At 41.3% G+C, this 72,089-nt stretch overlaps 1 protein-coding gene across 3 annotated transcripts; it reads left to right on the top strand.

Moving 5' to 3' along the window:
- The first annotated feature begins 12,991 nt into the window (after positions 1-12,991).
- LOC140738244 (solute carrier family 2, facilitated glucose transporter member 11-like) lies at positions 12,992-61,189 on the top strand. 3 transcript variants are annotated; one of them, XM_073065392.1, is made up of 14 exons: positions 12,992-13,114; positions 13,604-13,785; positions 15,692-15,799; positions 19,585-19,683; positions 19,769-19,929; positions 23,339-23,463; positions 24,739-24,868; positions 27,170-27,318; positions 39,752-39,939; positions 44,816-44,926; positions 48,594-48,695; positions 55,886-55,961; positions 56,745-56,872; positions 59,493-61,189. In XM_073065392.1, exons 3-14 carry the CDS (start codon positions 15,791-15,793, stop codon positions 59,643-59,645), a joined length of 1,431 nt encoding a protein of 476 aa, XP_072921493.1. In that variant the 5' UTR covers positions 12,992-13,114; positions 13,604-13,785; positions 15,692-15,790; the 3' UTR covers positions 59,646-61,189. The 3 variants fall into 3 exon arrangements, with proteins under 3 accessions (XP_072921493.1, XP_072921494.1, XP_072921492.1); XM_073065393.1 differs by having other exon boundaries at positions 44,813-44,926; positions 56,748-56,872; XM_073065391.1 differs by having other exon boundaries at positions 44,813-44,926.
- Positions 61,190-72,089: the final 10,900 nt, after the last annotated feature.

Below are 72,089 nucleotides of genomic sequence, written 5' to 3'. Positions count from 1 at the left end.
TAAGAAATAGAAACAGTAGTTTATCAAGACTTGGAGCTTGCTCCACCACGACAGTAGCTGGTCAGTTATATCCAGTCACCATTTTCTCTCACTCTCCTCCATTTAACAGCTCTACTTTACAATTTATTTGGATGAGGAAATGGAATGTTGGTTTAGTAAGCTTGCTGATGTCATGAAAGTTGGTGAAATTATGGACAGTTTAGAAGATTGTCGTAGATTGACAGAGCCTTGTTCCTAGGAAGGAAATGGCTAATACCAGGGGGCATAATTTTAAGGTGATTGTTGAAAGGTATAGGGGGGCAGAACATCTTTTTTTTAAAATACAGAGAGTAGTGGGTGCGTTGAATGCCCTGCCAGGGGTGGTGATAGGGACAGATACATTAGAGACTTAAGAGACTCAGATAGTCAGATGGATGGTAGTAAAATGGAGTGCTACGCAGGACGAAAGGGTTGGATTGATTTTAGAGAAGATTATATGGCTGGCACAAAATAGTTCTGTTCAATGTTCTAATCTGTAGGAGCCATTTCAGAGCTGGGAGAATTTTGGAAGATGACAACCAATGTGTTTACTATCTCAAAGCTCTGAAACAGAAGTCATCAAAGCCCGTGGATTTATCAGCAGTCAAACTCTTTAATTTCTCTAGTAATTTTAACAGCTGCTCATTTGCTCCTGACCTGTTCTAGTCCACTATTTTCACAAAAATTTTGCTGATATTCCGCAGTATATGCCAGAACATGGAACAGTACTGCAGAGGAACAGGACCCTCAGAGCAAAATATTGTATCAAAGTAATTACATTAGTAATCAAATGCCCAACTAAACTAATCCCTTCTGCCTTAACAATGGTCGTATCCCTCCATTTATTCACGTCTGTGTACTTACCTAAAACCCTCTTGAAGGTTTCTGTTGTATTTGCCCCATCATCACCCAGGCAAGCACATTGCAGACACTTGCAACTGTGTAAAAGAACTTGCCCTGCACATCCCCTTTGAACTTGTCCTCTCTCACCTTAAATGCATCTCCTCTGCTATCATACCTTTCAACAATGGGAAATAAGATACTGGCTGTTTAATCTATCATGCCTCTCATAATCACATAAACTTCTGTCAGATCTACCTTTAGGCTCTGCCATTCCAGCAAAAACATTCCAAATTTCTCCAGCCGCAGCTTATAGCACATGTCCTGTAATGCAGGGAGCATCCTGCTAAACCTCTTCAGCACCCTCTCCAACATGCGACTAGTATCCTGAGCTGTATATATTTCAATGCCAGGAGTATTGTAGGAAGGGTGAATGAGCTGAGGGCATGGTTCAACACCTGGAATTATGATGTTGTAGCCATTAGTGAGACATAGTTGCAGGAAAGGCAGGACTGGCAGCTCTTTATTCTGGGCTCCCGTTGTTTTTGTAGATGATGGAGTGGGAGAGATTGAAGGAGGGGTGGTGTTACTGGTCAGGGAAAATGTCACAGCAGAGCTCGGTCAGGACAGATTGAACTTACCTAGTGAAGTGTTTTGGGTGGAACTGAGCAATAAGACAGGTATGACTACATTAATGGGCTATATTACAGATCACCCAATGGTCCCAGGGGTATACAGGATCAAATTTGTAGAGAGATCACAGATTGTTGCAAGAAATATAAAGTTGTTATAGTAGGTGATTTTAACTTTCCACCTATTGACTGGGAATCCCATCCTGTAAAAGGACTGGATATGCTAGAGTTTGTCAAATGTGTTCAGGAAAGTCTTCTTCATCAGTTGGTAGAAGTCCCAATGAGAGAGTGTGCGATACTGGATCTGCTATTAGGGAGTGAGACAGGGCAGGCGACAGAAGTTTGTGTAGGGGAACACTTTACATCTAGTGATCCAATTGCCACTAGTTTCAAAGTACATTTGTAAGAAGTTAAGTTTAGTCCATGCACTCCGCCTCCCGGCTACGGACAGGTAAGACACAGTCGCTTCTTGTCCGCCTTTAATCTCTCCCTTTTCCGATTTGAACTTTGAAATTTCAATTTTATTCAGTCGGATCAGTTATAATTTTGGCTACTCTCAGAAGCGCCAGAAGAAATCCGGACCCAGGCAATGGAAAGTTCAAGAAAACTGAAGAATTCTCGGAGGACCCCCCCCCCCCCCCAGGTAAAGAGACTAGAATCTCAAATCAGTAATATCAGCATTGAGATAACTCAACTAAAAGAGAAATTCGAAGGAAAAGTTGACTCTTTGAACCTTGATCTTAAAGAAGTTAGTTGAAATACTGCAGACCTTTCTTCTCATTTGGAAAAAGCCCAACAACCGATCGTTGACCACGAAGCTCGATCACCTCGGAACAATATTCGAATTGCCGGATTAAAAGAGAAATCAGAATCGGCTGACACACTGGATTATTTCGAAAAAATGTTTCAGTCTTTATTTCCGGAGGTTTGTTCACAGCCTTCAGATATCGAAATGGCTCACAGAATCGGCACTTTAAAATCTTTGGATCAAGGTAAAAACAGACATATTGTTGTGCGTTTTCTCTGTTTTAGAGACAAAGACCGTATTATTAAGCTTGCGAGAAAAAAAAAGGCTTTTTCACTATCAGAATTCAGACATTCGCTTTTTTGAAGATTTTCCACGCGGAATTGTTAAGAAGCGTGCTGAATTTGCAACTGCTATGAAATCAGCGTATGAAAAAAAGCTCTTCTCACTGCTCCAACATCCAGCAAGATTAAAGCTCTTTGTTAAAAAGTCTGGCTTTCATATTTTTGCTGATCCAGTTGAAGCATTGAGTTTTATTAATTCTTTACCTGACGCATCCGATGACGAATCTGAAGCTTGAATGATTTATAATGATTTGATCATATCGCGGTGTAAAGAGTGATGAGATTGGAAGATTTGACGGTTACAGAAGTCTTTACCTTAAAATACATTTTTATCTCTGAAAAAGACTGGTTTGGATGGCTTCAATTTCTGAAGACATAGAGGGAGAACTGTTGAAGACTGTAATAAGTTTGAACCATTTAGAATTTTTTTTGCATCGTTTAAATGAATTAATGGGTTTTTTTTGTATTGTATGCTTTTGTAAAGTTTTTTTAAAGTAATTATTTGGATTTCTTTGTATTTCAAAGATAGACCAGACAATTTAAAGATGGCGATTGTTTTTCTTTTGTGCACATATTTCAAGAATTGTTTTGGATGTGTTTTTTTTCCTTATCTAATATTATGAAGGTTACTTTTAATTGAAGGTCGTTTTGTTTTACAAGAAAAACACTTACCTTCCAAGTTAATTATATTGAGATGTATGTCGACTGTAATGAGTTTTATGTTCGGTAGAGGGAGACAGAGATTTTTTTTTCTTTTTTTTTGTTACTTAGGTAGGCGAGGTTTGCATTTGTATTTGCATCTCTGCCTTTCTTGGGGCTTGCGTCGATTGATATCAACTTGTTTCTGGGCTTTGTAGTTTGGGTGGGATTTTTTTTCTTTTTTTTCCCCATTATGGAATCCCGGAGCATTCGCCAATTATTTTTATTGTTGTTCATCTCCGCCATTTTCGACCACCTTATCCTGACATGCGTCTAACTACTCTTTTTAGATACAAAGTTCCATGATGATATCTAAACAGTTAAATGTTTTAACTTGGAATGTTCATGGTTGGAATCATCCTATTAAGCGTAAGAAAACATTTAAAGTTATTAACCGATTCCAGCCTGATAGAATCTTTGCTCAAAAGACGCATATCAGATTATGTGATAAAAATCAATTTTTTAAATTTTGGAAGGCTCCTCAGTTTCACGCAAATTCCCAGAGTAAAACTAGAGGTGTTTCTATTTTTATTGATTCCAATATTCCTATTGATTAGGAGGATATTATAGCTGATATTAATGGTAGATTTTTGATTGTTAAAGGAATAATTTGTAATAGGAAAATGGTTTTGGTTAATATTTATAGGCCAAATGTTGATGATCCCTCATTTTTTAAAGCTGTTTTTGCTCTATTACCCAATTTAAATGAATATATGTTATTAATGGGTGGTGATCTTAATATTTGTTTAAATCCTTTAATGGATAAATCATCATCCAAATATCAACTCCCTAATCATTCTACATCACTTATTAATTCCTCTTTAATTGATTATGGTTTAATTGAGGTCTGGAGGCATATGCACCCTAGTTTTAGAGAATACTCCTTTTTCTCACGTTAATAATAAATATTCGAGAATTGACTATTTTATAGTCGACCCTCGACTTTTATTCAATATTCAGAAATGTGAGTATGATGCAATTGCTATTTCTGATCATGTTCCTTTAAACTTAATATTTGAACTGAAAGATGTTGTTTCTACCAGACCATTTTGGCGTTTTCCAGAACATTTATTACAAAGTTCAGAATTTGTTGAGTTTATCAAAGCTCAGATAAAAGAGTTTTTTCTCTTTAATAATATAGGGAATGTCTCTAAGTAAGTAATTTGGGATACATTAAAAGCTTATCTATGTGGTCAAATTATTTCATATATAGCTAAACTGAAGAAACAAACAAGATTGAAATTAGATAAAATCTCTAAACAAATTAAAGAATTAGATAACATCAATGCAATCTCTCCAAATGTTGTTTCATTTAAAAGAAGAGTAGAATTACAATCACAGTATAATTTATTACTAACATATCCTATTGAAGGATATTTGCTTAAATTGAAAAGTCAATTTTATATCTTTGGGGATAAAAATAATAAGCTCTTAGCTTCTTAATTAAGAGCAGCTAGAGCTAAAAGACAAATCTTAAAGATTCATAAAAATAACGGAGATATAGTAAGTAATCATGAGGACATTAATAATACTTTTCAAGATTTTTACTCTGATCTTTATTGATCTCAATTTCCTGCAGATTCCTCTAAAATGAAGGCTTTTCTACATAAGATTAAATTTCCACAAATTTCTCTTGAAGATCAACAGATGCTTGATGCTCCAATTACCGAACATGAAATTCAGAAAGCTATTGTATCAATGCAAACAGGTAAAGTTCCTGGACTTGATGGTTATTCAGTGGGATTTTACAAAAAATTTGAAAGGTTACTTTCTCTGTATCTTTTGGAAATATTTCATGAATCCTTTGAGAAGGGTAATTTACCTTTTTATGAAGCATCTATTTCCTTAATTCTTAAAAAAGATAAAGATCCTTTTGAATGCTCATCATATAGACCTATTTCGCTGTTAAATGTGGACACAAAAATTCTCTTTAAAATAATGGCTAATCGCTTGGAAAATATTTTTAAAATTATTTCTATGGATCAAACAGGCTTTATTAAAGGCCGTTATTCTTTCTCTAATGTTCAGAGATTGATGAACATTATATATTCACCATTATCTAAACAACCTCAATGTGATATCTCTCTCGATGCAGAAAAGACATTTGATAGAGTTGAGTGGCCATATTTGTTTAAAGTATTAGAAAAATTTGGTTTTGGTAATAATTTCAATAGATGGATTCAAATGATTTATAAGAATCCTATTGCCACGGTAATTACTAATAATTGCAGCTCTTCTTTTTTCTCACTTTCTCGTGGCACTAGACAAGGATGTCCATTAAGTCCTTTATTAGTTCATCTTGTATTGGAGACTTTAGCTATAACATTACATGAAGCTAAAAATATTCATGGTATCTCTAGCAATGGAACTATACATAAGATTTCCTTTATGCAGATGATCTTTTGATTTTTATTTCAAATCTTGAGGAATCAATTCCTAATCTTTTGGAAACACTTAAAGATTTTGGTAAATTTTCAGGATATAAACTTAACTTGAATAAAAGTGAATTGTTTCCATTAAATATCCATGTTAGTATATATGTAATGACATTCCTTTTAGAATTGTTAATACATTTAGATATTTAGGTATTATAATTACTAAAAAATATAAAGATCTCTATAAAGTGAATATAGTTCCTTTAATGGACTCCATGAAACAACTATTTTCTAGATGGAATCCACTTACTCTTTCTTTAATAGGTCGTATTCATGCTGTGAAAATGATGATTTTACCTAGATTTTTATATATTTTCCAAAATATACCTATCTTTTTAACTAAAAAATTCTTCAATCAAATTGACTCTCTTATTTCTTCTTTTATTTGGAACAATAAGAGACCAAGAATTAATAAGTATCATTTACAAAAGTCTAAAAAAGATGGTGGACTTGCACTTCCTAATTTAAGACTGTATTATTGGGCTGTGAACATTAGACAATTATGTTTTTGGTTATATTGGCTTGATAAAAACCAAAAACCATTATGGGTTGATTTGGAATTAAAAGCTGTTAAACAATTCCATTTAACTTCAATTTTATGAGCTCCATTACCTTTACAGCTCTCTAAAATTCCAAATTTAAATCTCTATCCGGTTATTAAACAATCCCTACGGATTTGTTTTCAGTTTTGTAATTTTTAAAATTTTAAACAATTTAAGTTATCTAGTTTTTTATATCAAAACTTTTAATTTAAACCTTCAACAACTGACCCCATTTTCCTTTTATGGAAAAATAAAGGAATTCATTCTTTTACAGATTTATTTTGTGATGGTTGATTGATGACTTTTGAGGAGTTAATTAACAAATATTCTCTCGCTCATACACATTTTTAGCAATATTTTCAGTATAGACATTTTTTACAACAATATTTACCTAAGTTTCCATACTTAAAAGAATCTGATTTGTTGGATATCATTTTGAAATTGAATCCCTTTGTGAAAGGTTCCATTAGTAGAATTTGTAATTTATTTTTGTTACAAAAAGAAAACCTATCACTAAAGATTAAACAAGATTGGGAGAGAGAACTTAATATGACCTTTGTTAATGAAGATTGGCTTCGAGTTTTGAAAAACGTAAATTCTTCTTCTGTATGTGCCAACCATTGTTTAATTCAATTTAAAATTGTACGCCGTTATTACTTAACAAAGGAGAGACAATCTAAAATATTTCCTAGTATAGATAACTATTGCAATAGATGTAAAACTGAAGTAGCTACTTTGTCACATATGTTCTGGTCATGTTCTTCATTAAAATCATTCTGGAAATCTTTATTTTCTGCAATCTCTAAAGCTTTGAAAATTAATTTACAACCTAATAGATTGACTGTTCTATTTGGAATAGTTCCGCATCATATTCAGGGTATCTCATCTTCAGATCGACATGTAATTGCATTTGTTACACTACTGGCAAGAAGGGCTATCTTATTAAAATGGAAAAATATTTCTTCCCCTACATTAATTGAATGGTTTTCTCAAGTGATATTATGTCTTAGTTTGGAAAAAATTAGAAGTAGAACTTTTGATCCTCGATTTGATTTTGAGAGAAGATGGGGTTCTTTTGCCAAATATTATCATTTAATTTGAATTAAGTTATAAGGCATCCTTCCAATTTAATTTTTTTATATAAATATGAAATGGCGGTTGATGACTTCTTTTATGTATATTTTGATGATGTTCAAATGTATTGCTTCAGGGAGTTGATTCCTAATGGGTTTTTTTTGTAGTTAGTGTTTTTTTTTCCTAGTTAGATGGGGTTCTCTTTTCTTCCTTCTTTTCCTATATATAAACATTTTTTTTCCCATTTTTATATTTTAAGATAAGTTTTTTTCTTCAGCTTTATTAATTGTATACATATTAATCTGTTGAAGTTTTGTATCATTTTATAGCTGTTGAAGATTATATATCAATAAAAAGATTCTAAAAATGAAAAGTTTAGTACGTGGATTGAGATTCTAAATTGGAGAAAGGCCAATTTTGATGGTATCGGTAAGGATCTGGCAAGTATGAATTGGGACAGGTTGTTTTCTGGCAAAGGTGTACTTGGTAAGTGGGAGGCCTTCAGAAGCAAATTTGCAAGTACAAAGCTTGCATGTGTGTGTGTGTCAGAATAAAAAGTAAAGACAACAAGTGTTGGGAACCTTGATTTTCGAGACATATTGAGGCCCTGGTTAAGAGAAAAAAGGATGTGCTTAGCAAGTTTAGTCAATTAGGAACAAATGAGATGCTTATGGAGTATAAGAAATGCAAGAGAACACTTGAGAAAGAAATCAGGAGGGCAAAAAGAAGGCAGAAGTTGCTCCAGAGACAAGGTGAAGGAGAGTCCTCAGGGAAAAGAGCAAACGGATGGTGAGGGACAAAATTGGTCCTCTGGAAGATCAGAATGGTCATCCATGTGTGGAGCCAAAACAGATGGGAGATCTTAAATGCATTCTTGGCATCTGTATTTCAGATTCAGATTCAGTTTATTGTCATTTAGAAACCACAAATGCAATGCAGTTAAAAAACGAGACAACGTTCCTCCAGAATTATATCACAAAAGCACATGACAAAACAGACTACACCAGAAAATCCACATAACGTTTGGCAATCCCCAATCCAGAGTCCGGAGAGGCTGCTGCGTATTAATATAGCGCTACCGTCTTAGCGCGTTCCCCAGAAAGGAGCTCCAAACCCACCAGACCAAAAACTAAAGCTACAAGACCTGCACAAAACCACATAGTTACAACAGTGCAAACATTAGCATAATTGATAAAAAAAACAGATCATGGGAACAGTAAAACTAGTCCAAAGATGTTAAAGGACTATAAGTTCAAACGAAACCACCACACAGTTTCCACAAGTCCTCAGGACTCGGGAGGTGGACACGGAGTCTGTAGAAGTGAGGAAAAACTACATCAACTTCATGGACCCTGTACAGATTACAGAGAAGGAGGTGATTGCTATCCTGAGGCAAATCAGGGTGGATTAATCTGCAGGGTCTGACAAGGTGTTCCCTTGAACCTGTGGAAGGCAAGTGCAGAAATTGCAGTGGCCCGAGCAGAGATATTTAAATCATTCTTTAAATCACAGGTACCAGAGGATGGGAGGATAGCCAATGTTGCTCCACTGTTTAAAGAAAGGCTCTAAGCAGAAACCAGGAAATTATAGGCCAGTGAGTCTGACGTCAGTTGTGGGAAAGTTATCGAAAAGTATTCTAAGGGACCAAATATATGAGCATTTAGACAGACATGGACTGATTAAGGATAGTCAGCATGGCTTCACTGTCTGGTAGCTCATGTGTGACCAATCTTATGGAAGACGTTACCAGGAACGTGGATGAAGGCAAGGCAGTGAATGTTTAAGTGGACGAGAGCAAGGCATTTGACAAGATCCCGCATGGGAGGTTGGTCAAGAAGGCTCGGTCGCTCGGCATTCAAGATGAGGTAGTAAATTGGATTAGACAGTGGCTTTGCGGGAGAAGCCAGAGAGTGGTAGTAGATGGTTGTCTCTGACTGGAGGCCTGTGACTAGTGGAGTGCAGCAGGGATCAGTGCTGGGTCCTTTATTGTTTGTCATCTATATCAATGATCTGGGTGATAATGTGGTTAACTAGATCAGCAAATTTGCTTATGATACTAAGAGTGGGGTTATACTGGACAGCAAGGAAGGCTATCATAACTTGCATAGGGATCTGCATCAGCTGGAAAAATGGGCTGAAAAGTGGCAGATAGAGTTTAATGCAGACAAGTGTGAAGTTTTTCACTTTTGTAGGACCTGTCTGGAATGGTCTTACACAGGACATTGAGGGGTGTGGTAGAACAAAGGGATCTGGGAATACAGGTACATAATTCATTGAAAGTGGTATTACAGATAGATAGGGTCATTAGAGAAAGCTTTTGGCAAATTGGCCTTCATAAATCAATGTATTAAGTACAGAAGATGGGATATTATGTTGAAGTCATATAAGACATTGGTGAGGTTTGATTTGGAGTGTTGGGTGCAGTTTTGATCACCCACCTACAGGAAAGATGTAAACAAGTATGAGAGAGTTCAGAGAAGATTTACAAGGACGTTGCCAGGTCTGGAGGACCTGAGTTGTAAGGAAAGATTGAATAGGTTAGGACTGTATTCCCTATAATGTAGAAGATTGAGAGAAGATTTGATGAGATATACAAAATTCTTAGGGATATAGGTAGGGGAAATGTGAGCAGGTTTTTTCCACTGAGGTGGGGTGGGACCACAACCAGAGGTCATGGGTTAAAGGTGAAAAGTTGAAGGGGAACACAAGGGGAAACTTCTTCAGTCAGAGGTTCTTGAGAATGTGGATGAGCTGCCTGCACAAGTGGTGCATGTGAGCTCGATTTCAACGTTTAAGAGACGTTTGGATAGGTACAGGGAGAGCCAAGGTCCCAGTGCAGATCGATGGGAGTAGATGGCTTAAATGGTTTTGGCATGGACTAGATGGGCCAAAGGGCCTGTTTCTGTGATGTACTTCTTTATGACTCTGCGGTTTTATGTAGTATATTTCTTATTATCTATAGCATATTTTATGCACTGTACTGTACTGCTGCCTCAAAACCCACAAATTTCACAACATACTGTATGTTAGTGATAAAAAACCTGTCTCTGATTCAGGTGTGTGCCAGGGGTGGTGGTAGGTGCTGGTAACAGTCCCATAAAACCCTCAAAGCCAAATTTTAATCCTAAATCTTCAAAACATCTTGAGAGTTACATGCTTGGCACGTGCAGCCAAGGATTGTTGGGAAGATTTGGGGAGGAGAGTTGCTGGGGGTGGGGGGGGGGGGGAGAATTGCCACGAGTTCTGTAAAGTACAGGTAAACCTTATGGTTTGCAGGGTCTTAATGGCATAATTCACTCCTGAATAACCTGCTCACAAATACCCGGGTTGCCCTGATGGAGAGGGGATTCTCTCTTCCAGCAGGCAGAAGGTACAAAAGACTGAAAGCATGTACTGTCTGGACTCAAGGGGAGCTTCGACTCTGCAGTTAGAGGACTATTAAATAATTCCTGATATAAATTGGATTGTTGACCGCAAAATCTACTTCATGTTTTTGCACCTTATTGTTGACCTGTACTGCACTTCCTCTGTAGCTGTTACACTTAATTCTGGATCACTTTTGTTTTACCCTGTTCCACCTCAATGCACTGTGTAATGATCTGCAGACATCCCACCTCTTCCGGAAGGTCCGGGAGTCTCCCACATATTGATCGCGGCTCCCTGACACCTGCAGATCATATACAATGTCCCGGAAATCGATTTTTTTGAGAGGGAGAAGGAGTGAGTGCGAGAGCGAGAGGAAGCATCCTGATTGGTCTCTTTTTGTGCTAAGTAGACCTATCAGTTTTCTCTGTGGGTGGGCTTTACAGTCCACCTCTCTCATTATCCATCAGTTCAGTTTAGTGTCCTGCAGCACCATGGCAGAGTGTTCCAAAGAAAGAAAATATTTAAAAAAACGTACTTCACCCTAGACTACACTAAAGTGTACCCCTGCCTAATAGGGGTCAAAAATAATGACAGTGTTGCTCACCGCACTGTTTGCAACAGTGACTTCTCTATTGCTCATGGTGGGTTAAAATGTAAAAGACATGTTGAGGTGAGTTTAACAGGTGTCATTTGTTCATTAGCATAGCTAACGTTATTTAAACTAGCTGGCTAGCTGCGAAGGAGCTACTCTATTGATATCCTATGTGATGGGTCACACTCCCTGTAGACTTGCTTAAAGTTGTAATTGAATAAAAAGACTCCATGATAATATAAGTACATATTTTAATATCACATTTTCTGCATATACCCAACTTGCTTTACAGATTAGACAAAATCACTAAACAAAGTTTTACATACACCCTTGGAGGTTGACCGGGGGGGGGGGGGGGTGCTACCTTCTTGAATGAGTTTTTGCAGGGTGGGATGTCTGGATCTGAGCTGTATGAACGAATTGCAGGAAAGCTTTTCACGTGTGTCAATAGTAAACTGATTGCAGTTCTAGATGCAGTTTCTCCAGGGCCACTCAGTATCAGAAATCATCATTAACTCAATCGAAACGTGGACCAGGGAACTGGTATCTAGAGCAGTGATGGGTGCGACTGCCCTTGATGTCCAGGCAGCCAAGGGCGTTACAACTAACCCTGTTACAACTGAGGGGTGCCCTGAAGCTTGGCACAGCCACCGCGAGGGCTCGGTGGGCAAAGAACAGTGTAGGGTTCTTCTGCTACTGAAGAGGGATGGGCCAGATTGGAAGAGGAAGTCCCTCAATTATCATAGTCGTATGCAACCCCAGGCAGCCACGTGTGGCAACAGTGCTATGGACGTGTAGGAATGTAACACAGCAGTAATGAACGCATTGCCTTTGAAAGTAAAGAATTAAAAGGCACTGCACGGTTTATTCACTTAAATATTTTGTTTATAATAAAGATTGTTTTGAATTTTAAAAAACCTATGTCAGCGGGCTTCAAGGAGACCCAACAACGGTTACAATCAAACTTCTCACAGGGAAGACGGCTGCAGATCAGGTCGGGCAGCATCTATAGAAAAGAGTGAACAGTTGACGTTTCGGGCCAGACTCTCCATCAGGGCCTCACCGAGAGACGATCACACCCCGTTTCCACGGTAACTGCATGGTCCGACAAATTCAGGTGAACCACGAAGCAGTTGTGGAGATGAAACGTCCTGCTGTCCTAACTTCCTATCAACTCCAGCGCCGTCCGGAGGATGACAGCGGCGCCGCGACACTGCCCCCTGCCGTCCGGGGATGACAGCGGTGCCGCGACACTGCCCCCTGCCGTCCGGAGGATGACAGCGGTGCCGCGACACTGACCCCTGCCGTCCGGAGGATGACAGCGGCGCCACGACACTGCCCCCTGCCGTCCGGGGATGACGGCGGCGCTGCGACACTGCCCCCTGCCGTCCGGAGGATGACGGCGGTGCCGTGACACTGCCCCCTGCCGTCCGGGGGATGACAGCGGTGCCGCGACACTGCCCCCTGCCGTCCGGAGGATGACGGCGGTGCCGTGACACTGCCCCCTGCCGTCCGGGGGATGACGGCGGCGCCGCGACACTGACCCCTGCCGTCCGGAGGATGACAGCGGCGCCACGACACTGCCCCCTGCCGTCCGGAGGTTGACGGCGGCGCTGCGACACTGCCCCCTGCCGTCCGGGGATGACGGCGGTGCCGCGACACTGCCCCCTGCCGTCCGGAGGTTGACGGCGGCGCTGCGACTCTGCACACCTGTCCCGCGGACTCGACGGCAAGCGGGTGACTGGATAAGGCAGCCCTTGACACGGCAACAAATCAGTGGGAGAAATAACTCAAGGAGGAGCAAAGTGAACAGGGTCAGGAATGCCGGTGAGTTTGCTGACTTGCAGCGATGGTTGAGCGTGGATTGAGGGAGAGGGGCCGACACCGGGATACCGGTACACCGGCCGGCGACCTCGGGTGAAGCGAGCCCGCCGTATCCGTGATGGAGAAGGGCCGTAGAAATAGATTCAGGTACCCCCCCCTACCCCCCACAATGGCATTCCTTGTTCGTGTGCACTTCACACTGTAAACAGCATGGAAGTAATAAATATAGCGACCACCGCAAAAATACCGGAATAGTGCAAATCGAGGTAGTGCGCATAGGAATGCTAAAGTGACAATGATGGAAGAGGTCCAGCGACAGAGGCTGTAACCCAGTCAACAGAAGCGTGCTGACTCAATTCCCCCAAGTACCCCGTGTCCTGATGGTCCTCTGCATCCATAGTCGCTATTCTGCGCATTGCCCGTTGCTCCAGTTGACGGTATCTGCAGTCTCCCATGTCTCCTCCTCCTTTTACCACTCTGCATTTCTACCAGTCGTTCCACCTCTTCAGTGTGTTGGCGGTAGTGAAGAGCTGAGGTTACAACCTGATCTCTCTCGAGTGGTTTCCCAAATTCCCGGGCTTGGAAGTCATCTGGTCGGACAGTCAAGACGAGACCACACCGACGGGGAAAACACGCGTTACTGAGCTGAAACAGACCTTCTGGCAAACCAGGAAGTAAGTTATATTTACACTTTATAGAATTTTTCACAAAAAAGCCACCAGTAATCCTTAAAATCTGTTAGAGTGCATTAAACAAAGGCGATATTACTTGAGAAGTTTTAAAAATCTCGGAGTATATTAAAATATTTGATTTTACTTAACAAACCATTAGAAAATATAAAAGTATTTTACATGGCAAAACAGTTTGAAATATCTACCTGTGTTTCTTTCAGCCAGGATATTGGTTTCCCTCCAGTTAAGATGCAACCCATCCCTTTTGTACAGATTGTCTCTCAGTAGAAGAGGTTCAAATGACCTTTTCTCTGTTTGTTCGGTTCACTTAAGTCATTTTAGTTCCTTTTACCTTCTATTCACATCACAAGTAATTTGGTTCCTGCCATATTGAACACCTCTTTCACAAGTATCTCTAAAAGACATTTCTACGTTGGAGTTGGGTTAGTCTTACTGTCTGACAGTTCCAGAGATTAGAGTTTGCTTCTCAGGCACTGTCTGTGCAGAGTTACACATGTTCTTGTAGCCAAAAAGTTCCTTTGGGGGTTCCAGTTTTCTCCCACTTGTTGACAATTTAATAGCATGCGACTACTGTATAATCACCATTCAGTGTGTTCATGGTGTGTAGTCACCATTCAGTGTGTAAATGGTGTGTAGTCACCATTCAGTGTGTTAATGGTGTGTAGTCACCATTCAGTGTGTAAATGGTGTGTAGTCACCATTCAGTGTGTTAATGGTGTGTAGTCACCATTCAGTGTGTTAATGGTGTGTAGTCACCATTCAGTGTGTAAATGGTGTGTAGTCACCATTCAGTGTGTTAATGGTGTGTAGTCACCATTCAGTGTGTTAATGGTGTGTAGTCACCATTCAGTGTGTTAATGGTGTAGTCACCATTCAGTGTGTTAATGGTGTAGTCACCATTCAGTGTGTTAATGGCGTGTAGTCACCATTCAGTGTGTAAATGGTGTGTAGTCACCATTCAGTGTGTTAATGGTGTGTAGTCACCATTCAGTGTGTAAATGGTGTGTAGTCACCATTCAGTGTGTTAATGGTGTGTAGTCACCATTCAGTGTGTAAATGGTGTGTAGTCACCATTCAGTGTGTTAATGGTGTGTAGTCACCATTCAGTGTGTTAATGGTGTGTAGCCACCATTCAGTGTGTTAATGGTGTGTAGCCACCATTCAGTGTGTTCATGGTGTGTAGCCACCATTCAGTGTGTTAATGGTGTGTAGCCACCATTCAGTGTGTTAATGGTGTGTAGTCACCATTCAGTGTGTAAATGGTGTGTAATCACCATTCAGTGTGTTAATGGTGTGTAGTCACCATTCAGTGTGTTAATGGTGTGTAGTCACCATTCAGTGTGTTAATGGTGTGTAGTCACCATTCAGTGTGTTAATGGTGTGTAGCCACCATTCAGTGTGTAAATGGTGTGTAGCCACCATTCAGTGTGTTAATGGTGTGTAGTCACCATTCAGTGTGTAAATGGTGTGTAGTCCCCATTCAGTGTGTAAATGGTGTGTAGTCACCATTCAGTGTGTTAATGGTGTGTAGTCACCATTCAGTGTGTTAATGGTGTGTAGTCACCATTCAGTGTGTAAATGGTGTGAGGGGAAACAAGCTGCAGGGGTTCTGGGAAATAAAGAGGGAAAATGGGACTTATGGGATTGGTCAAAGGGTCTCTTGTGTCATTATAAGAAATATAAATCTATGTAATAAGAAACACAATGGGCTGATATACTGGAGGAATGTTTAGCTGGTGATTTTAATGTGGAGGAGTATGTTATTTTTCATCTTTATCACCCATTCAGTGGATGTTGAGCAGTGGAGGGAATGCACATTACGGCTTTGAGGATCAGGTAGTGTTCAACGTCTATCTCAAGTTCAAGTGTTTTGTCTTTAATACAACAGGTCACTCTATAAAGGAGGCTTGATTTTCCTGCTGCTTGATGCTACCACTTCCTTAAATCTTGACTTCTCACCTAACCATCTTGCAGAAAAAGTCTATAAATGGATTTGGTAAGTTATTTGTACAATTATTGATGGAAATTACTATAAATTACATTGAGTGGTGATGTCAGAACAATAACATTAAAGTAATGCATGGAAGAAATAGAAAATGTATTAGAAATGCCATTTGAAAAGTCAGATGTCTTTTGAATTATTATGGACCAAATGTTTCATGGCTCAAAGGTGGGCAAAATCCTTTATTCTCTCTGTGGAATAAAGGATTTTGTCCATTTTTTGCGTCGTTGAGCTTTGTTCAGGGAACGTTTTAGTGAAAGACCATTTTTGAGCCATGAACCATTCCTGAGACATTGGTAGCATGGTTGTCCTGTGGATAATTGTAGTCATGAATTGGATGTGGAAGGGTGAGTGTGATGTGAACAGAAAACACACCACCCTCTTTGCTCTTGTACTGGAACTTCACGTGCATTGTTCCTTCCCACTGTGCTGCAGTCTGCCCAATCGCATTTAGAGCCTGCTTCCCCCCCACCCCCCGCACTACATTTACAGGCAAGAATAGGAGATTTATCACTAGCTTTTAATTTTCTCCCTGATAATTCATTAATGAAACAGTGGCTTATTGTAAGTTACTGTTCTGTATTCACTCCTTATGATATAACCACTCTTGTGTACTGTCGCTGTACTGTGAAGAAAGAGTTAAATTTGATTCCTCCTTGGTATACGCTAAAATGGCTAACCGCAAGTGGATGCTTGTAAGACAAAATGATGTTAGTCTGGGATGTGATAATGTTTTGAGAAAGTAGTGTGAGTACCAGTTGCCAGTCTTGAACATAGATAGTGGCAAAAAATGTATTTGTCAGGAAAAGTGCAGGGGTAAATGTTTACGCAATTTCTTTGCGCAAGTGGAAGTTTTCTAGGTTAGATTATGACTACTGCTGAGTGAGAGCCCTTTTTCTCACTTTCTGTATTTAATTCTTTGTTTCACTCTAATAAAGCAATTTCTGATTGTCTTTAAAACCCCTACAATGCTGCCTCCTTTGTTTGCGAATACCTCTTGCTGCTGTATCCTAAAATAACAAGGAATGAATTTTAAAATACTTTTGTTACACTTACCTATCGCTTAAGCAGTTTATTGCCTTCCCAATTTCACCAATGACTATCACAATTTTGACTGTATTTGCTGTCTAAATAATCTGGTTTTGTAATTGGCAAGTCCATCTCCGTGCTGCAGAGTAACCACTAAAACTCTGTCACAAAGTTTGGGGCATTCCCTCCTGTTTATAATATCAATTGGGCCATTTCAGTAAAAGTTAGTTGTATATTTGATTGTCGTGAAGTAAAATTGCTTTTAGTGAAATAGAGCAAAAATGTTGTTATGTAAATACTAGATTATTAAATCTAACAGCTGATAAGGGTCAATGTTTTTTTTTACATCGTACTGCTAAGCACAGTTTTGGAAAGATACAAGATTGGGTTAAAACTTTAACCAGCTTGACATGAATTTTCCTTCCCTTCTCATTTACCATCAGTTAAGGTGATTGCTTCTGTACTGTCGGAGTGTTTTGTTGTCACCCACGGACCACATGTTAGAGGAGTCGAGATGTTAATATTCGGGGTTTAATCTTGTACTGAGTAAGGTGGGGACTGTGAGATTATCATTCAGTTGCTCTTCCCTTTGTATAGATGAGATGAGCAAGAATCATGAAGTTTTCATGTCAAAATTGTACATGTTCATTATTTGCTTCTCTGTTTCTTTTGATGTATTAAGGATTTTACAATGTTTGATCCATTATCAGCACTGTGAGCCACCAATTTTGCATATGAGTCATGTTCATAGAACTCAGTAATGGGCCTTCAGCTCAATGTGACCGTGTTGACCATCTATACTAATTTCATTTGCCAGTACTTGGTCTATAGCCTTGTAAGCCTTGGTGATGCAAGAACTCAGTATGATATTTTAGGATTAACTGCCTCCACTATCCAGTCAGTATGTTCCATATTCTAACCATACTGGGTGAAAAATATGTTTCCTCTAAACTTAAGGCTATAGTTTCAGACAACTCTGCTGTGAGGAAATGTTTCTCATTTTCTTCCCTATATACACCCGTGTAATTTTGCATGCTTCATTCATCCCAAGGAAAGCAAACCCAGCCTAGTCCACCCTTGGAACTGAAATCCTGGTGAATCTCTTCTGCATCCTCTCCAATGCAATTACATTCTTCCTATGGTGTGATGACCAGACCTGTACACAGTGCTTCATCTTTGGCCTGACAAATGTATCATAACCTCCTTGCTCTTTTGTTTTCAATTAATGAAGGTAATTGTACCATGTGCCGCCTTCACCTTCTCTATATGTGCTGATATCTACAAGTATCCTTGGATGTTTACACCAAGGTCTATTTGTTCCTCAGTACTCACTGGGGTTTTGCCATTTATTCTGCATGGCCTAGTCTGACCAGCCCTCAAAAATGCATCACACCACACTTACCAAGATTAAATTCCATCTGCCTTTGTTCTGCAACATTTAACCACTCTCATTTATCAAAAACATCACCAATATCGCAAACACAAATCATGCCTGCTACGTTCATATCTAAATCATTAATGTGTATAGCAGTGAGAAAACTGTGTGCTTCACTCGCCAGAAGCTTCCAAACACGCAAAAATCCTGCCTCCTATAATCAATAGGAGACAGTCACATATTTTTTCCAAAAATTGAGTCAAACTGCCCCACCCTCACAACAAAACTATGCTGGCTATGTCTATTTTATCTATCTTTCAATCCTGCTTCTCAGATTACTTTCTAAGATCTTCCCTGTTATTGATAAGTTTTCTGCCTGGTTTATCCCTGCAAGTGGTATAATTGTCATTCAACCAGACAAGAATACACATGAACACAGCCAAATAAAACAGCGTCCCTCCAGGGCCAAGGTGCAAAACACAGTACCAACAGTCATAAACAGCACACAGCACATATAGGATAGCAAGTAAACATAGAGTTGCACAAAAAATATTAATTGGCCCAAGTCACTGAGAAGTATGTCTTGTAAATTGATGGTGGATGGGTGTTATCGGCAAGAACAAGCAGTTTTCAACAGTCCGCAAATGAACGTATGTACACAATCCGGCTTGTCCTTCCACCGACTGAACGTGGGATGGCAGCACGGATGGGAGGGTCCTGCCTCAACTCAACCTGGACCCCTCACTGCACTGCCTTCAGTGTCTCCAGTGCTGAATTGCTACAACAGGCAAGCCCACGGCCTGAGGCCAAGTCTGTGCTACAACTGAGGCCGCACGGCTCGACTCACTGTCTGTCTCACCAATAAACAAAGGAAACAGACTTGCACCATTTTACATTACCAATGTCCAGCAGGGTCTTTGATTGCAAGAGATACATCCAAGACAGTCTTTTCTGTTAGACTACACACTGCCTTTGCGCACTGACCCTGCCTTTCTGTAGCAGGCAGTAACACAGTCAGCGCCAAGTCCACTTGCTTCTGATGGGGTAAACCTGTCATAAGACAGGTCAGGGACGTCTCGGCCTGAAACGCTGACTGCTCTTTTCAACGGATGCTGCTCGACATGCTGAGTTCATCCAGCCTTTTTGTATGTCTTGATTTGACCACAGCATCTGCAGTGTGCTTTGTGTTTACATCTTCCATAAGGTTGTGACCCACTCACACTTGACTACTTGCAAAATTGTGAATAATAAGTATGGAGAAGGACAGATCACCTGAGATGTTGTTTTGGCGATAATGTTAGTGAAACTCTGAGTGTAGGTGTGGAAAAGCTTGCTGGGAAGTAATCCTTTCCATTTTCTTTTTTGTTCCTTTTAGCTGCAAATGAGGGGTCTCCTCCTGACCATCTTTGCTGCCTGTATTGGTGGTACCTTCCAGTCTGGGTTGAACATGACGATCATTAACGCACCAACAACCGTGAGTCCAGAGCTATGGTCAACTTGAAATGATTGGTAGCACTTGCAGAATCAACACTGTACTTTGTTTTAATTCAATGTTGCAGTTTATTCAAATGTTCATCAATGAAACCTGGATCGAGCGTTACGGCAAACCTCTGGAAAGTGGAGTAATCACATTGTTCTGGACTATCATCATAACTGCCTTCTGCGTTGGAGGATTGGTCGGTGCCCTTATTGCTGGACCCATGGCTATAACCTGTGGCAGGTAGGAGCTACAGTAGGAATGTTGGCTTAACTATTACCTATCATTATGTGTTATGAGTGGTAGAAGGACCTTCCCACGGCAAAATGTTGATTTGTGAATGTGGACCAAGAGCCAGGCAAATTTCTAATTCTTCTTCTGTGGCTGGCTTAAGGTTGTTCCAACACCACGCCTTTTCCCTGAGGAAGCCATGGTGCCGATGGAATCTAGGAGTAATGGGAAATGAGGAGGGGAGGGAGTAACAGCACATGGATCAATCAGTACAGCATTGTGGCCATAGATGGAGGGTCTGCTGACCTCTACTATAACCTATAAAGGGTTGCTACTACTGAGTTTCTTTTTTAAACAGGGCTGTATATAAACACAATATTACAGGGAGTGACTGTAATCTCTGTAGGTTTCACTAATTTAGTTTTTTGGCTGTTATTTATGAAGGTTGTACTGTGTGTTCTGTTGATCCATCTTCTGTCATTACATTATTAAAATGAAGCCAACACATTGACATCATGTGATCAACAAAATTGGATGGGAACCAAAACCTCTGTTAAGGTGAACTATGGCAGTCAATGCCTGGTCCAATTTCATGATGATAGATATTTGAACGGAAAATTCACAAGTACTCAAAGTTGGCACAGAATACTTGTGGTGCATAAAGGGGAGGCACGGACAGGTCCAATGTTGGAACAAATGTCTAGAGTTTGGAATGGTGAATGCAGGGATGGAGGAATGGGAAGCCTGCTTACTCTGGAAGGTGGTACAGGTCCATGTAACTTCTTGGTGTTTATTTTTTCATCCTTGGCCTGAGATAGCTGACTAATCACTAGCAGCCTCAATAAAATATCGAGCAACCACTTTGGGCAAGTTAGTTGATTGCTGCTCTTTCCCACACTTGTTAAAACTGGAACTGGGAGAGTTCACAACAGTTTGGATTCAGAAATCCTTTACATCTTACCCAACCCAAAACCAGCTGCTTTTGGGGATTTAAATTGTCCTCAGTGAGTTTGTTGAAGTGGCCTATTTCTCTCTCCCACTGCTAGTTGGCAGCTGAGAATGTTACTTGAGCAAGAAAGAGTGAGCTAATCGAGGTTAGGAAGTTGGGTGACACAGTTCCTCTTACTTCACTCCCCTAGCTTGCACAAGTCTTGTCAAGTATGAAGTTCAACAATGACACCCAGCAATAAGATCTGCCAAGTGTGGGCTGGCATTTATTTGAAAGAGCAGATATAGTGGCCCTGTTTTTACTGCCCCACAATCAGCTCAAGAGTCTTGCCCCAACTTTGGAAACCAATGCTCTGGAGGCCAGTGTGAATGTTTTCACCTTCCATGTCATTTAACAACACTCTAGAAAGTTCAAGACATGTCTGAGCACCAGTGAATTACAGTACAGTTATAGATAATAGACAATAGACAATAGGTGCAGAAGTAGACCATTCGGCCCTTCGAGCCTGCACCGCCATTTTGAGATCATGGCTGATCAATTCCTATCAATACCCGGTTCCTGCCTTGTCCCCATATCCCTTGATTCTCCTATCCATAAGATACCTATCTAGCTATGAATTGTATGAAAACATAATTGCCTGGTGTTGCTAGTGACCATCCTGTATCTGTCAAATTAAAGTTCAGATTGAGCTTAGTTTGTAGGGAAAATATTATTTGTTTGTTTGTCTCTGACTTTTTACTCCATATGTTCGTAATTATTTTCTCTTCTCACACCTTTCACTTTCATGAGCAGTTGTTTATGAAAATCTGTTGTCATTTGGGTATTGAGATTATGCTACCTTCATGGACTTTGAAGGATAGGGTGGTAATATTCCTTCTTTTGCTCCTTCCTTGTCCTCCAGAAAGGTCTTTTGCAGGTAACTGATTGGTAAATGTGACATTTTTTCTGCAATAGGTCACTGATACTGCACGTTCTGAATCTGATCTGAAACCTTCCAGATGGGGTATAACAGGTCAAAGATCATAATACTCCAATTTTCCTTTAATAGTTCATTGAAGCTACACCCCCATTAGATATTAATCTGCTATTTCCATTAACACAATTCCCTTTAAACCTTAAATGATACTCACCTGTTCAGTTCTCTTTAACTCTAACTGATTTTACACAACTTGCTGGATGATGACACGGTTTAATCTACGTACAGATCTCTGGCAGTCCTTTATAAATCAACAGTCATACCTATGACAATATGAATGCTAAATTGTAGTGTTATTGTCACATGTATCGACGTACAGTGAGAAAACTTGTCTTGCATATGCATACTCTTCTTGCCAAACCTGACTTTGTACCATCTGTTTTATCCTTGGTGATTTGCTAGAGATCTGTGAGATGTTCCCTTGTCTCATCTGTGTGAGTAAATTAGTCCATCACCGACTCAAGTGAATATCATCTCTTTTGATGGTTTGGGAAAGACTGTAGATGAATGAAGTACAGAAGGATCTGAGTGTTCCTGTGTATGGATGGTAGGACATTAGCAGACAGGTACAGTAATGGCTTAGGAAGGCAAATGCCATGTTGGCCTTTACTGCAAGAGGGGGTGTATTAGAAACAGAAGTATTGATAATAATTATGCATTGTACTGGTGAGGCCACAACTGATTTGGTGTTATTTAAGAAAGCATTATAGAGACAATGAAAAGGAGATTCATTAGGCTAATTCCTGAGGTGAGAGACTTATCCTGTCACATGGCAAATGAAATTTTCTGCAGAATTTAGGAAAATGGGTGATCTTATTGAAATATTCTAGACCCTTAGCACAACAGGGTAGTAGATGTCATAGTGGGAAAATCTTGAACAAGGGGAGATGGTTACAAGGTTTTAACTCCACAGGAACAACTTCTCACAGAGAATGATGAATCTCTAGAGTTCTCTACTCCTGAGGCTTGTAGAGTCTGGATCACTGGGGATATACTTTTTAAATATTTTAGTGAATTAAGTACTATAGGGAATTGGCATAGATGATTTTGAGCATTAATATTTGAATGGGTTGGGGGATGCTGAGTAGCCTACTTCAGATTGCATTTTCTCACGTACTTGTTATCAAGTATTTTGCTGAAAATTGTTCAGGATTTATTACTATTGTGAAAGGCTGGTGAATGGATTTCTGGCGACATTCTAAGACGCTCGTAAATTGGCGCATGAATTAGGACGGGAGCATTGCTTAGGGAGGAGGGATTAGTTTACTTGGGCATTTGATTACTAATTTAGTTCTGCACTACATTACTGACTGAAGGGCCTGTTACTGGCTGTACTCTTTGTGTTCTATGTTGTTAGCGAGACAAGACTGCCATTCAAAAGAGTAAGCTTGCAGTATGAAGTAACTAGCTCTAAGCAGAACATGTTTGCTGCTATAATCAACATAACGACACTGCCAACACATTTTACTAACTGATTTCCATTTCTCTTCTCTCAGGAGGGACTCGCTGCTACTGAGCAATATTTTTGTGCTCGTTGGTACTTTGCTGATGGGACTGAGCAAGACGGCCAAATCCTTTGAAATGATTTTAATCGGGAGATTTTTTACTGGAATAAGCTCAGGTGGTCACTTTTGCTTTGGGATATTAGGTTTTCATTCACGCATGTTGTAGGCTGGTGTGGCCATGGGAATGGGGTAGGGATTGCTCTCGCACCACAGTTTTCTTACAAGTTATTGAAATCTTACGTTCAATTAAATTTTGTGGTAAGTTAACCAGTTCTTTAATTTGTTCATGTAATTTGGATACACTGCGGTGGCTGATTTTAAAGTTTGATACTCTATCCCATTTGAGAATATCTTCGTAATGGGTGGCGTGGTGTATAACTAGGTGGGTTGAGTGCTGATCTCTGGCACTGTCTGTGTGGAGTTTGCACGTTCTTCCTCTGTCTGTGTGGGTTTCCCCCAAGTGCTCTGGTTCCCTCTCATTTCCCCATTGACATATATAACCATATATATGTTGGTTGGTTAGTTGGACATGTTGGTTAGTTGGCTACTTTGTGTGAAATGGGAAATCGGAGGTTCAGGGAGAGGTTACTGAACATGTAAGAGAGAAGCAAGTGAGTGAATGTGATTGAGAGGGTTGTTCTGAGAGCTGGCATGGACTTGCTGGGACAAATGGCCTCCCTTAATGTTGTAGGGCAATGTGGAAAAAAAACATCTGCTGTTAATTTTATTAAACCTCAGCCACAGTGACCCTTTGCTCTTTTCTGGTCTGCTGTGAGACAATCTACTTCTCCTTGTATGGAATTTCCAGATTTAAAAGTCATCAGGAGCAGTTGACCTGAGGATGAGGAGGATAAGTTGCAGGTTGAAGATATTTGGTTTAACGTGGCATCATATTTGGTGCAGACATCGTGTGCTGTAGTTTTGTATGAACTGTGTAAATTCTGTTGGAATTGTTGTTCACAATCATGATCAATGCCCTCTGAAACTGCTGGAAGTGGGGTTTCTCTGGACATTGGACCGTGATGTGATCTCTTTCCCCTCCATGTGGTTAAATGGATTAACATTAAGACTTTGCGTGAGGAACCATCTTCCCTTACAGCATCAGTAGAGCCAGGGAAAAGCTCCATCAAGGAGGAAGAAAGGTTAAAAGAAGTCCAGATGATTTACAAAAGCTGACACACAAGTTGTAAAGCCAGTGGGTTGTTTATAGGTAGAACATAGCAGTGGAAAATTGTACTTGGGGAAAACTAGAAATAAAAAGTAGATTGAAATATCCAATTCTGTTGGGCTCAGTATCTCTGCCAGAATCAGGTTTAATATCACTGATGTTGTAAAATTTGTTGTTTTAAAATCTGTACCTCATGCAGCTAACATTTGCTTTTATTCTTGAGGTGTGGGACATAATATCATCCCCATGTACCTTGGTGAAAGTGCACCAAAGAAGATACGAGGCATAGTGGCCTTGTCATACGCTCCGTTCACTGCAGCAGGTTTAGTGATTGGACAAGCTTTAGGCCTTAGGTAAGTTCAATTATTTCCTTATTTACAATATAGATAACTGCTCTAGTGTACCTAAATGCTCTTGTCAAAACCTGAATAAAATCTATTGCTCACAATGTAGTTGTAAAGAGAAGTGTAAGACCATAAGCCCCAGGAGCAGAATTAGGCCATCTGGCCCATCGAGTCTGGCCCACCGAGGGCTCCACCATTCAATCATGGCTGATCCTTTTTTTCCCTCTGCTCCTCTGCCCCAGTACACCCAGGAACTAAACATTAAGGTCTGTGCCCAAACTCTGGAATTTGCTCAGGAAACCTTTCCATCTCTCTTTGTGTCTCTATTTCTTTAGGATGTTCCTACTGTGGCAGAGGTTTTGGTTGCCTCATCTGTCACCTTCGTGTGTACTCATTGTCAAACTGTGCTCGATAACAATTTCCGTGAACAGCCCTGAATGTTTGATTATATTTTTTAAAAATGTTATTTAAATGCAGTCATTTGCTAAGTAAGTTAATTGAAAAGATGAAGGCACCAAAAATGAGATCTTCTTACTTTGTATCCCTGCAACATGTGAACTTTTGATTAAGAACTGAGAAAGCTACAGCTACACCCTAAAGTATAAATGTGCAATCTGTCCAACCCCAGAGAATCCTGCTGTGCTATTCATTGTGCTCACTAACAGTTGTGTGGCATTAGATTACAATCCAGTCTTTAATACACTCCCAGATTCCTGTCCTAGGTAGAGTACAGCACAGAAACAGGCCCTTCAGCCCATCTTGGACTGTGCTGAACCATTAATCTCATTTCATTTTTAAATCAATAAAAAATTTTTAAAAAGTATATACAAAGACAAATACAAATTAGAGGAGAAGTTATATCAAATACATATTTCAATAAAAGTACAATAAAAAAGGAGTATACACTGGCAAAATCATATATAGTTAATATTGAGCTAATGTATAAAAGCTCCTCTTAACAGTTCGTGGAAAAAAACCTCAAAATTTCTATTATTGAGAAGGAAATAAAACACTAAACTAACCTAAAACTAAAAAAAGAAGTCTGGGCATTCCATTTGAGGATATAAGTATAAAAAAAAGGGGGGAAATCCTTCCGGTCAAATCTGAAACATCACGGAGATGAAGAAAAAAGATCACTTAAAAAAGTGGGAAAAAAGTAAAAGAGAAGAAAATTTAAATCATATGAAAATATTGAATGAAAGGTCGCCAGGTTTGCTCAAATTTAAAAGATGTAATTTTCTAATTTTCTCCAAGCTTAAACACGACATAATGGAGGAGAGCCAAAAAGCTGAACCATTAATCTGCCTCGTCCCATCAACCTGCACGCAGACCATAGAACTCTAAATCCCCCTCAACCATGAACCCATCCAAATTTCTCTTAAACATTGAAACTGATCCTGCATCCACCACTTGTGCTGGCAGCTCATTCCGCACTCTCGTTACCCTCTGAGTGAAGAAGATCCCTTTCCTGTTCCTGTTAAGCATTTCACCTTTCATCCTTAACCTATCACCTCTAGTTGTAGTTCCAACTAACCTTAGTAGACAAGCCTACTTGCATTTACCCTATCGATACCCTTCATAATTTTGTATACCTCCTATCAAATATCCCCTCAATCTCCTATGCTGTAGGGAATAAAATCCTAAATTATTCAAACTTTCCCTATAACTCAGGTCATCAAGTCCTGGCAACATCCTTGTAAATTTTTTTCCCACATTCTTTCAATCATATTTGCATCTTTCCTGTAGATGAGTGAACAAAATTGCAGACAATACTCCAAATTTGGCCTCGCCTCTTACACAACTTCAATATAACAATCCCATCTTTTGTACTCAATGCTTTGATTTATGAAGGCCGATGTGACAGAAGCATTCTTTATGATCCTATCTACCTGTGACGCCGCTTTCAAGGAAGTACGGACCTGTATTCCCAGATCCCTCTGTTGTACCACACTCCTCAGTGCCCTACTATTCACTGTGTAAGACCTACCTTGGTCGGCCCTCCCAAAGTGCAGCATCTCACACGTGTCAATTAAATCCGTCTGCTATTTTACAGCTGGTGCAGAACCCAGTGCAAGCTTTGTTAGTCTTCCTCACCCTCCAGTACATCCACAATCTTGGCCTCACCTGTAAATTTGCTGCTCCAGTTTACCATATTGTCATCCAGATCATTAATATAAATGACAAATGGCAACAGACCCAGCACCACTGATGTACTCTCTGGTGATCCTTTTCACATGCTGTTACTGTGTTGGTTGGCTGTACTATTTGTATTCTTAAGCAAGTGAAGTCATTTTATAATTATGCTTGCAGTGAGGTATTGGGCAGAGAAGAAACATGGCCCATCCTGCTGTCAGCCTCTGCAGTACCAGCTCTAATCCAGCTCGCCATTCTTCCATGGTGCCCAGAAAGTCCCAGGTACTTGCTGATCGACAGGGAGGACAAGGATATGTGCATGAAAGGTGAGAAATGCTAAGAGAATATACGCCATTATTCTTTGGCTTAGGGATCATGGAGAAAGCTGGAATAGCCAGTGATCAGAGGCATGACTTGTACTATTGTAAAAGAAACTGCTTTCATTTTCTAGTGCAGAAAGCTTTGTCTTGATGGTGAATGGGTCCAGTGGGATCAACCAGCTCTTTGATACCTCATCTGCTGGTCTTCATGTACTCTATGGACTGGTCATTTTACCTATGAGACGATAAGGGCATTTACTGTTGTGACCTCTTTCAGATTTTTGAAGGTTATGGGGGAACTGCAATCAAGGAGGATTTGAGGCCAGCATAGATCAGTTGTGAAGAGAGGGGCAAGTAGCTTATTCCTGCTCCTATTTCTGATATTCTTCTGCAGCTTCACTTGATATTAAGACATATACAGAACCTTGAAAAAGTATTTAGCTCCCACAACTATTTTCACAATTTACTGCCTCATTTTCTAAATTTGAAATATATTGAAGTAGCATTTTCTAAACTAATCTATGATGCATGTGCATCATGTGAAATGGAAAGAACATTTCCAAAACTTGTTAACAATTTACTAAAAGTTAAAACACCCAAAATTGTGAAGTTGATGAAGTATTCATCCCCTTTGTAAATACTGCACTAACTTTCCTCAGGTGCAGTACTGTAACAGTAAATGCCCTTATCAACTCTCCCATTTTGCTGATGGAGAAGACTGAAGGATCCCCTAAATAAATTCACTCTCTCTGTAAGGTCCAATAGGATGGTAGATTTTCAACAGACTAAACCAAACTGAAGACAAAAGCATTCAAGGCAAGTTGGGGAAATGATTATCTGGGAAAGGGTACAAGGCTGCCTCTAAGGCACTGAACATTCTTCGGAGCTCAGTGAAGTCCATCCTGAAATATTGGGAAAAATAGGAAACTACAACCACACTGCCTAGGTCAGGCTGCCCCTTTAAACTTAGTTTCCAGAGTAGTTGAGAGAGTGAGTAGTTTCAAGTTCCTCAGTATACATATCACCGGGGATCTCTCCTGGACTGTACACACCGGCTGTGTGGGGAGAAAAGCACCACAGTGCCTCTTCACCTCAGAAAACTTAAAAGGTTCAGTATGAATCCTCAAATCCTCAGGACTTTCTACAGGGGCACAATTGAGAGCAGCCTGACTGGCTGTGTCACCGCCTGGTACGGGAACTGTACTACCCTCAATCGCTGGACACTGCAGAGAGTGGTGCGGAGAACCCAGTGCATCTGCAGATGTGATCTTTCCTCTATTCAGAACATTTACAGCAGCAGGTACCTAAAAAGGGCCTGGAAGTTCATCGGGGATTCCAGCCTCTCCAAACACAAGCTGGTTCAGCTGCTAGCGTCAGGCAAACTGTACCACAGCATTAAGGCCAGGATCAACAGGGTATGGGACAGCTTCTCTCCCCGGGCCATCAGATTTATCAATACATATTGATCTGATCACATATTAGACTTTACAGACATGTATACAAAACAATCATGTATACAATCTTTGAGTTTGGCCAATATCTTACATTTCCCCTCTTTATTTCTTGTACATTGTGATGGAGATACAACATAAAGATTTTTACTCATTTGGATGTACAATATTAAATAAATAAATAAGAATAGCACTTGTGAGAGAGGTTACTGTGATGCTAACAGTTAATCTGAGTGAACTGCAGAAGTCATTGGCTCCAACTGAAGATGAAGTTCATGGCTCCACAATCTCTGAAACCATGAATGGACAAATCTTGCTGCATCACGTTGTGCAAAGGTACTAGAGAATTATCTAAAGAAACTACTGGCTAATAATAGCTACACAAGGCAGTTCAAAGTTCAAAGTAAAAGTAATAGCAATAAATAATGAACATGAAATAACAATATTACAAAGTCCTTGAATAAGTGTAGCTATCCCCTTTTGTTTAAGAGCCTGATGGTTGAGTGGTAGTAACTGTTCTTGAACCTGGTGGTGCGAGTCCTGAGGCACCTGTACCTTCTACCTGACGGCAGCAGCGGAAACAGAGCACGGCCTGGGTGGGCAGCATTTCATATAGATGTGCTCAATGGTTGTGAGGGCTATACCCTTAAGAACATAAGATATAGGAGCAGAATTAAGCCATTTGATCCATCAAGTCTGCTCTGCTATTCAAATCATGGCTGATCCTTTTCTCCCCTCCTCAGCCCCACTCCTCAGCCGTCTCCCCATAACCTTTGGTGCCATGTCCAATCAAGAACCTATCAATCTCTGCCTTAAATGCACCCAACGACCTGGCCTCCACAGCTACACGTTGCTACAAATTCCACAAATTCACCACCCTCTGGCTGAAGAAATTTCTCCACATCTCTGTTTTGAATGGACGCTCCTCTATCCTGAGGCTGTGCCCGCTTGTCCTAGACTTCCCCAGCATGGGAAACATCCTTTCCACATCTACTGTGTAACCTTACAACATTCGAAAGATTTCAATGAGATTCCCCCTCAACCTTCTAAATTCCAGCGAGTACAGACCCAGAGCTATCAAATGTTCCTCGTATGATAACCCTTATATTTTTGGAATCATCCTTGTGAACCTCCTCTGAACCCTCTCCAATGCCAGCACATCTTTTCTTAGATGAGGAGCCCAAAACTGTTCACAATACTCAAGGTGAGGCCTCACCAGTGGCTTATAAAGCCTCAGCATCACATCCCTGCTCTTGCATTCTAGACCTCTTGAAATGAATGCTAACATTGCATTTGCCTTCCTCACCACCGACTCTACCTGCAAGTTAATCCTTAGGGTGTTTTGAACAAGGACTCCCAAGCCCCTTTGCATCTCAGAGTTGTGGATTTTCTCCCCATTTAGAAAATAGTCTGCACATTTATTTCTACTACCAAGTGCATGACCATGCATTTTCCAACATTGTATTTCATTTGCCTCTTCCTTGCCCATTCTCCTGATCTGTCTACCTGTTTCCTCAACACTGCCTGCTCCTCCACGAATCTTCATATCAGCTGCAAACTTGGCAACTAAGCCATCTTTTTAATCATCTAAATCATTGATATACAGCATAAAAAGAAGTGGTCGCAACACAGACCCTGCAGAACACCACTAGTCACTGGCAGCCAACCAGAAAAGGATGCTTTTATTCCCACTCACTGCCTCCTACCAATCAGCCAATGCTCTAACCATGCTAGTAACTTTCCTGTAATACCAAGGGCTCTTAATTTGGTAAGCAGCCTCATGTATGGCAGCTTGTCAAAAGCCTTCTGAAAGTCCAAATATACAACATCCACTGCATCCCCTTTATTGTACTTGTAATCTCCTCGGAGTTCCAACAAGTTCATCAGGCAAGGCTTTCCCTTAAGCACACCATGCTGACTTTGTCCTATCATGTCCAAGTACTCCTTAACCTCATCTTTAACAATTGACCCCAACATCTTCTCAGTCACTGAGGTCAGGTGAACAGGTCTATAATTTCCTTTCTGCTGCCTCCTTCCTTTCTTGAGTGAAGTGACATTTGCAATTTTCCAATCCTCTGGCACCATGCCAATGATTTTTGAACGAGCATTACTAATGCCTCCACGATCTCTGCCGCTACCTCTTTCAGAAACCTAGGGTGCAGTTCATCTGGTCTGGGTGTCTAATATACCCTTAAGCAACACACACAAAATGCTGGAGGAACTCAGCAGGCCAGGCAGCATCGATGGAATAAAGTACAGTTGACGTTTTGGTGGTGGGATCCTGTTGGAGGGGGTGGAAGTTTCAGAGAATTACGTGCTGGGTGCGGAGGCTGGTGGGGTGGTAGGTGAGGACAAGAAACTGTCCTTGGTAGGGTGGCGATAGGATGGGGTAAGAGTAGATGTGCGTGAAATGGAATCGATGTGGTTAACGGCAGCATTGATGGTGGAGGAAGGGTAGCCCTTTTTGAAAAAGGAGGACATCTCCTTTGTTTAAGAGCAGATGCAGCGGAGACAGGAATTGAGAGAAGGGGATGTTGTTTTTACAAGTGACAGGGTGGGATGAGGTATAGTCCAGGTAGATGTGAGAGTCTATCAGTTTATAACAGACATCGGTGGAAAAACTGTCTCTGGAGATAGCGACAGTGAGATCGAGAAAGGAAAGGGAGGTGTTGGAAACGGACAGGTGAATTTGAGGGATAGGTGGGAGTTGGTACCAGTAGCAGGGTGGGATGAGGTGTAGTCCAGGTAGCTATAACAACTTTCACCTTGCCGCCGTTATTATTTCCCTGGCCTCATTTTCTAGTGGTCCTATGTCCATTCTCATCTCTCTTTTATTTTTTACATACTTGGAAGAAGTTTTTACTATCCACTTTAATATTGGTTGTGAGCACTCTCAAAGGTTGCAAGGGCTTTACCTTTGATGTACTGAGCTGAATCTACTACCATTTGTTGGATTTTCCACTCAAAGACATTGGTGTTCCTATACCAGGTTGTAATGCAGCCAGTCAGCGCACTTTCCACCACACATCTATTGAAGTTTGCTAAGATTTTCGATGCCATGCCAAAGCTCAGCAAACTCCTGAGGAAGTAGAGGCGCTGTTGTACTTTCTTCAAAATAATATTTATATGATGGGCCCAGTACAGGTTCTCTGAAATAGTGACAGCAAGGAAGTTAAAGTTATTGACCCCCTCCACCTCTAATTCTCCAATTGATTACTGGCTCATGGACCTCCTGGTTTCCCTCTGCCATCAGCCCCTTGGTCTCATGCACCACTCAGCCAAATTTTCAACCTCCCTCCTGTATGCTGATTCATCATCCCCTTTGATACAGCCCACAACAGTGGTGTCATCAGCAAATTCATATATGGTGTTGGAACTGTACTTAGCCACACAGTCAAAGGTGTAAAATGAGTAGAACTGGGGCTAAGCACACAGCCTTATGGTGCTCCCGTGCTGATGGAGATTGTGGAGGAGATATTTTTGCTGATCAAAACTGACTGGGGTCTGCAGGTGAGGGAATCCAGGATCCAATTGCTGAAGGGAGTATTGAAGCCTGAGTCTTGGAGTTTACTGATTAGTTTTGACGGGATGATGGTGTTAAATGCCGAGCTGTAATTGATAGAGCATCCTGATGTATGCTTCTTTGCTGTCCACATGTTCCAGGGTTGTGTGAAGAGCCAATGAGATGGCCTCTGCTGTAGACCTGTTCCTTCAGGAGGCCAATTGGAGTGGACCCAAGTCACCATTCAGACAGGAGCTGATGTGCTTCAACACCAGCCTCTCAAAACACTTCATCACTGTGGATGTAAGTGCCACTGGGTGATAGAATTTTAGTCAGGTTACCACGTTCTTCTTGGGCATTGATATGATTGAAGCCTGCTTGAAGCAGGTGGGTACCACACGCTGCTGGAGCGAGAGGTTGAAGATATCTGTGAATACACCAGCCAGATGGTCGGTACAGGTCTTCAGTACTCGGCCAGGTACTCAGTCCAGACTGGATGCTTTCCTTGGACTCACTCTCTTGAAGATACTTCTCTTCAGATACTGAGACCAAAGGATCATCGGGAGACATGGGGGTATGCGATGGATCCTCCGTTTTCTGCTGGTCAAAGCAGGAAGCAAAGCTCTGCTACCCGTGTTGCAAGATTTAGCCTTGTAGGATGTTATGGCGTTCAAACACTGCCACAGCTGTCGAGCATCCCTCATTGATTCCAGTCAGGTCCGGAATCTCTACTTCGCCCAGGAGGTGGCTTTCCGGAGATCATACCTGCACCTTTTGTAGCATTCTTCATCACTAGACTTGATTGCCTCTGATCTGGCTCTCAGCAGGTTCTGGATTTCCTTGTTAACCATATAACAATCATATAACAATCACAGCACGGAAACAGGCCATTCCGGCCCTCCTAGTCCGTGCCGAACTCTTAATCTCACCTAGTCCCACCTACCCGCACTCAGCCCATAACCCTCCACTCCTTTCCTATCCATATACCTATCCAATTTTACCTTAAATGACACAACTGATCTGGCCTCTACTACTTCTACAGGAAGCTCATTCCACACAGCTATCACTCTCTGAGTAAAGAAATACCCCCTCGTGTTTCCCTTAAACTTTTGCCCCCTAACTCTCAAATCATGTCCTCTCGTTTGAATCTCCCCTACTCTCAATGGAAACAGCCTATTCACGTCAACTCTATCTATCCCTCTCAACATTTTAAATACCTCGATCAAATCCCCCCTCAACCTTCTACGCTCCAATGAATAGAGACCTAACTTGTTCAACCTTTCTCTGTAACTTAAGTGCTGAAACCCTGGTAACATCCTAGTAAATCGTCTCTGCACTCTCTCTAATTTATTGATATCTTTCCTATAATTCGGTGACCAGAACTGTACACAATATTCCAAATTTGGCCTTACCAATGCCTTGTACAATTTTAACATTACATCCCAACTTCTGTACTCAATGCTCTGATTTATAAAGGCCAGCGTTCCAAAAGCCTTCTTCACCACCCTATCTACATGAGACTCCACCTTCAGGGAACTATGCACTGTTATTCCTAGATCTCTCTGTTCCACTGCATTCCTCAATGCCCTACCATTTACCCTGTATGTTCTATTTGGATTATTCCTGCCAAAATGTAGAACCTCACACTTCTCAGCATTAAACTCCATCTGCCAACGTTCAGCCCATTCTTCTAACCGGCATAAATCTCCCTGCAAGCTTTGAAAACCCACCTCATTATCCACAACACCTCCTACCTTAGTATCATCAGCATACTTACTAATCCAATTTACCACCCCATCATCCAGATCATTTATGTATATTACAAACAACATTGGGCCCAAAACAGATCCCTGAGGCACCCCGCTAGTCACCGGCCTCCATCCCGATAAACAATTATCCACCACTACTCTCTGGCATCTCCCATCTAGCCACTGTTGAATCCATTTTATTACTCCAGCACTAATACCTAACGACTGAACCTTCTTAACTAACCTTCCATGTGGAACTTTGTCAAAGGCCTTGCTGAAGTCCATATAGACTACATCCACTGCCTTACCCTCGTCAACATTCCTCGTAACTACTTCAAAAAATTCAATAAGGTTTGTCAAACATGACCTTCCACGCACAAATCCATGCTGGCTACTCCTAATCAGATCCTGTCTATCCAGATAATTATAAATACTATCTCTAAGAATACTTTCCATTAATTTACCCACCACTGATGTCAAACTGACAGGTCTATAATTGCCAGGCTTACTTCTAGAACCCTTTTTAAACAATGGAACCACATGAGCAATACGCCAATCCTCCGGCACAATCCCTGTTTCTAATGACATCTGAAAGATCTCCGTCAGAGCTCCTGCTATCTCTACACAAACTTCCCTCAAGGTCCTGGGGAATATCCGGTCAGGACCCGGAGATTTATCCACTTTTAAATTTCTTAAAAGCGCCAGTACTTCCACCTCTTTAATTGTCATAGGTTCCATAACTTCCTTACTTGTTTCCCACACCTTACACCATTCGATATCCTTCTCCTTAGTGAATACCGAAGAGAAGAAATCGTTCAAAATCTCTCCCATCTCCCTCGGCTCCACACATAGCTGACCACCCTGATTCTCTAAGGGACCAATTTTATCCCTCACTATCCTCTTGCTTTTAATATAACTGTAGAAGCCTTTCGGATTTACTTCCACCTTATTTGCCAAACCAAACTCGTAACTTCTTTTAGCTTTTCTAATCTCTTTCTTAAGTTTCCTTTTACATTCTTTATATTCCTCGAGCAATTCCTTTACTCCATGCTGCCTATATCTATTGTAGACATCCCTCTTTTTTCGAACCAAGTTTCTAATATCCCTTGAAAACCATGGCGCTTTCAAACCTTTAATCTTTCCTTTCAACCGAACAGGAACATAAAGATTCTGTACCCTCATAATTTCACCCTTAAATGACCTCCATTTCTCTATTACATCCTTCCCATAAAACAACTTGACCCATTCCACTCTCTCTAAATCCCTGCGCATCTCCTCAAAGTTAGCCTTTCTCCAATCAAAAATCTCAACTCTAGGTCCAGTCCTGTCCTTCTCCATAATTATATTGAAGCTAATGCTATTGTGATCACTGGACCCGAAGTGCTCCCCAACACATACATCTGTCAGCTGACCTATCGCATTCCCTAACAGGAGATCCAACACTGCCCCATCTCTAGTCGGTACTTCTATGTATTGTTGCAAAAAGCTATCCTGCACACATTTCACAAACTCTAAACCATCCAGCCCTTTTACAGAATGAGCTTCCCAATCTATGTGTGGAAAATTAAAATCTCCCACAATCACCACCTTGTGTTTACTACAAATATCTGCTATCTCCTTACACATTTGCTCTTCCAACTCACGCTCCCCATTAGGTGGCCTATAATACACTCCTATCAGTGTTACTACACCTTTCCCATTCCTCAATTCCACCCAAATAGCCTCCCTAGAGGAGCTCTGTAATCTATCCTTCCAAAGCACCGCCATAAGATTTTCTCGGACAAGCAATGCAACACCTCCTCCTCTGGCCCCTCCTACTCTATCACACCTGAAGCAACTAAATCCAGGAATATTTAGTTGCCAATCACACCCTTCCTGCAACCATGTTTCACTAATAGCTACAACATCATAATTCCATGTATCAATCCACACTTTAAGCTCATCCACCTTTCTTACAATGCTCCTAGCATTAAAATAGATACATTTAAGATACTCTCCACCTCCTCCTCTCTTTTCATCCCTAGCAATGCATTCAAATTTATTATCCTTTTCTTTCTTCTCCCCTACAACTTCGGGCTGAGCGCATCCCTCCTCCATCACCTGCCTGTCCTCCCTCACACACGGTCTACTTACTTGCTCTACTGGTGAACTAACCTCCTCTCCCATAGTTTCCTCAAATTGATTTCCGCCCCCCCATCTTACTAGTTTAAAGTCTGCCCCGTAGCCCTAGCAAACCTCCCCGCTAGGATATTGGTCCCCCCAGGATTCAAGTGTAACCCGTCCTTCTTGAACAGGTCACGCCTGCCCCAGAAGAGGTCCCAATGATCCAGAAACTTGAATCCCTGCCCCCTGCTCCAATCCCTCAACCACGCATTCATCCTCCACCTAATTCCATTCCTACTCTCACTGTCGCGTGGTACAGGCAGTAATCCCGAGATTACTACCTTTGCGGTCCTTCTTCTTAACTGCCTTCCTAACTCCCTATACTCTCGTTTCAGGACCTCTTCCCCTTTCCTACCTATGTCATTGGTACCTACATGTACCACGACCTCTGGCTCCTCACCCTCCCACTTCAGGATATCTTGGACGCGATCAGAAACGTCCCGGACCCTGGCACCAGGGAGGCAAACTACCATCCGGGACTCCCGATCACCTCCACAGAACCGCCTGTCTGAACCCCTGACTATCGAGTCCCCTATTACTATGGTCCTCTTTCTTCTATCCCTACCCTTCTGAGCTACAGGGCCGTCCTCTGTGCCGGAGGCCCGGCCACTGTCACTTCCTCCAGGTAGGCTGTCCCCCCCAACAGTACTCAAACATGAGTACTTATTGTCAAGGGGTACAGCCACTGGGGTACTCTCTAGTACCTGCCCCTTCCCCTTCCTGATCGTGACCCACCTATCTGCCTCCCGTGGCCCCGGAGTGACCACCTGCCTGTAACTCCTCTCTATCACCTCCTCACTCTCCCTGACCAGGCGAAGGTCATCGAGCTGCAGCTCCAGTTCCCTAATTCGGTCCCTCAGGAGCTGCAGTTCGGCGCACCTGGCGCAGATGTGGACGTCCGGGAGGCTCGGAGACTCCAGGATCTCCCACATCCGACACCGAGAACAACAAGCTGCCCTCACACTCATACCTCCCGAATAACTGAAAATAACAAGAACTAAAAGATAAGCCTACTGTGCCCTCTTCCGCCTAAGCCCTCTGAGCCCAAGCCCTACACTCTGCTCCCGTCTCACTCCGCTGCCCGCAAACGAAGCTGCCCGCTGCTTAAGGCTGCGTTCTTTTTATATCTTCCCTCCTTCCCAGGCCTCCTTCACGCGCCTGCGCAGTCCCGCCTCTCAGAACTCCGATCTGAGAAGCAATTTGAAAATGGCCGCCGCCGCACTTCTTCTCAGCCTCGCTGTCCTCTTCCAAAAGAGAACTGCCTCACTCCTTCTCTCCTTTTTATAGCTTCCCTCCTTCCCAGGCCTCCTTCACGCGCCTGCGCAGTCCCGCCTCTCAGAACTCCGATCTGAGAAGCAATTTGAAAATGGCCGCCGCCGCACTTCTTCTCAGCCTCGCTGTCCTCTTCCAAAAGAGAACTGCCTCACTCCTTCTCTCCTTTTTATAGCTTCCCTCCTTCCCAGGCCTCCTTCACGCGCCTGCGCAGTCCCGCCTCTCAGAACTCCGATCTGAGAAGCAATTTGAAAATGGCCGCCGCCGCACTTCTTCTCAGCCTCGCTGTCCTCTTCCAAAAGAGAACTGCCTCACTCCTTCTCTCCTTTTTATAGCTTCCCTCCTTCCCAGGCCTCCTTCACGCGCCTGCGCAGTCCCGCCTCTCAGAACTCCGATCTGAGAAGCAATTTGAAAATGGCCGCCGCCGCACTTCTTCTCAGCCTCGCTGTCCTCTTCCAAAAGAGAACTGCCTCACTCCTTCTCTCCTTTTTATAGCTTCCCTCCTTCCCAGGCCTCCTTCACGCGCCTGCGCAGTCCCGCCTCTCAGAACTCCGATCTGAGAAGCAATTTGAAAATGGCCGCCGCCGCACTTCTTCTCAGCCTCGCTGTCCTCTTCCAAAAGAGTTCATCCAGGGCTTCTGATTGGAGAAAATGTGGAATGATTTCATTGGGACGCACTCGTCCACAGCTGACTTGCCCAGTCCACTGACTCAAGGCAGTCCTGTAACCATTCCTCTGCCTCCCACGACCACCTCTTGGATGTATTAAGTACTGAGCAAAGAGGAATAAATACTTTTGAAATGCTGACATTACAGTTTTTGAATTTTTTCCCCCCGATTTTGGGTGGTATTGTTGAAAAAAATGAGCATGTGATTCACAAATACAAATTCTCAGTTAAATTGATCAAAATCCCTGGTTGCAATACTTATTTATATGAACAAAGGGTTGGGGTTGAATACTTTTATAAGGCACAGTATCTTCTGGAAGTAATTTATGAAGAGAGCTGAAGTGCCTAAATTTCTGATTATAGCATCCCTTAACATTTTATAAAGAAACTGAAGATATTGAAGGGTTAGTAGGAAAGCTAAGGAGAGGGAATTCAGAATTGGGGATGATAAAATAGAGCATTACAGCACAGTACAGGCCCTTTGGCCTATAATGTTGTGCCATTTAGCCTACTCTAAAATCAATCTAACCACACACACACACACACACACACACACACACACACACACACACACACACACACACACACACACACACACACACACACACACACACACACACACACACACACACACACACACTTCTGTCATCCATGTACCTATCTAAAAGTTTCTTAAATGTCCCTAATGTGTCTATCTGCCTCTACCATTACACCTGGCAGAGCATTCCTTGCACTTGCCACTCCCTGTGGAGGGGGAAGAACTTGCCTCTGACATCTCTCCTGTACTGTCCTGCAATCACCCTAAAATTATGCCCCTTCATAGTAGTTATTTCTGCACTGGGAGGAAGTCTGGAAATCAACTTGTTCTATGCCCCTTAAAATCTCATTCACTTCGATCAAGTCACCCCTCATGAGGAAACAGTTCACACAAAGCATGATTAAAATCTGGCACCCTGTTCTTCATGGAAACTGTTAAGGCTAGTTTAGATGAAACTCTACGTGCTTCCTGTGAATACATGGGTTTCCTCTGGGTGCCCCGGTTTCGTCCCACAGTCCAAAGATGTCCCAGTTAGTAGGTTAATTGGTCATTGTAAATTGCCCTGTGATTAAGCCAGTGTTAAATAGATGGTCGCTGGGTGGTGAAGCTTGTTGAAGCAGAAGGGTCTTTTCTGTAAATAAATAAATTTAAAAATTTGGATCATTTGTTTTTTTTGTAGGGAAGAGAAATTAATTTCAGTATTAATATATGGCTCTCACTACATTATGCCATTCACATGCAGTAGCCCTGGGCCTCTGTGTGTCCACTGCCACATGTGGAAGCGAATGACTTGTTGTTAGCTTGAGTGCATTGCGTTAGATTTAGCGTTAGTTTTGCTTTGCGGCTGAGCTTCCTCTAGAGTCCTTTGGTGGAGCCTTGTGTTGCTGGCCTGCACGGTGCACAAAGCCAGTGAGATTAATTGGGGGACTGTAGTTGGAAATTCTGGGTTAGCAGGATTTGGCCCATCCTGTAGAACATTCACAGTCGCATCATGTGAGAGAAGTGCAATTCACGACTATTGGCAAGTACCCCAGACCACGTTAGCTTATGATTGACCCTCTGAATGCCAGTAACATCACCCTCTGTATTTCTTTACAGCGCTAAAACAACTGCGTGGCAATGCCAACCTGACATCAGAAATAGATGAAATGTTGGAAGAGCAATCTGTACTTGAAGGTGAAAATGCCAAGAAAATATGGGATGTGTTCATAGACCGTAGTGTCCGAAGGCAGTTGATGATCACCATGGTGCTGGGCTCTGCCGTACAGTTATGTGGGAATGACGCTGTAAGTAGGGTGAACCATCTGTGCATTCAGATAGACGTTTCTTTGAAGGTGGCAGCACAAAAAGATAAAGGTGTGAATGGGAGATCTGCGAGCTTCTGCTGGACTTGCTCAGGGTGACATACTTAGAATTCAGTGAGGCATGGACATGTTAAAATGGACTAATATGTAGAACTGCAACGAGAGATATATTTGTAGTTGTGATGCACTTGAATTCCAATGGATTCTGTTGTGTTGGCAAAGGAATTGATATTTATTGCAAAGTGAATCAAAATGTACAGAAGACTGGACTTGAAACATAGAAACAGAAAACCTACAGCACAATACAGGCCCTTCAGCCCACAAAGTTGTGCCGGACATGTGCCTACCTTAGAAATTACTCGGCTTACCCATAGCCCTCTATTTTTCTAAGCTCCAGGTACCTATCCAAAAGTCTCTTAAAAGACCCTATCTTATCCACCTCCACCACTGTTGCTGGCAGCCCATTCCATGCACTCACCACTCTTTGAGTAAAAAACTTACCCCTGACATCTCCTCTGTACCTACTCCCCAGCATTGTGTCCTCTTGTGGCAACCATTTCAGCCCTTGGGGGAAAAAGCCTCTGACTATCCACATGATCTCTTATGCCTCTCATCATCTTGTATACCTCTATCAGGTTACCTCTCATCCTCCATCGCTTGAAGGAGGAAAGGCCGAGTTCACTCAACCTGTTTTCATAAAACATGCTCTCCAATCCAGGCAATGCCCTTGTAAATCTCCTCTGCACCCCTTCTATGGCTTCCACATTCTTCCTGTAGTCAGGGGACCAGAACTGAGCACTGTACTCCAAGTGGGGTCTGACCAGGGTCCTAAATAACTGCAACATTACCTCTCGGCTCCTAAATTCAATTCCACGATTAACGAAGGCCAATACACCATATGCCTCCTTAACCACAGAGTCAACCCACACAACTGCTTTGAGCATCCTATGGACTTGGACCCCAAGATCCCTCTGATCCTCCACACTGCCAAGAGTCTTACCATTAATATCATATTCTGCCATCATATTTGACCTACCAAGAGGAACCACTTCACACTTATCTGGGTTGAACTCCACCTGCCACTTCTCAGCCCAGTTTTCCATCCTATCAATGCCCTGTAACCTCTGACAGCCCTCCACCCTATATTATGGTCTGGAAAGTGTCTCTCTGGTTGTTTGGCTTACTATTGCCCAGTTTGTTTACGCATGACTGAAAGGAAATTTCAATATAAATTTGTATTTCAACTTCAATGTCCATGCCGCCCACCCCTGCCAAGGAGTTTTTGAGGAATGGCCCTAAAGGAAGAGACCAATACGAGAATCAGAAAACTTCAAACACAAACTACCTGGGAACAAGACTGCAAAAAATCACATCAGCTATTAAAGTGAAAGGATATCAAACAACACAGAAAATAGAAGTAATTTGCATCAAATACATTAGGATACACCGTATAGTATATAACACACCGTATATTACAGTGAATAGTATTTTGTGGGTATCTTGCATAACAATATAAACTCTTGAAATAGCTGAGCATGTGTATATATTTTATATAACACTGTGTGTCCCAGGAAAGAGCAAATCACACTATATATCAAATGTTAACAGACTATAGATTGGAGTGGGATTTTTTATTTAAGGTATTGGAAAAATATGGATTAGGAGTATCTTTTATAAAATGGATTAAAACCTTAAATACTAATCCCAAAGCTAAAGTAGTGACAAATGGTCAAATTTCAACACCATTTCAGTTAACAAGGTCAACTAGGCAAGGTTGTCCATTATCACCTGCTTTATTTGTGTTGGCGATAGAGCCATTAGCCTAATTGATTAGAATGGACCCAGATATTAAGGGTTTTAGAGTTAACCAGGAAGAATACAAGATTAACTTATTTGCTGATGATGTTCTGCTTTATCTAACAAACCCATTGCAATCGTTGCGTAAATTATCCTATTGATTAGAAGAATATGGGAAAATATCAGGTTATAAAATAAATTGGGATAAAAGTGAAATTTTACCTCTTACTAAAGGAGACTATAATCAATGTCGATTAATAACTCAATTTAGATGGCCGGCAAATGGTATAAAATATTTAGGTATAAGAGTGGATAATGATATAAAGAACATATACAAATTAAATTACTTACCACTATTGAAAAAAATTCAAGAAGATCTTGATAAATGGATGGTATTACCAATAACATTAGTAGGTAGAGTAAATACCATAAAAATGAATATATTCCCTAGATTACAATACTTATTTCAATCACTACCAATACAATTACCCCAAAAGTTTTTTCAAGAGCTGAATAAATATGTGAGGAAGTTTCTTTGGAAAGGTAAGATGTCAAGAATATTGTTGGAAAAATTGACATGGAAATTTGAGCTAGGAGGGTTACAACTTCCAAATTTTAAGAATTATTATAAAGCAAATCAACTTAGATTTATTGCATCTTTTTTTGAGAAAGATAAACCGGCATGGATCAGAATAGAACTAGATAAAATAGGAGAAAACATACCAGAAGACTTTATATATAAATGGGAATCTAAATGGATACGGGAAAAGAAAGAATCTCCTATATTAAAACATTTGATTGATTTATGGAATAAGATAAATGTTGATGATGAGACAAAGAAATCCTTATTAGCAAAGAGATCTTTAATTCAAAATAGACTTATTCCTTTTACAATGGATAATCAACTTTGATATAATTGGTTTCAAAAAGGGATTAGATATATAGGAGATTGTTTTGAAGGAGGTATATTAATGTCATTCGATCAATTAAAGAATAAATATGAAGTATCAAACAACACTCTTTTTTGTTACTTTCAACTAAGGGCTTATTTAAGAGAAAAGTTAGGTCAAACAATGTTATTACCAAAACCCAATGAAATAGAAATTTTAATTCAAAAAGGAAAGATTAAAAAATTTATCTCTTGTATGTATAATTTGATTCAAAAACAGGCAATTAAACAAGGAGTCCATAAGTCAAGACAAAAATGGGAAAGTGATTTCAATATCAAAATTGAAGAAAAAAAACTGGTCAAGACTATGTCTTGAGAGTATGACAAATACAATAAACGTTCGATTAAGATTAGTGCAATACAATTTTTTACATCAACTATATATTACACCACAAAAAATAAATAAATTAAACCCAAATTTATCTGATCAGTGTTTCCGATGTAACCAAGAAATTGGTACTTTTTTACATTCTACTTGGTCTTGTTCTAAAATTCAACCCTTTTGGACAAACTTAAGAGTTTTACTGGAACAAATTATTGGAATACAACTTCCACACAACCCAACATTACTTTTACTAGGTAATATTGAAGGGATAAAACCGATATCCAGATTGAATAAATATCAGAAAGAATTTATAAAAATTGCATTGGCAGTAGCCAAAAAAGCTATTGCAGTGACTTGGAAATCGGATACATATCTAAGTATAGATCGTTGGAAGAACGAAATTTATGGCTGTATTCCACTTGAAAAAAGTCAAGACTATGTCTTGAGAGTATGACAAATACAATAAACGTTCGATTAAGATTAGTGCAATACAATTTTTTACATCAACTATATATTACACCACAAAAAATAAATAAATTAAACCCAAATTTATCTGATCAGTGTTTCCGATGTAACCAAGAAATTGGTACTTTTTTACATTCTACTTGGTCTTGTTCTAAAATTCAACCCTTTTGGACAAACTTAAGAGTTTTACTGGAACAAATTATTGGAATACAACTTCCACACAACCCAATATTACTTTTACTAGGTGATATTGAAGGGATAAAACCGATATCCAAATTGAATAAATATCAGAAAGAATTTATAAAAATTGCATTGGCAGTAGCCAAAAAAGCTATTGCAGTGACTTGGAAATCGGATACATATCTAAGTATAGATCGTTGGAAGAACGAAATTTATGGCTGTATTCCACTTGAAAAAAGTCAAGACTATGTCTTGAGAGTATGACAAATACAATAAACGTTCGATTAAGATTAGTGCAATACAATTTTTTACATCAACTATATATTACACCACAAAAAATAAATAAATTAAACCCAAATTTATCTGATCAGTGTTTCCGATGTAACCAAGAAATTGGTACTTTTTTACATTCTACTTGGTCTTGTTCTAAAATTCAACCCTTTTGGACAAACTTAAGAGTTTTACTGGAACAAATTATTGGAATACAACTTCCACACAACCCAATATTACTTTTACTAGGTGATATTGAAGGGATAAAACCGATATCCAAATTGAATAAATATCAGAAAGAATTTATAAAAATTGCATTGGCAGTAGCCAAAAAAGCTATTGCAGTGACTTGGAAATCGGATACATATCTAAGTATAGATCATTGGAAGAACGAAATTTATGGCTGTATTCCACTTGAAAAAATTACTTATAATTTAAGAGATAAATATGAAACATTTTTGAAAATTTGGCGCCCTTATTTACAAAAGATAGGATTAAATATATAGGTGCTCCAAAGATGAAATAATTGGTTACTTGGGGAAAGAAATAAATATATATACTAAAGTTATTACGAACTCCATGGAGCATGTGGGGATCTTCCAATATCCAGGCATTCCTTTTTTTTTCTTTCTTACTTTTTTAATAGGGATGTTGGGGGGAGGGGGTCTGGGTAACACATTTTTTTATACACATTTATTCTGTAACTATTTGAAAACAATAAAAAAAGTTTAAAAAAAAATAAATGTTAACAGACTCTTACATGGGGACAGCAAATCGGCTGTGTGCTTGTATTATTTGCCCAGTCTGATGTGTTAGCAGAAACAGGTTATATGTGGTTGGATTCAGAGTTTTAATTCCTTTTTCCCCAGCAGATGTACTACTATGCTGCATATCTGTTTCGTGCTGTGGGAATTTCTGATGAAAACGTCCCGTATGTCACTATCGGAACTGGGTGCTGTGAGCTTGTTGCTGCATTGACAAGCGTGCGTAATTTTTTTTAATGAAGGTTCTCTTAGTTTAGTTTGATTCATTATTAAATATTTCAAATCCGTTCATACACAAATTAAGGAGAATCCAATAGCCCCAGGGTAAAGTCCCAAGGTCGCAAATGTATTTCCGTTGTTTAAGAAAGGGGGGAGGCAGCAAAAAGAAAATTACAGCCCTATTAGTCTGACATCGGTAGTTGGAAAGTTATTGGAGTTGATCCTCAAGGATGAGATTATGAATTACCTTGAGGTGCATGACAAAATAGGCCCAAGCCAGCATGATTTCATGAAGGGAAGATCCTGCCTCACCAACCTGTTGGAATTTTTTGAGGTAATCTCAAATAAGATTGACAAGGGAGAGGCTGTGGATGTTGTGTATTTGGATTTCCAAAAGGCCTTTGATAAGGTGCCGAATTAGAGGCTGCTTAATAAAATAGGGTCCGTGGAATTACAGGAAGATATTGGAATGGGTGGAGCATTGGCTGATAGGCAGAAAGCAAAGAGTGGGAATACAGGGATCCTATTCTGGTTGGTTGCTGGTTGCTAGTGGTGTTCCGCAGGGGTCAGTGTTGGGGCCGCTTCTTTTTACGCTGTATGTCGATGATTTAGATTATGGATTAAATGATTTTGTGGCTAAGTTTGCGGATGACACCAAGATAGGTGGAGGAGCAGGAAGTGTTGAAGAAATGGAAAGGTTGCAGAGAGACTTGGTCAGTTTAGGAGGGTGGGCAAAGAAATGGCAGATGAGATACAATGTTGAGAAACGTACAGTTGTACATTTTGGAAGAAGAAACAATCAGGCAGATTATTATTTAGATGGGGAGAAAATTCAAAAATTGGAAGTGCAAAGGGACTTGGGGTATCCTAGTGCAGGATACCCTAAAGGTTAACCACCAGGTTGGATCGGCAGTAAGGAAGGCGAATGCTATGTTGGCATTCATTTCAAGAAGAATAGTGTATAAGAGTAAGGAGGTGTCGATGAGGCTCTATGGGGCACTGGTGAGACCCCATTTGGAATACTGTGTGCAGTTATGGGCCCCCTATCTCAGTCCCTGCTGATGTTGGAGAGAGTTCAGAGAAGATTCACTAGGATGATTCCTGGAATGCAGGGACTAACGTATGAGGAGCGTTTGTCAGCTCTTGGATTGTATTCATTAGAGTATAGAAGAATGAGAGGGGGATCTCATAGAAACATTTTGAATGTTGAAAGGGTTGGACAGAGTAGATGTGGAAAGGCTGTTTCCCTTGGTGGGTGAATCCAGGACAAGAGGTCACAGTCTTAGAATTAGAGGGTACCCATTTAAAACAGAGTTGAAGAGAAATTTTTTTAGCCAGAGGGTCGTGGATTTATGGAATTCATTGCCACATACAGCTGTGGAGGCCCAATCATTGAAGGTTTTTAAAGAGGAGATTGACAGGTATCTGATTAGTCAGAGTATCAAGGGATATGGGAAAAAAAGCTGGAAATTGGAACTAGACGGGAGAATAGTTTACTCATGGCAGAGTGGTGGAGCAGACTCGATGGGCCGAATGGGCTACTTCTGTTCCTTTGTCTTGTGATCTTGTGAAGTCACCTTCCCACTTTTTGTATAGGCTTATGATTAGTTACAAACAATTTAAGAGTTCTCCAAGATCTTTCCTAATTTTCAATTTAAAGAAATGAAGTGTGTGATACACTGTATAATATACAGGCTGAAGAATGCAAGTGTGTAATGTGTAGAAGGGATACAAAAGGGAATGAATACCTGCAGTAAGATTAATTGGGTGAAGTGCATTGCTCAGAATGTGTGATACACATTGCAGGATAGATTAAGTGGAAGATAATGAACAGTCTGGAAAATAATTCTGCTGAGCTGTGAGTAAAACAAAGATTCAGAGTGGAGCACGTTAGATTATGAATCACTCTGGTTGAATATGGGATAATCCGCGAATAAAAACAAAAAAAATGTTACTATGAAAACTGCTTTGGGATGGGTGTATATCTCTCTCCCAGCAGGATTTACCTCCACAAATGACATTAAAAGATTTTAAACATGTGGATGGAAAAGACAAAGTGGTAGACCTGCTGCCAATTGCAATCATTGAAGCCAGTGGGAATTTTAAATAGTCAAAACAGTCAGCTATTCTATAAGGAGATGATGATAAAATTGCTCAGTGCATCAGTTACATTCCAATTTCAGAGAAAGGGAGAGATTCATTGATTGATTGTTTGGAGGCAATGAAACCACAGCTTGCATTTATATACCAGACAAGGAGAATAAGCTGTTTGTCAGTTTCAAGGGTAGGTTGCCAGTTTTAAGTGTGTGTATTGTAAAATAGTTTGCAGAGATTGGGCTTTTCATCATGAAAAACAGACACCTGAGAGAAGATCTTACAGGGATTTGTAATTGTTAGGGACAAAGAAAATGTCAAAACAAAATGTAAAATTAATCTGCAAAAGTGGATCTTGGGTTGGTTTGGGGCAGGTGGATGTCTGACTCATACCAACCCAAGCCTTGAGGTTTACTATTTTTCTATACCCAACCTGACCTATAGGCAATTACAAATACCTCCCTCTTCTTTCTCAAACTCTGTCCCCATCTCTGGAAGGAAACTGTTGACTGACATCTTTGATAAACCTACCGATTCCTATGGTTATCTTGTCTATACCTCTTCCCGCTATTCCCCTTTCTCAGTTGCTTTATCTCCACTGTATTTGTTCCCACGACACAGCTTTCCATTCCAGGACATCAGCGAATGGAGTTTCCCTTCCTCCACCATTCGTCCTGCCCTCGTCTACATCTCCATTTCACAAACATCTGCACCCACCCCATCTTCCTGTTGTCTTAACAGTGATTGAGCTCCGTTTGTCCTTACCTACCACCCTCTGAGCCCCAGCATTCAACACATCATCCTCTGCAACTTTCTTCATCTTCCAAGGGGTCCTACAACTAACAACATCTTCACCTCCCCCCCCACCCCCACTCCCTGCTTTCCACAGGGATCTGTTGTCCTTTTGTCCCTCCCAGCACCAATCCCTACAAGCTGTCCAAGTGCTACACCTGCCCATTCACCTCCACTCGGGGCCTCAAGCAGCCATTCCACATGAGGCAACACTTTATCTGCGAGTCTGCTGGGTTCGTCTATTGCGTCCGGTACTCCCGATGCGGCCTCCTCTAATTTGTCTCAGTGGACTTAAAGGTGGCAACACCCTGAGGCCAGATGAGGATTATCCCAGGATACTGTGGGGAAACGAGGGAAGAGATTGCTGGGGTTCAGGCTGAGATTTTAAAATCTCCTTTGGCTACGTAACTGGAAGACAGCAAATGTGGTCTGTATTTTCAGGAAGAAGCCTGGTAGTTAGAGATCTGTAGGCCTGACATCTGGGTAAAAAGGAGTCATCAAGGGCAGCCAAATGGTGTTCCACTGGTTGGCATGGATGTAGTGGGCAGAGGTGCCTGTTGCCATGCTGTATGACAATACCAGCCCCTGTGTGACGGCAGATCAGTCTAATCTTCAGAATCAGGGTCCAGCTGAATCACGGACTTGGGTTTATGCTGCACTCTGTGTTTTGCTATTTATGGACAGTATACACGATTCTGAAGGAGTCGTCACCTCATGCCCAAGAGTTCTTTCTTGCAGATGTATTATTAACGTGTTCTAACATTTGATTTTCCTCCATTAGAATCTGTTCGTTGACCGAGCTGGGCGCAGGCTGCTGCTTATGGGAGGTTATGGTCTGATGGTTATCTCTGGAATATTTTTCACCATCTCATTGGCTCTTCAAGTGAGTCACAGTCTCTTTTTCAGAGTTAAAAGGAGAATCAGGTTGGGATTAGTGAACTTTCAGGGCGTGATTCCTATTTCAGAGACAATTTTTATCTCTATGTTGTGTGTTCTTTATTTAAAGTGATTAGAAGTAGAAAATCTTGTGAATAGCATTGATATCAAAATTCCCATACAGGAGTTCTCATGGTTTCTAGTTGACTAAATGCAAGAATGACACCAAAATAAAGAAGTTGAGGAATTTTTGATTTGACATCCTTACAGGGTTTCTAATGTCCAGCCCTGTGCTTAGCAACTCCGGGTTGATTATCAGATTAATGTAATGAGGAGCAGTGTTCAACCATTCTAATTAGCAGCATTCAATGTCATGAAGCTTTAGCTTTAAAAAAAATCTTTAGATATTTAACCCAAAAGAAAAACAAGGGCAAAAAACTTGTGCTTCAGGTCATTCAGATTGAAAGTTATACAATTTACTTTTCAAAATCCAGTATTTCTCCAAATTCACCTACCTACTGAAGTCATTCTTAATTTGAACAGAGACCTTCAGATCAATCCTGATGAATGAGGTTGTAGATGATAACACAAGATCTCTGGAGTATAAATCCCACCGACAGCCGGGAAAGCCATTTGAAATGGCTGATGAGCTGCAAAGCTGCCTGAAAGTTTGTGAAAATCTCAGACATTTCTAATCTCCAGAAACATGAAAAAAAGTTAATTATTACATTACAACTGTGTTCAAATTTATTAAAACAATTACAGTAAATAAAAAAACCAAACACATTATGCAAGAAAACACTTAAAAACAATTGAATTGCATTTTTTTCAGCTTTGCCTCTCACTAAAATGAATGGTACCGTTTAATCTAGTACAGTTCAAGTTAAGATCATAAGGTACAGGAGCAGAATTAGGCCATCTAACCCATCAAGTCTGCTCTGCCATTTCATCACGGCTGATCCATTTTTCCTCTCAGCCCCAATCTGCTTTCTTTCCCCATATCCCTTCATGCCCTGGCCAGTCAAGAGTCTGTCAACCTCTGCTTTCAACATACCCAATGACTTAACCTCCCCAGCTGCCTGTGGCAATGAATTCCACAGATTCCCCACTCTGATTGAAGAAATTCCTCCTCACGTCTGTTCTAAAATGACTCCACCACACCCTCTCCCCAATTCTGAGGCTGTGTCCTCTGGTCTTAGACTCCCCCACCATAGGGAACATCCTCTCCACATCCACTCTGTTGAGGTCTTTCAACATTTAATAGGTTTCAATGAGGTCACCTCTCCTTCTGTTGAATTCCAGCGAATAGAGGCCAAAGCCATTGAATGATCCTCGTATGACAATCCCAGAATCATTTTTGTAAACCTTTGAACCCTCTCCAATGTCAGCACAAAACTGCTCACAATACTCCAAGTGAGGCCTCACCTCTCAAAAAGAATACTAACATTGGATTTGCCTTCCTTGTGACTGACTCAACCTGCAAATTAACCCTTAGGGAATCCTGCACAAGGACTCGCAAGTCCCTTTGCACCTGAGTTTACACCGCACGCTGTCGGAGCAGGACGAGGACACGACCCACCCAGCCAACTCACTTTTTGTCCCTCTTTCCTCCGGGAGAAGGTTCAGGAGCTTGAAGATTTGTACGGCCAGATTTGGGAACAGCTTCTTTCCAACTGTGATAAGACTGCTGAACGGATCCTGACCCGGATCTGGGCTGTACCTTCCAAATATCTGGACCTGACTTGCACTACCTTACTTTCCCTTTTCTATTTTCTAATTATGATTTATAATTTAAATTTTTATTATATTTACTTCAGTTTGTACTTCAGGGAGCGCGAAGCGCAGAATCAAATATCACTGTGATGATTGTACGCTCTAGTATCAATTGTTTGGTGACAAAGTAAAGTCATTCAACCATGCAACAGCAGCAATGGAAAATGAGAAGTGACCAGTGCAGGATGAGAGTGTGCGAGGTGGGGGGTGGCCGGGGAAGGTTGTTAATAGGACATTCATTCAGGTTTGACATGTGTGATGGGTGGCTGCAGGGTATAGGCTTAACCGGTTGCATTTATTTCTTGGGAAATGGTCCCAAATATGCTGGATAACATTAGGAATAAAACACTGGAATGCAGTGAAATTAATGGAATGAATCATATGTATCGATGATTGGAACTTCTAGATGTTTGTGCAGGATACCTATTCTTCTCCGTATAGTGACAGAAGTAAATGCTGCTGGATCCACGTGGTACTAATTCAATAGTGTGTATGATTGAAACTCAGCTTTTCAATGTTTTTCCACTCTTATAATCTGGTCTTGATTCATTGAAGCTGTCTAAAACCCTTAAATATGTTGTAGCCTCCAAGATCTGTGACCATTATCATTACTGCACAACTGTGCCTTTCCGTTCACCATCTTGAACCCGTGCACCTCTCTCAACTTTCCTCTGCTGTCTTCCACTCTCTCTGTCTTTTCAGACTGCTTGTCTGATCAAACCCACACAGCCAGGGGAAGGATTTGCAAACTTTGCACAGACCAGATCGGATGTAGGATGGAACCTGGGTCATTCAATCTGCGAGACTCCATCTGCTTAATTCTCAACCGTAATTCCCATCTTTTCAATTCTTTAGTATAGATCAATGATCCCCAACTACCGGGCCACGGACCGGTACTGGGCCGCAAAGCATGTGCTACCGGGCCGCGAGGAAATGATATGATTTGGCGATATGAAACGATATGACTCAGCTGCACCTTTCCTCATTGTCTGTCACACCCACTGTTGAACTTGAATGCACGCGTGTTCATTACCCACGTGAAGTCATCAGTCGCCTAAACGCAGTGATACCCTCACGCCAGGAATCACTGGTTGGCCTCGGGTAACTGTCCGCTTTGTGCGGCCGGCGAGAAGTGCCGTTGCTACTGGTCTGGAGTACGGACAGATGGGCGCCGACTCTAAACCTGTTTAGCACACTGAATGTTCGTGGGGAACCCGGTGCTAAAATATTTGCAGACGACCTAATTTGGGCTCAGGGTTTCGTAAGTAGCAGAGCAGCTAACTCGCTGCGATCTACTGAAAGTCATCCCTCAAGCCAAACTTTTGTCAGCTGATAGATCCTCGCAAGTCCCTTTGCACCTGAGTTTACACTGCACGCTGTCGGAGCAGGACGAGGACACGACCCACCCAGCCAACACACTTTTTGTCCCTCTTTCCTCTGGGAGAAGGTTCAGGAGCTTGAAGATTCGTACGGCCAAATTTGGGAACAGCTTCTTTCCAACTGTGATAAGACTGCTGAACGGATCCTGACCCGGATCTGGGCCGTACCTTCCAAATATCTGGACCTGACTTGCACTACCTTACTTTCCCTTTTCTATTTTCTAATTATGATTTATAATTAAAATTTTTATTATATTTACTTCAGTTTGTACTTCAGGGAGCGCGAAGCACAGAATCAAATATCACTGTGATGATTGTACGCTCTAGTATCAATTGTTTGGTGACAAAGCAAAGTCATTCAACCATGCAACAGCAGCAATGGAAAATGAGAAGTGACCAGTGCAGGATGAGAGTGTGCGAGGTGGGGGGTGGCCGGGGAAGGTTGTTAATAGGACATTCATTCAGGTTTGACATGTGTGATGGGTGGCTGCAGGGTATAGGCTTAACCGGTTGCTTTTATTTCTTGGGAAATGGTCCCAAATATGCTGGATAACATTAGGAATAAAACACTGGAATGCAGTGAACTTAATGGAATGAATCATATGTATCGATGATTGGAACTTCTAGATGTTTGTGCAGGATACCTATTCTTCTCCGTATAGTGACAGAAGTAAATGCTGCTGGATCCACGTGGTACTAATTCAATAGTGTGTATGATTGAAACTCAGCTTTTCAATGTTTTTCCACTCTTATAATCTGGTCTTGATTCATTGAAGCTGTCTAAAACCCTTAAATATGTTGTAGCCTCCAAGATCTGTGACCATTATCATTACTGCACAACTGTGCCTTTCCGTTCACCATCTTGAACCCGTGCACCTCTCTCAACTTTCCTCTGCTGTCTTCCACTCTCTCTGTCTTTTCAGACTGCTTGTCTGATCAAACCCACACAGCCAGGGGAAGGATTTGCAAACTTTGCACAGACCAGATCGGATGTAGGATGGAACCTGGGTCATTCAATCTGCGAGACTCCATCTGCTTAATTCTCAACCGTAATTCCCATCTTTTCAATTCTTTAGTATAGATCAATGATCCCCAACTACCGGGCCACGGACCGGTACTGGGCCGCAAAGCATGTGCTACCGGGCCGCGAGGAAATGATATGATTTGGCGATATGAAACGATATGACTCAGCTGCACCTTTCCTCATTGTCTGTCACACCCACTGTTGAACTTGAATGCACGCGTGTTCATTACCCACGTGAAGTCATCAGTCGCCTAAACGCAGTGATACCCTCACGCCAGGAATCACTGGTTGGCCTCGGGTAACTGTCCGCTTTGTGCGGCCGGCGAGAAGTGCCGTTGCTACTGGTCTGGAGTACGGACAGATGGGCGCCGACTCTAAACCTGTTTAGCACACTGAATGTTCGTGGGGAACCCGGTGCTAAAATATTTGCAGACGACCTAATTTGGGCTCAGGGTTTCGTAAGTAGCAGAGCAGCTAACTCGCTGCGATCTACTGAAAGTCATCCCTCAAGCCAAACTTTTGTCAGCTGATAGATCCTACCTACATACAAGGTGGGTGGGCGGGTGTGCGCCCTGTCGTACTCCTCGCTCAGTCGGGCGCTTTCACCAGACTTTGACCACCGCAGCCCCAGCACGGGGACCTCTGACCCCACCCACAAACAGCCGCACCTGGCCAAGGCGTCTGGCGGCGGGTGGGCGGGAGGCTGGAGTTTGGGCCCGGAGGCTGTCTAATGAGGCAATGAAGCCCTCAGAGCTGCTTCAGCACCTTGGGTCCAAGCACCCTGTACTTAAAGACAAACCTGTTGAGTTTTTTGAGCGGAAAAAATATGTGCAAGCGGGACAGAAGCAAGTGCTGAGAGCCACAAAAACTGAATTGCGGAATAGACTGGACATAAAGAACTCCTTTCGAGTATCGCTGTCTCCCATCACCTCTTGATGGGACCATCTTATTGCAGGCTCCCACTGATTCAGTGATATTGGTGTGTTGCAATGATTTATATGTTCATATGAGAAAAATATGTGCTCTGTTTAATATCCAAACGTTACTTAAAATGTTATGATGTTACTGACTTATAAGTGAGTTATGATTGACTTAATCACTATACTGTATTCATGCGAGGAAATATGCGCTGTGTTTAATATTAAATTCATTAGGTAAACTCTTTTAGAAACAAAATTGAGTGTATTAGCCACTTATAAGTGACTTATAGTTGACTTATCGCCCACACCACCCCACCACCCCTCTTGCCGTCGGCTGGTCTGCAAGAATATTGTCAATATTAAACCGGTCCGTGGTGCAAGAAAGGTTGGTGACCCCTGGGTGCAGATTTATGAATAATAAGGTGCATTTTGATTAAATGAAGCTACATGAATGCAAATTACTGCTGTTGTGCTGTCACTGATAATTATGATTTGGCCTGTGAAACATTCCTGTCAAGATCCTCTGATTGTTAATTTAAAAAGAAAAGGTTGACTCTGCCAAAGTTATAGGTAAAAGAATGTGGTACAGACAAGTCTACTTTTTTCCCCCTTAAAATGATGATAATTTCCTGTCCTTTTTTCCTCGCTTCATTGTTGTTCCCCCCTTTCTTCTATTTTGAAGTCATTGGCTCTTTTCTAGGCCATTGATGCTCCAAAGCCACGATGGAAGTGCATCAATCATGCCTGTGAATGGGGCAAATTGTTGCCTGCAGGGACGTTGCTGCAGAGATTTTGGACAGGAGGAAAACGAACTCAGTTTCACAAGCCCACTTTGTTGATAATACTGACAGGAAAGCAAGTTGTGCAGAAGGCATAAAAGACTGCACAAAGGGATATAAAAAGATTGAGTGAGGAGGCCAAAATCTGGAAGATGAGTATAATGTAATGTGGTCCATTTTGGTCAGAAGAATAGTACAGCAGAACATTGTTTAAGTACAGAGTAACTTAGGAATAGTGGTACTAAGTGTTCTTAGTGTATTTGTAATTAACCATATTAGCACAGCAGGTAGAACAAGTGTAAAGAAAGCAAACAGAAGGAGGCATCATAGGAGAACTTGTGCTGTAAGCACACAGAGCATTTGTGAGAATAGATTCGGAGTACTGGGTACAGTTTAGCACTCCTTATTTACGAAAGGATATATTTGTTTGGAGGCAGTTCAGAAGAGATTTACTAAGTTGATTCGCGGGATAAAATAATTATTTTATTAGTGAAGACTAAGCAAATTGGATTATATAGTATCCTGAGCTTCAGGAGAATGAGATATAGTCACATTGAAAATCTGAACAATTCTGAAGATGTACAGGTTAGAATCTAGAATCTTGGGGTAGAATCTAGAACTAGTAGTTTCAGAAATTGCCTTTTTAGGATGTAGATTGGGATGTACTTCTTTATGAGGATTATTTCTTTGGAATTCTTTACCCCAGGGCAATGGAGGCTGAGTCACTGAATGTATTCAAAGCAGAGGTGGATAGATGTTTGAAATGTAAGATAGTCGAAAGTTATAAGGAGCAGGCAGGAAAGTGGAGCCAAATTGAAGTTTAGGTTAATCACAGTCTTACTGAGTAGCAGATCAGGCTTGAAGGATCTCAAGGTTTGTTCCTACTCCACTTTCTTAAATCCAGTAAATGACAGCCGGAGCACCGATTACTGAAAGGTATCTAGAGAGAGAGAGAGAGAGAGAGAGAGACTGGTTAATTGGTCATTGTGAATTGTCCCGTGATTAGGCGAGGGTTAAATTAGTGTGTTGCTGGGTGGTGTGGCTTGAAGGGCCTGTTTCACGCTGTATCTTTAAACAAATAAATAACTCTAGGTGATGAGACTGATTATTGCACATCTTCCCATATCTAGCACAACCAAATCAAAACAGAATCAAAGCTTGAGCGGGTCAGTTGTTGCAAGAAAAGAAAATTGTATTCAGTTGAGGGCTCTGAACTTCATCCCTGAGCATGTTTTCAGTTGTACTGTTAGAATTAACCTGTTAATGACTAGTTGGAAAACTAATCCCTGCATGTTTAACTCATGTGATCTGTCTTGACCTAGGACAAGATTAGCTGGATGCCATATATGAGTGTAATTTCTATCTTTGCGTCCATCGTAAGCTTTGGAATTGGCCCAGGTAAGATTCTGTATTGTGGTCTACAAAGAAAATCCCAATTGTTGACAAAATGCAGCAGCTGTTGACATTAAAACTTAATATTTCATCATGAGTCCTTCAAAACTGCAAAATAAGTGATCTGTTCTTGTGGAGTTCAGATAAAAAAAACAAAGTTACTGAAGATATTTTGGTCAGAAATATGGAAATGATTGGAGGGATGAATCAAGTGTAACCATTTTAATGGAGAAAACCATGTTGCATTCACCAGTTTGCCCTGCTTAATGGGGGATCTGTTGGTGAGCACTTTGTGGAAGATGTATTCAATGCATAAAGCATCAATGCTACAACCAAAGTGGAGATGATTGGCTAGGCTGCCTATCAGTCAGGCTCAGTGATTGTGTATATAATTTGTATATACCTGTCCTTCACTCACTGTTTTCTGATTAAATTCCTCCACTCTTGTAGGGAAAAGAAGCTGTAGTTTCTGTTCCCCCTGCCTTTTAAATAGTCTTTTTCTGAATAAATAAATTTGCTTTGAGAATATTTCTTTCGACCTCCAATTCATTGCCCAGTATAGGATTAATAATAGGTGTATTCTACTCCCTTGCACTGAAAAATTTTTCAGTCTCCCGATATAGAAGTATCTAGACGGCTACAGATGACGTAGTTATTAACTCTATAGTTGGTGTTGCTAATGGTGTTTATACTTTCCTGCATGTGATAAGTAGAATCTGAATAATTGTCAGGAGTTACTGATGTCCTTATTTGTTTAGAGTAACCTTATTGTGATTTCTCTGCCCGTAGCAGGGGTAACTGGGATCATTCCGATGGAGATCTTTGACCAGACCGCAAGGCCTGCAGCATATATGATCAATGGACTCCTTTTCTGGATAAATTTTATTATTATTGGGTTAACGTTCCCATTTATCGTTGTAAGTATCATGAATATTGGCAATGTATAATATTGGAACAAATTAATCATTTTTATCTCTATAGATAGTCTATATTGTAAAAATGGAAAGTGATTAGAAATGACCAGGTATGGTGGCATGGAAATAGTTAACAGTTCAGGTCAATGAGAATTCATCAGGATGGGAAGTGGTAAGTTTTAAGATACTAGGAAAGAGAAGGAAGAAAGGGAAAGGATATGAAGAGGTGGGTAAGTGAGTTTAATGAAAGACGGGTGATAATCGGACGGGTGAAGAAGAAAAGGAGGGTGAAGTGCATGAGTGGATGTGAATCATGCAGTTATTATCTGCACTTGTCAAACAGTTGCAGATAACAAGTCTGTGAACTTTAGGACAAAATAAGAATCAAGTTCATTATCACTGACATATGTTGTGATATTTGTGGCAGGAGTACAATGCAAGACAAAGCTCACTACAGTTTGAGTGCCGCTTACCCACAATGCTTGGGGGTGGGAGAGTTTCTGAGTTTTTAATGTATAATGAGATAGCTTGTGATTGCCATCCTTTCCAACTCTGAATTTGTGTGCTACTGGCAAGCAGTCCTTGTCTTGCACTTCTTCAGCACACATGCGTACTTAACAGTAAAAATTGTTCCATACAATTAATATAATGGAAATATATGTGTGCATATATGTGAAATATAAGGAAAGCAACATCAGGAGAATTCCTGAATCAGCAGTTGAACAACAACAGGTTTTCAGTCTCCACCTAGGATGTCATGTTTTCATTAAAATGTTGTAGTGCATTATATTTGTATTTTTTTAGGTTTCATGTAAGGCATAAAAGCAATCAGCATTGTAGATTTGTTCTGGTGTTAGATTTTCATCAGCGAAACTCTTCAATGAATTTCTCAACTGCTTCATGATCAGCAGACTTTAAACTTTATATCATCTTTAAGAATTTAACGCTGTACCTTTTCTTAAATTTCTGCAACCAGCCTGCTGAATTTTCACAATTATCTTCAATTTTCAGTTTGTCGTGATAGATCATTGCTTGTTTCATGATCAGCGTACCGTTAAGAGGCATATGTTCACACTGATGAATCCACTCATGGTCGAGATATTCATTGTTCATTTTATGTGTTTTTTTCCTCCGATTTCTCATTAACTTCTCTTCATTACATACGTGAGGTCACTTCTCTGAAATTTCTGTGGTGTGCAGAGACCGGCACATCGCCTAGGAACCTTCCCAGCACCCTGTGGGGATTTTCCATTTGTGACGTCATGTCAGTGCTCGGAAAAATTTCTGATTTTGGAGGCTTTTGAATTTTGGAATTTCAGATAAGGGGTACTCAACCTGTGTGAAATGCAAAAAAGGTAAAAATGGTGTAAAAGAGGAATAACGAGGTAACATTCAGAGGTTCATAGGTCATTCAGAAATTTAATGACAAAGGGGAAGAAGTTGTTCCTAAAATGTTTAGCATGAGTCCTCAGGCTCCTGTTTCTCTTTCCCCAATGGTAATAGGAAAAGAGAGCATGTCCTGGATATGGAATGAATGTGAATATGAAAACATTGATTTTTTTTTTGTAGAGTTAAGACTGAAGGAAAGCTGAGGCCAAAATAAGCTAAATCAACAGCTCCAATGGGGCTGCTGCTTGAGGATATTAGAGAAGAAGTAGAGGTAGGTGTGTGAGATGAAGGGTGGCATCTCTGGAGTTTCTGGATGGAAGAGGTCCAGGAAGATGGAATAATGGTTCAGTGATGGCTATGTTATTCAAGGGGAGGTAAGAGGAATTGTTAAGCAGGGAAAACACAGGAGATGTTGCAGATACTAGAAATGGAATGTAGATCCTGATGAAGTGTCTCGGCCCAAAACATTGACTGCTTATTCCCCTTTGTAGATGTTGCTTGATCTGTTGAGTTCCTTCAGCACTTTTTGTGTGTTACTTTGTGTTAAAACAGACACGTATAGAACCTCTGCAAGGCAGGGTCAATTACCTAAACAGCAATGCCTTTTGAGTGATGGTGACTGAGCAGCAAGGAAACAAGCCCTTTGTAAACATTCATTTACACTGATCCCCTTTGATAGGGGTGTAAGAGCATCAAGCAATGGCCCCTGCTGAAGACAGAATAAGATCATCAGGGGTACAAAAACTCTTGTAGAGTTCTGCTGGATTTTTGTAATCAGTCCTTGTCTATTCAAAATAAAATGCATTCCTTCCCCACCACTCCCTCTGCTCTTTGGAAAACCTACTGTCTGAAGGGCAGAGGGGATTCAATCCTGATGCAAATTATATTATTGTTGCTGGGAGGTATGAAGAACAGGAATAGCATGACTTGCCATCCTTGCTGGGAAATATATCACCGGCACTTCATTGCTGCTGTGTCTAAATGCTGGATTTCTCTCCCCTTCAGCAGAGGGACTGCAGTTATTCAAGAAAGCAGCTGACTGCCTTCTTCTCAAGAGCATTTAGAAATAGGCAATAACTTCTTGTAATGCCCAGATTCCAGAAGATTAAATAGTTTAAAAAAAAATCATTTCAGGGTGAGGCAAAAAGGGAAGAGAGTAGTAAATGATGAAGTTGCTTTGATCCTGTAATGAAAATCTGTTGTGCTGCACTCACCCTGTCTTTCTCTCTTTCAGGAGGGGCTGGGCAGTTTCTGCTATGTGCCATTCCTTTCCCTTAGCTTCTTCTTCGTTGTCTTTATTGGAGTCTTCCTGCCCGAAACAAAAGGAAAGACATTTCTTGAAATTTCCAAGGAGTTTCGTAAGCAAAATTTCAGAGGGCTCATGTAGACCAAGTGAAGATAAAGCAACAAAACTACGTTAAAGCCTCTCAAAACATAAATAACCAAGGATTCCTTTCTTATAATAAGGATTTAAACGTTCAGGATGAGAGAGAAGAAAATTCATCATCTGGAGGCTGGTGAATCTTAGCAAGTCTCTACTAATGTGCTTCTGTGGAGGCTGATTTGGTGCATATGTTACTCAGGGCCACTTTGTGAGGTACCTCCTACTCCTAATAAAGTGGCCACTGAGTGTATGTTCTGCTGCTGTAGCCGTGCTCTTCAAGGTTTGACAAGCTTTGTGTTCCGAGATGCTCTTCTGCACTGTTGTAGTGCATGATTGTTGTCACCTTCCAGTCAGCTTGACCAAGCCTGACCATTCTCCTCTCGCCTCTCTCATTAACAAGGCGTTTTCGCCCACAAAGCTGCTGCTCACTGGGTGTTTTTGTGTTTTCTTTCACACCATTCTCTGTAAACTCTCGAGCCTGTGTGTGAAAACCCCAGGAGATCAGCAGTTCCTGAGCTGCTCAAACCGCCAGGTCTGGCACCAACAAACATTCCACGATCAAAGCCACTCCGATCACGTTTCTTCCCTATGCTGATGTTCAGTCTGAACTTTATGGCCATGTCTCCATGCTTTAAGCACTGAGTTGCTGCTACATGATTGGCTGATCAGATGTTTATGTTAATGAGCAAATGTGCCTAATCCAGTGGCCACTGAGTGTACTTGTAAAGGTTGATCGATTTTAGGGATGTAGAGTTAGCATGAGAAAATAGTACTGAGTGGACAGATTAGCCTTAATATTTGATAGTGAGGTGTCTCTTGGCTACTTCTGTTTCTGATGTCCAGTTAAATACTGGTGCATAATATTTGGTCAGGCAGCATTTGTGAATTAGAAAGAGCAAGTTTGTTTATGATCTGAAACATTAGCTCAGTTTTTTTTACCTAACCTGCTGAGTGTTTCCAGCAGGTTAGGTAGTTTCTTACTCTGCATTTAAACAATATTCTTCCATATGCTTTTTTTCTGCCTTCATGCAGTGTGGGGTAGAGCAGCTGATCTTTGCTGTTAGTTTTCTCCGTCACTGGGCAGGGAACCTACAGCAGAAATAGTTGTTGATAATCCAGGTCACATGTTCAAGTATCTGCAGATTGATTCATAAAGTTGATCAATAGAACCAACAATTTACTGAGCTCATGCTTATACCTTTATGAGAAATAATTTCCCCAACTTTAGGCAGCCCCTAGGTTTTGTATGTTTTTCCATTCCTGACAACTGTAAGCCAATTTCTCTGTACCTGAGAAATACTCATTTCCCACTGCTGCCCATATCAAATCGCTCTACATATAATTTCTATAATTCATTCATTTCATTGTATACTCACTCTCATAAGTAAACTAATTGAATATACATGTATCCAGTTATTCACAAATACCACAGAACATTATTATGCTATCTAGATAAATGTTTTACAGATGTACACCACATTTCCACAGATCAGGCCATCCATAGCCTGGGAGCCTCTGTAGCTTTCGATCTTAATGACAGGAAATGCTGGAAGTACTGATCTGGTTATAAGGTGAATCCAAAGTCATGAAGGACCTCTTGACAATGATGGATACTAATCAAGAACCTATCAACCTCTGCTTTAAACATACAAACAACCTAGCTCCACAACCATCTGTGGCAATGAATTCCACAGATTCACCACTCTCTGGCTAAACTTGTTCACCCAGAGAGTTGTGGATTTGTGGAATGCTCTGCCTCAGAAGGCAGTGGAGGCCAATTCTCTGGATGCTTTCAAGAAAGAGTTAGATTGATCTCTTAAAGATAGAGACAAGGGATATGCGGAGAAGGCAGGAACAGGGTACTGATTGTGGATGATCAGCCATGATCACAGTGAATGGTGGTGCTGGCTCAAAGGGCCAAATGGCCTACTCCTGCACCTATTGTTTAAATAAATTCCTCCTCTCTGGTCTAAAGGAACATCCTTGTATTCTGAGGCTGTGCACTGTGGTTATAGTCTCTCCCACTATTGGAAGTTCTCTCTCCATGTCCACTCTATACTGGCTTTTCAATATTCAATAGGCTTCAATGAGATCTCTCTCCCTTCTAAATTCAGCAAATACAGTCCCAGAGCCATCAAACATTCCTCACACATCAACTCTTTCAATCCTGGAATCAATCTTACAAACCTCCTCTGGACTCTCCAATGCTAGCTCATCTTTTCTCATCATTCACAAACTTGGCCACAAAGCCAACAACTCTGTCACTCACATTATTAATATATAATATGAGATGTAGTGGACCAAACATCGAACCTTGTGGAACTTCATTTGTCACTGACAGCCAACCAGAAAAGGCCTCCTTTATTCTTATTCTTTGCCTCCTACCAGTCAGCCAATCTCGTTATCCTTGCTAGTGTCTATCCTGTAATACAATAGGCTCTTACCTTGCTTGGAGCCTCACCAGCGACAAAGGCATTCTCAAAACCCAAGTCAACAACATCCGCTGGTTCTCCTTTGACTTTCCTGCTTGTTGTTTCCTCAAAGGTGTATTTCTGTTTCTACCTGCCCATGTACACCTATCCTACTTTCAACAGTGGTCCTCAGCATTGATTTGGCAAAGAGGAGGGTGAGAGAGATGGCATGTGTTTAGAAGACTCATTGAAGATGAGATAGGCCATGTTTTGCTCAATTTACATCTGGATTTGCACACCCCGTTCCTATACTAGCCTGGTGCAGATGCACGTGTCCATTTACATAGTCTGACTGACCCCACAGTGAGGCCACAACCTGGAATCCTGGAACTTTCCGATAGACCCTGAAAGGAGACAAACCAATCAAAGTGCTTCCAAAGACCTCATCTTTCAAAATGCATTATTCTTAAGTATCTCAGTAATATAATTAAAAATGAAAACTTTTTAAGTATCATTGATGTACAAAGTCACATAAAAACATTAAATTGTTTCACTGTTTATTAAATGCACGTTCAAACATGTCATTAAAAAGATAAAAATCAAGTACCAAAAAATAAATACACATTGAAAAGATTATTTGAATCAAGAAAGCAAACAATCTTAGTGATGTTTTAATATTTAAATACTTATTTTTTAAAAAAAGGTGAACTACTTGTAAGCTTATTTTTCAGATTGTATTAGTTGTCTTAAACTTTCAGATGTTTCAATGAAATTGGCCAGCAGTTTGAAGAATGTTTGAGTGAGTTCAATGAGGACAGCTCAGTGTACAGTCAGATAGGTGGATCCTTCAGCATAACACTTGGGAATTCAGCCTAAGAGGTGGATATGCCAGCATCAGACACTAAGCTTTATGGGGCAATGTGAATCCACGACATGCTAGCTGGGAGCATCTGTAGTTGAATAGCTTGGAAACCACCGGCCACAGCTCAGCTCAATTCACATTGATCTGCGATTCTGATACTTCTGGGATGCTGGAAGAATCTGTATGACAGCAGGAAAACCAATTGCTTTACAACAATCAAATTTTGACATTGAAAATACTAATTCATTCTCTCCAAATGTAAGGACATTTATATGGAGAACAGTACATGCACAGTTTAAAATACCAATAAAGCTGGATAATTATATATACATTTTAAATTATATAAGTTAAGCACACTCTAGTCTTCCTTGTGTTCCTTAAAGCATAGAAGCTGAATCATAAATTAGAAGACACAAGTGCGTGAGAAAGAACCTCTAGCAGTGCTGTACATATAGATAATCTGTGAATGAAAAGTAGCATTTAGTAAATAAAATTGCACTGAAACATGCTGGAATTGTGAAGCTGAAGATGGAATTTTTTGACTTTGTCTCCTTCCTGATTTATACCAATTGCTATTAAGAGCCTACCACATGAATCAATATTCTCAATGCCTGCATCAATAAATTATTGAAGTGCCTGTTGAAGTAATTGTTTAAAGTATAATTTCTGAAAGGTTGCATATAAAGCCAATCTTTGAACAATGAACTTATCAACTGAACAGTATGAAATTAAGGAATATTTGTTAAAGTTACATTCCCTTGTAACGATGCCACGCATTGGCATTATAATACATCAGTTACAGTAAAGTTGGGTTTTCTTTCCAATGAGTTTAATTTGTGACTTATTTATCTTTTAATGGAAAAGCAGTTTGTTTAAAACCAACAAGGATTTGCAATAAAGGGTTTGGGTGTTTGAAACAAATGCTGACTAGGTACATTGTGAAAGATTTGAAGTAAATCAGATCTTGTCAAACATTCCTGAATAGGACTGCCTCCTTTGCTACCAGCTGCACCCTTTGTATTTATTGCCTTTTTAGAAACTCCTGCCCCCAGGGGAGCAATATTGCCCATGCACCTTACTTGGGGAACAAGAGGTGCATGCCCAACATTCCATACAGATATACTTGATGCCATGGAAGCATCTTTTCACTCTGCTGCCAGCCATTTTTTATGAGTGGGGAGAAAGGAGGTTACGGTGTGAGCAAAGGGTGAAGACATAGGAGATAGGATGGAATTGATGGTAGAATGAAAGCGTCTGTGTGTACGTATGAAAGAGAGAGCAGAACTGATTCTGCCAGCTGTAAGAGAGGTTTTGAGTAGGGTTTTGCATAAATTACCAAACCAAATAAAGCAACTCCACTCAGTGACGACTGTTCAAAGATGAATAGATGAAATGTCAAAGATTGTGGAAGACATGCAACGTTCTTAGGACAGGAGAATTTGTTCTGCATTTGGATGAGTCAAATTTGCCGCGCAACTAATCTTTGCTTCTTAGTTATGTTTGTGATGAAAGTGTGGTTCAAGGGTTGTTTTTTTGCAAGGGGACAAGAAACAGATATGAAGGGGAGTCAACACGAGGAAATCTGCAGATGCTGGAAATTCAAACAACACACACAAAATGCTGGTGGAACACAGCAGGCCAGGCAGCATCTATAAGGCGAAGCACTGTCGACATTTCGGGCCGAGACCCTTTGTCAGGACTCCTGCTGCTGCCCGGCGGGGATTCTGCCCCATCCTCCTCTGCCGCCCGAACCCTGGGATTGTGCCCCGCAACTGCCTGGGGGTTCGCGTCATGCCCAGGCCTCCCGTGTTTCCGCCTGGGAGGCGGCCCTTCCTGGGATATATGCAGCCCGCCCAGGGAGGGCTCTCTGCCAGCCTATCTAGCCACCTAGACCTGCCTGCCTGAACCCCGGGGACCTGTCTGCCTGCCTGCCTGAACCCTGGGAGCCTGTCTACCTGAACTCGAACTCCGGGAGCCCGCTCCGCTCTGCCTGGCCGAACTCCGGGAGCCCGCTCCACTCTGCCTGCCTGACACTCTATCTACCTGAACCCCAGCTCTACCCTTAAATGCCATGGCATCCCCATCCTGTCCTCCCCCTAGTACTTCAGTGTCTGCGTCCTGCGCTTGGGTCCATCCGGCTGCGTTCCTGACACTCCACTCGCCAGCATTCTTGCTTGTGTAGCGGATGGGCCACCATCTATGGCAGGGCGCCGGGTGGGTTCCTATTTTCCTGAGAAACGCTGCACCAAACATTTTTATTTAGAGTTCTAGCATGGAGTAGGCCCTCCTTGCTGTTCGACTGCACCACGCCGGCAACCCCCTATTCAACCCTGGCCTACTCACAGGAAAATTTACGTACAATGACTAATTAACCTACCAACTGGTACATCTTTAGACCATAGAGTGAAAACTGGAGCATCCAGAGAAAGCCTGTACATCCACTGGAAGAATGTGCAGATTGACATCGGAATTGAACTCCGACACCCTGAGCTGAATAGCATCACGCTAACTGCTACACCGTCATGGTGCGCCATTTACCATTCACTGTGTAATTTACAGACAACATCTTGTCCCAAAAACCGTGGCTGCACAAATCATTACATACTGTTACCACAGCGGTAAACAAGACCAAATCCCATCCTCTCAATTCTCAACAATTTCAAGAGCTTTGTATTGAGAATGATGAATAGTTTGAAGGCTTGCTGTTGCATACACAAGTCAGGTCACTCTCAAAACGAAACTGCCTGAGAAGCTTTTAAGTGCTTTTTGAGAATGATAAAACTCTTTGAAGACTCAAGTGCTTCATTCAGTCATCAATTCAAGAATATTAAGCATGACATGCTGTTTGTCAGAATTATTTGTAAATTTAATAAAATCAGTTTGCAGTTGTAAGGAAAAGATATCAATCTTATCAAAGTCAAATCAGCTATCTTAATGTTTCTGTCCAAGTTAACCCTAAGTGCAGCATTGGCTGTCAAAAAGGAATACCAAATGATGATCTTCGAGTATATTGTGCCTACCCAGGTGAGCTGCATAAAGAAATGTAAGAGAGATCTCAGGATCTTCTCAATCCAAATTCCAGATTGGGTAAAAATCCATTCCTGAGCACTTGTAATGAGGAATTAATAGGATGGATGGAGGAAGAACTGATCTCGCTACAAAATGACTTTGAGCTAAATCGGAGGTTCAGAAACATCATATCAAGACTTTTGGTTGCAGAAAGAAATCTCTGAACGTTATCCTGCACTGGAAAAAGTTCAAGATGTTCTTTATTGCCTGTTAGTGGTATGCAATTTCAGTGCAGTTGCCCCACCTCTTTCAAAGGAACAAAATAGACTGCAAACTACTGAATGTGGGGATCTGAGACACCTTCTGAGTGACATTCAGCCTGATCTCTGAACCAAGCCCATCCATCTCACTGAAAACACAATGAAGTAGTAAATAGTTAGAATATTAATGTACATTCACAGTGGAAGACACTAGCAGTGTGCCAGGAGTCCATGAGTGTCAGGGAGTGAGTGTCATTGCTATTACAAAGGAAAAAGTACTAGGCAAACTCAAAGGTCTTAAAGTGGTTAAGTCACCTAGGCCAGAGGGACTACATCCCAGAGTCCTCAGAGAGGTTGCTGAAGAGATAACAGATGCATTGGTCATGACCTTTCAAGAATCACTTGATTCTTGCATGGTCCCGGAGGACAATAAAATTGCAAATGTCACTCCACTGTTTAAGAAGGGTGGAAAACAAAAGAAAGGAAATTATAGGCTAGTTAGTCTAACCTCAGTGGTTGGGAACGAGTTGTATCAGTATTGGGACCACAACTTTTCACATTGTTTGTCAGTGATTTAGATATTGGAATTGATGGCTCTGTGGCAAAGTTTGCGGATGATATAATGATAAGTAGAGAGGTAGGTAGTGCTGAGGAAGCAATACGATTGTAGAAGGACTTTAACAAATTGGAAGAATGTGCAAAAAAGTGGCAGATGGAATACACTGTTGGGAAATTTATGATTTTGCATTTTGGTAAAAGGAATAGTAGTGCAGAATATTATCTAAATGAGGAGAAAGTTCAAACATCAGAGGTGCAGAGGGACTTAAGAGTCCTTGTGCAAGTCTCCCAAAAGATTAATTTACAGTTTGAGTCTGTGGTAAAGAAGGCAAATGCAATGTTTGCATTTATTTAGAGAGGAATAGAATATAAAAGCAAGGAGATAATGCTGAGGCTTTATAAGACACTGGTCAGGTCGCACCTGGAGTATTGTCAATGATTTTGTGTTTCATGTCTCAGAAAGGATGTGTAGTTATTGGAGAGAGCCCAGAGGAGATTCACGAGGATGATTCTGGGAATGAAGGGGTTAACATATGAGGAGTATTTGGCAACTTTGAGCCCGTACTCACTGGAATTTAGAAGAATGCAGGGGGGGGGTGGGGGATCTCATTGAAACCTACTGAAAGTTGAAAGGACTAGATAGGGAGGATGTGGAGAGAATGTTTCATGTGGTGGGGGTATCTTGATCTAGAGGGCACAGCTTTCTAAATTGAGGTGCAACCTTTTAGAATGGACATAAGGAGGAATATTTTTTAGTCAGAGAGTGGTGAATCTGTGGAATACTCTGCCACAGACTGCGGTGAAGGCCGAGTCCGTGGGTGTATTTAAGGCAGAATTTGATAGTTTCCTAATCAGTCAGGGCATCAAAGGATATGGTGAGATGTCAGGTGTATGGGGTTGAATGGGATCTGGGATCAGCCATGATGGAATGGTGGAGCAGACTCGATGGGCTGAATGGCCTAATTCTGCTCCTCTGTCTTATGGTCTTATTCCACAATTGTTGATGAAAATCGTTTTTACTGTAATTAAATAAGGAAATAATTTTATTTGTAGCTTTAAATGGATTTGAATAAATATTGCAATTATTTGTCACTGCTTTGAATTTACACTTCCTATTTTCTTTCACCATGCATTGTAAATCAAAATTGTTTATAGTTTTTATGTAATGGCCATAAAGGAAGAGGGGGCATTGGAGGACGATACCTGAGAGCCAAGGGGGTGGCACCCCAAAAGTTTGGGAACCACTGCTCTAAACTTTCATAGGGTCAGAGAATCATAGAAAGGTACAGCACTGAAACAGCTTGTTCAGCCCACCTGGTTCATGCAGAGGCCATTTAAACTGCCTACTCCCATCGACCACAGCCCTCCATATCCCCACTCTACATGAACCTATCCAAACTTCTCTTAAGCACTGAAATCGAGCTCACATGCACTACTTGTGCTGGCAGCTAATTCCACACTCTCACAACCCTGAGTGAAGAGGTTTCTCCTGAAAGTTTTCACCTTTCAGCCTTAGCCCATGACCTCTAGTTATAGTCCCACCCAACCTCAGTGAAAAAATTCTGCTTGCATTTACCCTATTTATACCCCTCATAATTTTTTTATACCTCTATCAAATCTTCTCTCAATCTTCTACGTTCTAAGGAAGAAAGTCCTAACCTATTCCATCTTTTCTTATAACTCAAGTCCTCCAGACCCAGCAGCATCCTTGCAAATTTTCTCTGCACTCTTTCAACCTTATTTACATCTTTCCAGTAGGTGACCAAAACTGCACACAATACACCAAATTAGGCCTCACCAATGTCTTGTACAACTTCAACGTAACATCCCATTCCTGTGCTCAATACCTTGATTTATGAAGGCCAATGTGCCAAGAGCTTCTGCAGCCCTACCTACCTATGACACTACTTTCCATGAATCGTGGACCTGTATTCCCAGCTCCCTTTGTTCTACCACACTCCTTGGTGTACAGCTGTCCACAGTGTAATACCTATCCTGGTTCTTCCTACTGAGGTGCAACACCTTGCACATGTCTGCATTAAATTCCATCTGCCACTTTTCAGCCCTTTTTTCCAGCTGATCCAGATCCCTCTGCAAGCCATGACTGTCCACTCCATCTCCAATCTTGGTGTCATTTGCAAATTTGCTGAGCCAGTTAACCACAGATCACTGATTTGGATGACAAACAACAATGGTCCTAGCACAGATCCCTGTGGCTCACCACTAGTCTTGGGCCTCCAGTCAGAGAGGAAACCATATACTACATCCCTCTGGCTTCTCCCACAAAGCCATTGTCTAATCCAATTGACTCCCTTACCTTGAAAGTCGAGCATCTGAACATTCTTGACCAGCCTCTCATGCAAGACCTTGTCAAATGCCTTAATAAAGTCCATGTAGACAACATCCATTTTCTTGGTAACTTCCTCACAAATCTCTATAAGATTGATTAGACATGACCTAGCACACACAAAGCAGTGCTGACTCTCCTCAATCAGTCCATGTCCATCCAAATACTGATATATCTGGTCCTTAGAATACCTTCCAACAACTTTCCCACAACCGATGTCAGACTCACTGGCCTATAGTTTCCTAGTTTATGTTGAGAGCATTTCTTAAACAGCCATCCTCCAATCCTCTGGTACCTCTCCTGTCGCTAAGGATGATTTAAATATCTCAGCTAGGGCCCCAGCAATTACTGCACTTGCCTCACGTAGGGTCTAAGGGAACAGCTTGTCAAGCCCTGGGGCAATCCATCCTGATTTGCCTCAGGACAGCAAACATCCCACCCTCTGTAATCTGCATCCGGTCCATGTAATTGATGCCACTTTGCCTCTCTAGACTCGGTGTTGTCTCCTGAGTAACTATGAATGCAACTAATTTATTTAAGATATCCCCCATCTGTTTTGGCTCCACACATGGATTACTATTCTGATCTTACAGAGGACCAATTTTGTCCCTTACAATTCTTTTACTCTTAACATATCTGGAGAATCCCTTAGAACTCTGCTTCACCTTGACTGCCAGGGCAACCTCATGCTTTCTTGATTTATTTTTAACTGTTCTCTTGCATTTCTTATACTCCATAAGCACTTCATTTGTTCCTACCTGCCTAAACCCACTAAGCACCTCCTTTTTTCTCTTAACCAGGGCCTCAATATCTCTTGAAAACCAAGGTTCCCTAATGTGATCTTTATCTTTTATTTTTACAGATGCAAACAAGCTTTGTACTCACAAAATTTGACTTTCGTAGGCCTTCCACTTACCCAGTACACCTTTGCCAGAAAACAGCCTGTCCCAATCCACACTTGCCAAATCATTTCTGACACCTTCAAAATTGATCTTTCTCCAATTTAAAATCTCAACCCGTGGACCAGACCTATCTCTTTGCATATTTACTTTGAAACTAATGGCATTGTGGTTACTAGATGCAAAGTGTTCTCTTATACGAACTTCTGTCACCTGCCCTATGTCATTCCCTAATAGCAGATCAAGTATCGCACCTTTTCTGATCGGGACTTCAATGTACTGATTAACGAAACATTCCTGGACTCATTTGACAAACTTGATCCCACCTAGTGCTTTTACTGTACGGGAAAAAGCCAGGAGGGGCATGAAGAGGCCTTGGCAAGTAGAACATAGAACATAGTACAGCATAGTACAGGCCCTTCGGCCCACAATGTTGTGCCGACCCTCACACCCTGCCTCCCATATAACCCCCTGCCTTAAATTCCTCCATATACCTGTCTAGTAGTCTCTTAAACTTCTCTAGTGTATCTGACTCAGGCAGTGCATTCCACACAACAACCACTCTCTGAGTGAAAAACCTTCCTCTTATATCCCCCTTGAACTTCCCTCCCCTTACCTTAAAGCCATGTCCTCTTGTACTGAGCAGTGGTACCCTGGGGAAGAGGCGATGGCTATCCACTCTGTCTATTCCTCTTAATATCTTATACACCTCTATCATGTCTCCTGTCATCCTCCTTCTCTTCAAAGAGTAAAACCCTAGCTCCCTTAATCTCTGATCATAATCCTTACTCTCTAAACCAGGCAACATTCTGGTAAATCTCCTCTGTACCCTTTCCAATGCTTCCACATCCTTCCTATACTGAGGCAACCAGAACTGGACACAGTACTCCAAGTGTGGCCTAACCACTGTTTTATAGAGCTGCATCATTACATCGCATCTCTTAAACTCTATCCCTCGACTTATGAAAGCTAACACCCCATAAGCTTTCTTAACCACCCTATCTACCTGTGAGGCAACTTTCAGGGATCTGTGGACGTGTACCCCCAGATCCCTCTGCTCCTCCACACTACCAAGTATCCTGCCATTTACTTTGTACTCTGCCTTGGAGTTTGTCCTTCCAAAGTGTACCACCTCACACTTCTCCAGGTTGAACTCCATCTGCCACTTCTCAGCCTACTTCTGCATCCTATTAATGTCTCTCTGCAATCTTCAACAATCCTCTACACTATCTACAACACCACCAACCTTTGTGTCGTCTACAAACTTGCCAACCCACCCTTCTACACCCACATCCAGGTCGTTAATAAAAATCACAAAAAGTAGAGGTCCCAGAACAGATCCTTGTGGGACACCACTAGTCACAACCCTCCAATCTGAATGTACTCCCTCCACCACAACCCTCTGCCTTCTGCAGGCAAGCCAATTCTGAATCCACCTGGCCAAACTTCCCTGGATCCCATGCCTTCTGACTTTCTGAATAAGCCTACTGTGTGGAACCTTGTCAAATGCCTTTCTAAAATCCATGTAGATCACATCCAGTGCACTACCCTCATCTATATGCCTGGTCACCTCCTCAAAGAACTCTATCAGGCTTGTTAGGTACGATTTGCCCTTCACAAAGCCATGCTGACTGTCCCTGATCAGACCATGATTCTCTAAATGCCCATAGATCCTATCTCTAAGAATCTTTTCCAACAGCTTTCCCACCACAGACGTAAGGCTCATTGGTCTATAATTACCCGGACTATCCCTACTACCTTTATTGAACAAGGGGACAACATTCGCCTCCCTCCAATCCTCTGGTACCATTCCCATGGACAACGAGGACATAAAGATCCTAGTCAGAGGCTCAGCAATCTCTTCCCTCACCTCGTGGAGCAGCCTGGGGAATATTCCATCAGGCCCCGGGAACTTATCCATCCTAATGTATTTTAACAACTCCAACACCTCCTCTCCCTTAATATCAACATGCTCCAGAACATCAACCTCACTCATATTGTCCTCACCGTCATTAAGTTCCCTCTCAGTGGTGAATACTGAAGAGAAGTATTCATTGAGGACCTCGCTCACTTCCACAGCCTCCAGGCACATCTTCCCACT

Source organism: Hemitrygon akajei, chromosome 14, assembly GCF_048418815.1.
Source record: "Hemitrygon akajei chromosome 14, sHemAka1.3, whole genome shotgun sequence".
Lineage (NCBI taxonomy): Eukaryota > Metazoa > Chordata > Chondrichthyes > Myliobatiformes > Dasyatidae > Hemitrygon > Hemitrygon akajei.
The sequence above is the reverse complement of the archived record's forward strand: the minus strand, read 5'-3'. Positions and strand labels throughout refer to the sequence as shown.

What these genes read in the sequence shown, in the direction of transcription:
- LOC140738244 (XM_073065391.1), top strand. An exon ending in TTTTACTGGAATAAGCTCAG is followed by an intron (nt 23,464 to 24,738) that starts GTGGTCACTTTT and finishes TTTATTCTTGAG; the next exon opens with GTGTGGGACATAATATCATC. An exon ending in GGACAAGCTTTAGGCCTTAG is followed by an intron (nt 24,869 to 27,169) that starts GTAAGTTCAATT and finishes TTATGCTTGCAG; the next exon opens with TGAGGTATTGGGCAGAGAAG.